Below are 72,089 nucleotides of genomic sequence, written 5' to 3' on the forward strand. Positions count from 1 at the left end.
GATTTGATTCCCCGATTTCTCTTTTTACTTGTTATTTAGTTTCTTTTTTATCAAAATATGATTTTTGGGATTGAATGGCAAAATGCTTCCCCAATTTTCCAAGATTTCAAACATGTTTCTAAAACTTTTCTTGTTTTTTGTTTTATTTTTATATATATAAAAACATACTAACTACATCTATTGGGCTCAAAGCCCAATCATTAATTGAATAGCCTAAAAAATTGGTCAATTCATAGCCCGATCATCCAAAATCAATTTTAAAGATCCAATAGATATCTCAAAGGTCCAAAAGTCCAACACAAAACCCAACTCAAATTTCAATGAATCCACAATCAAACAAAATAATTAGATTAATCTTTGGAATTAACAAAATTAAAATTATCTTGACAATTCTATTAATTAAATGGGGTGCCTACAATTAAAGATAAAACTAAATTTGATATTTTTAAATTTAAAAGATAGATATCTAAATTATTAAAAAAATAATTTTAAAAAATAAAAAGATATATATTTAAATTATATATTTAATTATTAAAAAATTAATTTTGGATAACTAATAATTTTTTAATATTTTTATTTATTTGATAAATACCATAAAATTTTTAATAAATTAGTTTTAGAAGATAAAAAGATATATATTTAAATTATATATAAATTATTAGAAAATTAATTTTAGATAACTTATTTTTTAAATATTTTTATTTATTTAAGATTTTCAAAAATAAAAGATATACATTTAAATTAGATATATATTATTAGGAAATTAATTTTGGATAACTAATAATTTTTAAATACTTTTATTTAATTGATAAATACCATAAAATTATTAAAAAATTAATTTTATAAGATAAAAAGATATATACTAAATTATATGTGTAAATTATTTTAAAAAATTAATTTCGAATAACTACTAATTTTTAAATGTTTTTATTTAGTTGCTAGATACTATAAATTAGAAATTGTCCTTTAGTGCAAGTCTAGTACCAGAAAATAAGATTGTATCTTATCAAAAAATTAAGGTATGTATGTGATCTAAATAGTGTGTTCATAGAACTTTACCTAATGGATTTTTCATAACAATTAATTTTTGTTTATTTTTATATCATAATAAAAAAGGTATTGTCATAGGTGGGTTCAAGTAGATCTAAAATAATTGTAAAAAAGCTAAAGTTAAAGTTAAATTGAAAAAAAAAGGTTACTTGATTGAGTGAAAAGTTAAAGGTAAAAATAAAAAGCCTACATACAACATTTACAAAACATAAAAATAAATGTTATTATAACTTTGCACTTTATAATATATATTAAAAAAGAATCAAAGTTAAAAACAACCTACCGTAAACTCTAATAAAAGACAAAAAGAATCAAAGTTAAAATAAATGATTTACCATAAACACTTACAAAAAGAAAAAAAAAAAACTTATGTAACATACACTTTGTAATATAAGAAGAAAAAAAAAGGGAGATGCAAACAAAGATGGAGAACTAAACACCATATAAAATTTATATTAAAGAACAAGTTATATTTTTTAAATTTACAAATTATTAAGAGATTAAACTTGGCCTTTTTGAATAATAAAAGATTATTCTGAAATCTATTAAGATAAAATAAAGGTCGATATTTTTAAATTTAAAAAGATATATATCTAAATTATTAAAAAATTAATTTTAAAAGATAAAAAAATATATACTTAAATTATATATCTAAATTATTAGAAAATTAATTTTTGATAACTAATAATTTTTAAACACTTTTATTTATTTGATAAATACTATAAAATAATTAGAAAATTATTTTTAGAAGATAAAAGGATATATATTTAAATTATATGTATGTAAATTACTAGAAATTAATTTTAGATAACTAAATTTTTTTAAATGTTTTTATTTATTTGATTTATTTTTAAAAGATAAAAATATATATTTGAATTATATACATCTGAATTATTAGAAAATTAACTTTGTTCATATAATTTTTAGATTTTTAATTTTCAAAAACATATTTCTAGACTGATTTGGTTTGTAATTATAATTTGAATAATTTTGATTTTAAATAAATTCAAAATTATCCAATTGTAATTAAAAAAGCTATAATCTTTAAAAATTTATTATACGTGTCATCTAAAAAAGTTGTCAATATAAGCATTCATTTGACAAACCTTATCATGTATTTATATATTTTATAATAATATATGTATATATATGTATGATTTGCTCTTGCTTCTTGTTAATTAATTTGAAGTTAAAAAGTTAAAAAAGTCTTCGACTAAAAACTTAATAATCATTCAAATTTATGATATTTTATTACAATTAATCAAGTTTGAATTTTTTATTTTGATTAAGTTGAATCTTTAAACGTATATTTTTCATCCAATTAAACCTTCAAAGAACTACTTTCACCATAATTGAATCTTTGATTAGAAGAATATGATTGTTGTCGATTAGTCAATTTTTATCTAATAAGAACTTAATTGATAAAAACAAATGTTTGATAGCTTAATTGATTGTCATAAAATGAAAATGACTTGGATAATTATTAAATTTTTGTTTGAAAGTTTTTTTTATCCTTTAGCCTTACTTTTACTATTCTTTATTTTTTGTTATTTACTTTTTATTAGTTGAGAAAAAAAAGTAATATATTTAAAGACAAAAAAGTAAAAAGGAAATCATAATGGATTAGAAATTAATAAATATTTATAATACGTGACATGTAAGCATATCATAATAATTAATATATGCATATAAAAAAAGTAAAATAATATTTTTTTTATCTAGAGTTACATATTTTACATATAATTATGTAATAATATTATTTATTTGTGCATTCAAATGCACCTTTTTAATTTTTAATGTTGAAAATAAAAGACCAACAACAAAACCAATAACTAAACAAAACTTATGCAATTTAAAAAACATATATATTAATATTTTGTTCTCATAATAAACCATAAGCTACTTTTTCCTTTTACAATATTGATTTCTCAATAAATAAATAAAAATCACCTGATGTAAATGAACAAAACTGACTATCATGAGCTTAAACATGAATTGAACTCAAGCCAAACTTACGTATTTCTAGCCTACCATCCTCCACATTTTCATACGGCGACGGATTCTCCATTTTTTGGCAAGGAATTTTCTCTTTCTCACGTTTCCATATTTAACTTGTGTTCATTTTTCTGCACATAAAATATAATTTTACAACAATATTTTTATAAAATTTACAAATAAGTTTTAATCTACATTATGCCTACTTTTAATAACATAAATGTTAAATTGTGATTTTATTAGTGTAAAAAGATATTAAAATTAACAGTAATTAATTTGATCATAATAAAATTAGCTCTTATGAAATTTTTTACCAAGTTTATTCTCGAACAATTATCAAATAATTTTGAATATAAACAAGTCATTTTGTCTATGTTCAAATTCGGTTTATTATTAATCGAGTTTAAAAATATTGTTTGACCAAGTTTTTTAAATGCAAACAACCTCTTTTATAATACAAAAAAAAAAAAATTTTACAAGCAAGCTCTTATATCATCAACTTCTTTATTGAAAGAAATTTGATGATCTTGAAATTGAAACGGTGGTAAGTTGATCAAAGTTTTTACTATGTGCTCGAAGATGTGGGTTGATTCTAATTTAAGGCGACCTTATAGCGTTATTTGATTTGATGAAAAATTTTGACAATATAAAAATTTTCACCTCTGGATCATTGTGATCAAAATTTTAAGATACCACTTGATCCAAACACATTATTATAAAAATAAATGGTTTTTTGATCTCACTAAACATTTTCTAATTCAGTAAGGTGACTTTAGCAAACTGGCTTTGATATCAAATAATGTGTATATATAAAGAAAAACTTAAATATGCTATTAGTTCCTATACTATACACAAAATACAAATTTAATCCTTATACATTAATTTCAATATGAAAAATATTTGTATTTTTTGTGATTTTAAATTTTCATCCAATCAATAACAATTTATTTTTTTCATTAAAGTTGATAACATGTCACATTAATCGAGTGAGGTGGCATTGACCTGATGATGTGGGTTAAAAGATTGATGAATGGCCTAATTTTTGCCATTGTGGAATTTTCATGTATTTTTTCTTTATTTCTTCCTCTTTTATTTTTCTTCTTTTTCTCTCTATGCCTTGCTCTCTCTACCTCTTAAGCACTCATGAACATAAATAACCACCCTCCAACAACTATAGAATTTGATGTTGGACCTATGACTATTGTCACTGGCATCGTTGTCTGTCACCATCATCATGTCAAAAATACCCTAAGATGGCATTAGTTGAGGGGAATTCACACATTTTTCACGAAATCTTACTTTTGGGTGTTTGATTCTAACAGTTGGTTCAAGATAATCTAATTTTAGAAAAAACTGACAGATTTTCAATAGTACCCAAAGTTCTGAAATAAAAAACTCACTTCTCCCTGTGGTATTTTAAGGAAAAAAATAGAATTATTTTCAAATTTAACCTGAATAAAAAATTGTAAAATAGCCATTACCTTTTCAATTTTTTAAAAAGGATTATTTAAGGTGTTTTTGGACTAAAAGTGCCTTAAGTAATACCTTTTGATTTTTTGAAAAAGATTATTTAATCCCTTATTTAAGACGTTTTTGGACTAAAAACACATTAAATAATCCACTTTAAAATGTATTAGCGGATTTTTTAAAGCACTTTTAATTTAAAAATGTTTTAAATAATACCCTTCAATTTTTTTTATTTGGCTTATTTAAGGTTTTTTGGACAAAAACGCATTAAATAATTTTTTTAAAAATATATCAGCGGATTTTTTAATGTGTTTTTAGTCTAAAAATACCTTAAATAATACTTTTCAATTTTAAAAGGGCTTATTTAAGGCTTTTTTTTTTGTCAAAAATATCTTAAATAATCTCTTTTATTAGTTATAAGATTTAAGAGATAAAATATAAAAAAATTAGAGTAGTTTAGTCAGTTAAAGCATATGGTTGTTAAACATAAAGTCATAGGTTTGATCACTTTCTCTAACTTTTTAAGGGTTTTTCAAAGGATTATTTAAGGTGCTTTTGGATTTGAAAAACCCTTAAAATATTAAAGAAAAAGATCGAACCTATGATCTTATGATTAACAACAATATGCTCTAACCAACTAAACTACTCCAGTTTTTTTATATTTTATCTCTTAAATCTTATAAATAATGAAAGGGATTATTTAAGGTATTTTTTTTCCAAAAATGCCTTAAATAATACCAAAAATACTATAAATAAAAAAAATATTGTAAATAATCCCTTTTAATTTTTTGAAGAGCATTATGTAAGGCATTTTTAGACTAAAAATACCTTAAAAAATCCATTGATACATTTTAAAAGGGATTATTTAAGGCATTTATAGACAAAAATGCCTTAAATAAGCTTAAAAAATTGAAGGATATTATTTAATTATACATTTTAAAAGAGAATATTTAAAGTGTTTTTTGACTAAAAACACCTTAAATAATCCCTTATATTTTTTAAATACTTAACAACCATCATATTTATTAAAGAGATTATAGTAATTATTCAAGATTTAATATATGTGGATTCATCTCAGCAAAATAGTGAATTTGAATATTAGATGCCCTGAAAATAAATAAAAAAAAAACTTTAGTATCTGTCGTGACGATTTTGGAACCACTTGACGTAAGGAATTTTAAAATCGAGAAAAAATAGAGAGTCACTACCAATCTTTTTTAGGGTATGATTGACCACCCAAAAGTTTATCTTTTTAATAAAACTATAAAAACGGGTTTAAAGTTTATCAAAAAGATAAATTTTGGCCTACGAAAATCAAGTTGGGTTCGAGAGTCGATCATATGTGGGGAATGATTAGCACTCCCACAATGCTTATAAGTTGATACCATTTAATCATGCGCTATTTTCGATATTAGGTGAAATAGTTTTAATTTGAAATTTAATAATAATCCTTTTCACTTTTTTTAAATGAAATTTTGCTAAAACTCTTTATTTAGGAATATTGAGAAAATCTTTAAGTTAAAGAATTATCTTAAAATTCTTCAACATCTAGATAGAATTTAAAATAACTCTTTTCGCTTAAGATTTAACACAATAATCCTTAAAATGAAATAACATTCTTTATAAAAGATAATTGTTAGTGACTTTCCAACATCTAGGCAAAGTATCAAAAATTATTTCCTTCAGAATATTATTTTTGTTTTATTTTAAAATATTACAAATTGTAAAAAAAATGTATCATATTTTTTTATTAATAAATGTTTTATTATCGAGTAGTAAACAAAAGTTAAAGATAGGAAAAATGTAAATGATTGTCAATGATAACATGCTAACATATGTATGCTAATGAATGTTATGTGAGATGAAATGCAATTTTAAAATTGAGCTTTTAAGTATAATAAGACCACCCCTATTCTCCAACATCTAGGCAGAGCTTAGGTGCAAATGTTTATATTTAAGACCCAAATTTAGTATTATACTTTTTATTTATTAATCCTATCGTTGAAATGAATTAGGGATTCGCATAAAAAAACTTAATTGAATAAAATTTCCTAAATACTCAATCATCTATGTGACATTTGGGAACAAATTACTCCACTTGAGATTTTCACATGTATCTTTAGGGTTTCAAAATAATTCAGAGTATAGGTTTAGGTTTTAAGATTTCAATTTTAGGGTTTGAGGGTTTAGTGTTTCAATTTCGAGGTTTAGAGGTTTTAGGGTATCATTTTAAGGTTTAGAAGGTTTAGGGTTTCATTTTAGGGTTTGAAGGGTTAAGAGATTCAATTTAGGGTTTGGTTTATTATTATTTTTAAAAAAAACGTGAACATCTCTAAAAATCCTCAACATCTAGGTAGACTTTCGAAACAAGTTCGATTTTTATATTTTTTGAAAATAATTTTAAAAAATATATTTTTTCTTTTTTTTTTTAAAATCTGTTTTAAAAAAATTCTTTTTATGAAAACTTATTATTAAAATATCATTAACTTATTTAGTATTTTTTTATAATAATAATTTCTTAACATCTAGGTAGAATTATCATTATTTAGAACACGATTAAGTTTCCTCCAACATCTAGGCAGGAAAAAACTTGTTTTTATTATTTTTATAAACAATTTATATATTTATTATTATTGTTATTTATTTGTATTTAACACTTGTGTAAAAATATGTTAAAAGGAATTAAAATTTTTAAAAACATATCTTTTTTTTATTAATATTATTATCATTATTCTTAATTATTAAAAAAAAACATATACTTATTCTAATAAATTCTAATAATATTAAAACATGACTAAATAACAATAATAATAAAGTTAAAATGATATAAAAATATTTTAAAAAGGATTGAAAAAAATGTTAAAAAAAAATTACTTGAATCGGACTGGTCAACGGTTCAGTCAACGATTCAGTCAACGTCGGTTCGATCCTGTTTGGCAGTTTGAAGCAGAGACGGTTCAAATCGGTTCAAGCCGGTTTACTAACGGTTCGGTCCAATCTGATTGAAACAGTTTAGAGCTATTGAAAAGGTGGGTCAGTGGGTCGGTTGTGCGGACCCCGGTCAGGTCATGGGCACGCGCGGATCCTTCTCCTCTAAACGACATTGTTTTATTCCTTGGGTTTTATATAAAAGTCAGCTTTTTTTTTGTTCATTTTATCCATTTTCTCAAAAAAAAAAAAAATTTCAAAGCCAAAATAATCTCTCTGGCCTCACCAGAATTCGACGTCGTGTCATCATGCCTACGGTCGTTGAGGTTCACCGTTGGCAACGGTTGTCGATGGTGACGATGATCGAAAAATAGAAAAACTCTTTCAGAAGCTCTCTTCGGCTTCCTCTTTTCAAATTCCTTGTCCTTTTTGTCGGAAATAGTCCTGATATGGATAAATTAGGCTTTGAAGATTTGTTTTCTTTTTTTTTTTGAAAACTCAAACTGACACTTTTTTTGTTGTTGCAGGAGAGCTTTGGCACTGAGGCTTCTCCCTACGGGGAGGACCGTTTGCTTTTGTTTTTGTTTTTCTGTTTAGGTGTTTGGGGATTGTTTGTGGTCTTCTGGTGGAAGTGTGGGAAAGCTTTTGGGTTTCTGGGTGTTTGAGTTTTGGTGTTTCTGTGTCTGAAGGTTCGAGAGAGGCTAAAAGGGGAAATGTTGGGTGCTTTATAGGGTTGGGAATGGTGATGGTAGGTAAAGCATACGTCTGGTAAGGTATGGGTGGTGGTTCTAGGCAGTTAGGGCCGGTGAGGTGCAGGGATTCCGATGGGATTAGGGATGATTATGGCAGTAGGGTAGGTGGCCAGTGATGCCGTGTAAGGCACTACTATCATCTTGATTTTCTTTTTTTATTATTTTTATTAATTAATTTTAATTAAACCAATATTATTATTATTATTAAAATTATTATTAAAAATGAAAATGGTAAACTAGACAAAATTTGATATCGATAATATTGTACCTTTTTAAAGATCACATTTTTTTTTAAATGCATACCAAACGCCTCTAAACACTATTCAAAAATTTCTCTTGGCCTTTCATAGTTTTTTACTGACTTAGATTTGCCAAAATATCCCCCTATAAAGCCTAGATCTAAAGCCTAACACTCTGGCTCCTTAACCCAAAAATACCCATTTCCATTGCTCGAAAGGGCTTAAGTTTTTACTATGTTTGTTTGCTCCAAATTTTCTCAACTAGCTCAGCCAAGTTCACTAGCAAAATCTCAAATTTCATCGATTGTAAAAAGATGTACAAAATCAAACTCCAAGGTAATTTTATAAATAGAAGTATCTCCTAAGATATTGATCATTGCGAAAATCTCTTGTATTTGAACTGATGTTATAATTTGTTTACTAGAATAATTTCATGGGAAATATTGACACTTCGTTCAATAATTGCTGTTAATCTTTCCCATAATTTGCTCACTGGAATCGCCCCTTTGAACTTCAAAAATTGTAGCACTTTGGAAATTTTCAATGTTTCCTACAAAATTTGCTAACCGAGCATTGTTATTGGGTGTGTGGTTATTTTATTGATTTTGGTTATCTTGATATGTTTATGTAGAATGAAGAGTGGTAAGAAAATGGAGACAAGGGATAGCAAAACAAGTTGATGATGAAATTCTTGGAGATAAAACAGTAAGGGAAAGTAATAATAAGAGTAGAGGGTTATTTAGGATTGGTGTTTAGAGAGAGGTTGAATTTTAGATTGGGTATCTTGTTTATTTTAGAGAGAAAGAAATTGTTAAGGTAGATTTTTAGATAGATAAACGTCAATCACCAGAATTAAAAGTCACACGATTTTTTTAATTGCCTGTAACTGAGTTTAGAGAGATTGGTTGTTAAAGTAAGTTTGTAGAGAGAAATAAAAAATGGTTTTGTTAGTGAAAATTATATGACTTGGAATTCCACATCAATAAAAGACCCATTTTATCAATCTTTTAATCCATATCATCAAGTCAATGTCACCTCACTTGATCAACCTGATATGTCATTGAATTTGAAAGAGAAATAAATCATCGTTGTTGATTGAACAAAAATTTAAAATCACAAAAAATACAAATACTTTTCCTATTGAAATTAATGTATAGTGTAAGGATCAATAGTATAATTTGACCAATGGAAAAAAAATGTGAAATTTTTTTTGAAAAAAACTTAACCTTTGAATTTTTTTATGAAATTCAACATACATTTTCTAAATAAGAGTTGGCCTTTGTAAAAGCAACTTGTTCCTAAGATATTTATTAAAAAAAAAAGATATTATCTACTTAAAAAATAATAAATTAAAAAAACAACAAAGATAATTAAATAATCTTTCCTAGATAAACATAACTTGATAATAACTAATCCTAAATATATAAATAAAATAATTATATAAAAATAAAATATTCATTTATTCTCTCCAAATAATAGAGATACGATAGTAGGCTTGAAATTTTTAACATATCTCTACATCAATTAATTTAATTAGTCCATACAATAAATGATAGATCATTTATATGACATGTATAGAATCATTAACAATAAGGTCAATATTCTTTAATTAAAAATTTGATATAATATAATTTAAGATTAATATTACGAATGATTTTTAAATTATAATAAAATATTTAATGTGATATTTGAATTTAAAAAATTTTTAATATGATTTTTGAATTATAAATTTATTAATTAAGTTTATTTTTATACAATTATTAAAATTATAAGTATTTTTTAGTAAATATTTGTTATTATAATTGTAACAAATAAAAAAAATTATCATTTTTTTGTAATTCTTCTAAAAGGTAATTTTGATGACCGCATTAATGGTTTTCTGACAAAAGAATTATTTTATTATGATTAATATATATTTTTAAAATTTAAAAATCATAATAATAGTCATTTTAAAAATTAAACACAATAGAAGTAATTTACTCTTTAAATTTTAAGTAATTGAGATAATAGTAGTAGGTAATAACGGTGGGTCTTTATTTGAATTTTTTTCACGACTTTTGAGATTAATGTATAATAATACTAGTACATATGATGGAGCACCCTTTAATTTTAATAATAAATAAATAGGTAACAATCATTTTTCCTTCTTAAAGTTAAGCGATAATATACTTTTTAAAAGTGAGATAACGATGATCGTTTAAAAAAAAAAGTGAAGTCATTTTTTTTTTCAAAAAGTAAAATGAAAATGAGGTAATAATAATGCACAATAATAAAAGAAAACCATCTTCATCATAAATCAAAATACTTGAACAAAACATTATATCTTTAATTTGCATAAATTTTAAAAATTATATCCTTAATTAATCTATATATAATATATAATTGAAAAAGTTATACTACAAATTCAAAATCGATAAATAATATTTAGACGAACGTCTATAACTTATTTTTGAAAAAAATATTAAGATACATATAACATTTATTTATTTTTTGTTTAAAATTTTTTAATATCTAATAGTCACTTTAAATATCATAAGATATCATAAGGGATAATCTCTTACTGCGATTGTTTTCTCCATTTATTGATATGACAATGAATTGGATAGTCGTGCAGTGGGGATGACAACAAGTGGTTCCACTCTCGACAAGACTATTCCAAGTTTGTCCTTTATATCAGGCATTACTCCGTTAGGCAATTCCCATTCAAAGGAATGCAGCAAGGCAGCCAACAAGTGCGTTACCATTTTTTCTGCTAGAGGAATTCCAACACAAATTCTCCTCCCAGACCCAAATGGGAAAAAACGAAAATCATTACCTAGATAACTGGCTTTCTCAGTTTCTTTCAAGAATCTCTCAGGCTCAAAACGAAGAGGATGTTCCCAAAACTCAGGGTCCCTCTGTATTGCCCATGCATTAAATATGATTGTCGAATGTTTAGGGATGGTATATCCGGAAACAATGCAAGTGGTGGCAGCCATGTGAGGCACGAGCAAGGGAGCGGCTGGATGGATTCGGAGTGTCTCCTTTACTACTGCTTCCAAGTAAAGCAATCGAGGAAGATGAGACTCTTCCACAATGTTTTGCTTTCCAACCACCTTCTCTAATTCCTCAATGACTCTGTTCATTTTATCTGGATGCCGCAATAATTCTGTCATTGCCCACTCCACTGTAGCAGATGTTGTATCCGAACCGCCGATAATCATATCCTACCCACAAATTCAGAGATATTGGAGAATATCGTCATTTTCAGAACCATTTAAGATAATCCCAATTAATTATAATAAACCAGTCAATTGATTATAGTCTCAAATTTTGTAGATAGGCATGGATCCTAATCTTGCATTGGATCCCTATCATAAACATATATAATTGCGTATAGGACCTTTATGTGTAGCATTTTTTGTTTATAGAAAGGAGAACTCAAATAAAATTGAAAATTTGAAATATAACAAATTAAAAAGGAAAATTTTAAATATTTTTAATTTCTATTTAAATAAAAGTTTACTTTTAATTTGTACTTAAATAAACTTTTAACATAAATCAATCATTGTTTGAATGCAAAATAAAAAATAAAAAATTATTTAAAAAATAAATATTTCAGAAAATTTTTATTATCTTTGATTTATTAAATCGTAAGCATATAAAAATATATACTTACCGCAGGAAGGTGAGGACCAATTAGATGTTGACAAAGAAAAAAAAATTGTTAAAGAAATGAGGGGATAAGGTATGTAAGTTGGTGGACATTACCAGAAGCAAAGCCTTCATCTCTTTCATGGATAATGAGGTTTTATCATCTCCTCTCTGGTTCAGCTCCAATAACTGCTCCAAAAAATCCTTGCTTCCTTCCTTCTTCTTTCCCTTTGTTCGGTGTACTATCACTGATTCAAAAATCCCATAAAACCAAGACAAGTGCTTCTTCGTTTTGGACTTAATTCCTTGTAAATCGAATGCGGCAAGAACAGGAAAAAGATCTGAAACGTTAGGTGCTCCTATCAATTCTACAAATTCCTCCAATCGTTTCCTAAACTCAATCCCAAGCCTGCTTCTTTCCTCTCCATTCAATGAATCACCCCATAGCATGCTTATCATGACACTTATAGTGGTTAGAAATATTTGTTCACTAAGGTCAACGGATGAACCAACCTTTCCATAAATATCCTTGATCATCTGTCGAATCTCACGTCGACGAAGCGCATAGCATGCATCAAGGCTCTTGTTGCTCATAATTTCACGAACAACTAGCTTACGCAGCTTGTGCAATTCGGGGACATTAGATCTCCATACAATGTCAAATCCACCATAGGTGTCCACTAAGGCTGCTGCAGGAGTGTCACGGTTAGCGAAAATAGCATCGTGGTCTTTGAGGACTTCTTTGGCAATTGAAGGTGAACTTATAACTATCCAAATCTTCCTTCCGAGCTGAAGTTTGATGATGGGCCCATAGATTTGAGAGAGTTTAGTAGCGTATTGATGGAAATCAGGTTGGATAAAAGGAAGGTTTCCTAATATAGGCAAGCCTGGAGGACCTGGTGGAAGAGGCGGCTTTGTTTTGGTGATGACTTTCTGAGCCCACCATGCAAAACAGACAATTGCCAGGGCGGTTGCCAATGCAGCGGATCCGTTGCAGGGCCAGGACCCTTCCTCACAGGCAAGAACAGGAACTACAAGCTTGTCATAAAAGTTCGACATCATTGAGTTTCGGTTTCAAAGATAGAAAGCAGAAGACATAGACTTATGTAGCTCTTCCCAACGTGTTTTTCCAAGGGCTTAACGTAACGTGCTAGAAAAAGGATACCCAATGGAGAAGAAAAAATCAGATTTCTACTCTACTTTAGTTCGTCTCCTGTTTATCTTGTTGAATATTGTTCCTCGAAATCATCCGTTAGATTCGGTAATTCGTAGATGTATATATTTGTAGTGTTTTATATAAAAATTATTTATTATAATTTGTTTGAATACAAAAATAAAAATATAATTTTTTTAATTTTTTTAATTTTATATATAATTTTATTATAATTTTAAATTATATTATTTTTTATAATATTTCATTGTTTCAAATTTCAAATTATCATATTTATTAGCAATGCAACCGATTGTATATATATATATATATATATATATATATTGCTTTAGAACCACTACTGAAGCATCTAATGCTAATGAGCCATGGCTTATTAAACATCATCATTGACTTACTCTTTTTTTTTTTTTACGAGCTTATGTTATGCTTTTTAAAATAATAATAAAATTAAAAATAATAATAAAAATAAAATTAATTATTATATTGATGAAATCGATTACTGTAATAAGAAAATTAAAATTAATAATAAGATATAAATTTAAATATAAAAATAGTAGTGATAGTAAGGTAAATTATAGTTAGAAGATAAAATGATCATTAAAAGAATCAAATAAAAAATTATATATATTAAAAGTTTTAAATTATTTAATATTTATAAAATTAATAAATAACTAATAATTATTAAATTTATTTGTTATATTAAATTAATAAAATTATTTCATAATTTTTAAATAAAGAAACGAAAATGAAAAAAAATTAAAAAGTAAGTTAAAAGGGACATTATTGTTTTTATAATAATATTTAAAGGATACAAAAAAGAGAAAATAAAATCTGTGGCATGGTTCAATCGTCTTGTTGACATGAGACCCAAACGAATTTCCGGTGGCTTTCGAGATGCAATCACACCTCCCCGTGAGTACGGTTGCATCCACAGTAACCCTTAAAAATTAAGATAAGACCAAATGTTTTAAAAATTAACATAAGACTCGAAAGTACCGACTCCCAAGTCGCACATGCGATGAAGGATTTGATGAAAGAAAAGAAGATCAAGTTAATGAATTATGTTTAAAAATTATGTTTCATGTGTGTAATAAAATAAATTTTTGAAACACGAACATAATATGAATTATGAAATATATTTAAATTTTAAATAGGAATACTATATATTTATTATATAAAATATGACATGATTAATATCTGTATAATTAATTCATTTAAACACAAAACGAATAATATATATATACAAATAAATATGATTAACATAAATATATACAAGAATACAATTAAAAAATAAATAATTATATATTATTTATAATTTAATAAATTTGACATATTAATAAAATAAAAAGTACTTACATATTAAAAAATAAAACATTTAATACTAATTTAATATGTATTTAATATTTATTTTTAATTTTTAATATATTTACATAATTATATTAATTTTTAACATCAAATTCAAACGATAAACTATTAAAGATTAAAAAATAAAATAATAAAGAATTAAAGATTAAAAAATAAAATAATAAAGTATAAGACTAATATTAATATTTATATTATATTTATATTATTAATATAAAAAATAATTTTATAATAACTGTTAAATGAGTATCATAACTAAATGAGTATCATGTTTAATTTTATAATAATACTTGTCACTTATACCATTCAAGAAGTAAAGATTTGGTGTCCTAGTTTATGTTCGTAATTGATAAACGTTTGATTTTTCATTTGAATAACCCTTTTGATTATTTTGTTTTTGGTTAAATAAATATTTAATTTTTGAATTTTATTATTTTTGTCACATTTATCTCTAAAGAATTTTTTTATCATATTGTTACTTGAATTTTCAAATTTGTTATTACATTGGTATTTTGGATTATTGTCGTTAATCCACATTATTAACGTAACATAAACATTTAATAAGATATTGATACGTGTACTAAAAATTTAGTTAATATTATATCATCAATGTCACATAATAATTAAAAAAAAACTTCAAAAATTTTTTTTTTTCAAATTCAAAAAATTTTAAGAATCTACAAAAAATTCTAAAAGATTGTTTAAAATCCCTAAAATTCTAAAAAAAAATTTAAGAAATTCAAAACAAAAATTCTAAAACTTCTAAAATTTTGAAATTTTCAAAAAAATTTTAAAAAAATCTAAAAAATCTAAAAAAATTAAAAATTTTTGAAAATTTTAAAAAATTCTAACAAATTTTCAAAAACTCTAAAAATTCTAAAATAAATTCAAAAAATTTTAGAAAATTTTTTAATTTTTATTTGTTTTTAGGTTTTTAAAATTTTTAAAAATTTTTGAAAAAATTTTTAGAAATTTTTAATGTTTTTTGTTAAATTTTTTTAATTTTTTTGAATATATGAAAAAAAATTTTACAATTTTTAAAAATTTTAAGAATTTTTTAAAAAATATTTGAATTTTTTTAATTTTCTTTTTTATACTAATGTGGCATTGATGTATGGCATTGACTAAAATTTTTTTATATGTGTTAGCATTTTATTGGATGTTGATGTCATGTTTGCAAAATCAACTAACAACGTTGGTCTAAGGTACTAACATAATAATAAATTTAAAAATTTAAATGGAAATATGATAAAAAAATTTTAGATAATAATGTGACAAAAAATATAAAATACCAACTATGTGTTTAATCTTTTGCTTTTTTGTCAATCATTCCCTTGATTGTTAGATAGGAACATTTAACATTTACTATTGCATGAAAGGATCGAACTTACGACCCTATAGTTAATAACCATATATTTTAACTGACTGAGCTACTTTTTTTATATTTTATCTCTTAAATCTTATAAATAATTAAACAAATTATTTAAAGCATTTTTTAAATAATATGGTCTAAAAAAATGACGGGTATTATTTAAGACAATTTTTTACAAAAAAAAATAGCCTTAAATAATCTCCTTTAAAAAATATTAAAGATTATTTAAGGTATTTTTGATCAAAAACACTTAAAATAATCTCCTTTTAAAAAAATATTAGAGATTATTTAAGGTATTTTTTACTTAAAACACTTTAAATAATCCCTTTTAAAAAAATATTAAAGATGATTTAAAGCATTTTTTATAAAAACGCTTTAAATAATGTGTTTTAAAAAATTGAAGAGTATTATTTAATGTGTTTTAAATAATCCTCTTTAAAAAATATTAGAGATTATTTAAAATAATTTTGGATAAAAAATGCCTTAAATAATCTTCTCATATTTTTTAAATGACATTTTATTTAAAGCATTTTTAAACAAAAAAATGTTTTAAGAAATCTCTTTTAAAAAAATAAAATAGATTATTTAAAGTGTTTCCCAACCAAAAATACCTTAAATAGTCATCAATATTTTTTTGTTGATGATATTTTATAAAAAAAAATAGCAATCAAATAAAATATTTATCTCAAAGATATTATTTATCATTTGGGTATTTATTATTAATAAAAACTAATAAAATTTTGCCATCATATATGTTAAGCAAATTATTGTAATTATTCATGAATTAATATATGTAGATTTTTTCAATCAAACAAGTGAATTTGAATACAGGATACCCTAAAAATAGAAGAAAACTTCAGGTATCTCATTTCTTTGAAAATCACACTTTTCTTCGGAATCAAAAATTTTACGAACCAAACGCCTTTTTAATGATTTTTTTTGGCTTGGACTAATACACGGATGAATATATATACATGTATGTAGTTTTCGTATTTTCATTGTGCATTTAAATTGATTCTTAACAGGATAAAGCTTGTGTGAGGGTGTATATTTTTAAATAGAACTTTTCTTATAATTTTTAATGTTAATTTATTAATTAAAAGTTAAATTTTCATATTATTTAAGTTTCAAATATTTAGAATATTTTATTTTTTGGGTAAAAAAGCTATTAAAATTATATTTTTAATTAATTGAGCCTATCAGATTTAATAATTTTAATAATTTCATTTGATTATGTAATTTTTAAAAAATTTTGAAATAAGTAAAAATTTAATCAATAATGGAATTTAAGAAAATTTATAGGTGTGCAATATTCTTGGGAATTTCTATTTTAGAAAATTTTTTTAGATTTCATTAAAGTGTTGAAGAATTTAGAAAATAATTTCAATATCAATAATTTTTATTTATTTTCAAGAAAATGATAAAATATTGAAAGATAAATGTTTAAAAGTTAATAAAAATTAGAAATTAATTTTTTTACAAAATATTTAATGAATCCAATAACAAAACTTCTTCAAAAAAACAAACATATTTTCTTAAATACTTTTGAAGTAAGAGAAATATTTTAAGGATTCCACCAAAGTGTTAGAAAAATCATAAGAAAATTTTCAACATTTAAATAATAGAATATTAATAAATAATAATTTTAAAATAAAAATCATTTTAATTAAGGCTAAAAAAGATAATATATGATTATTTGATAATGTGTTTATTTGACGTTGTGAGATTCTAATATCTTTCTCTCAAGTAACTAATTTCTAAATATATATTTTATGTAGATCAAAATTTATTTTTTTAAAAATAAATTTAGTCAAGTTTAAAATTAAAAAAAAACAAAAAAATTTGATAATCAATTACACCTAACTAATCATTAACTAAATAGCCTAAACAATTGATCATTTCATAGCACGATCGTCCAAATTGATCCAATAGATATCTCGAAGGTCTAGAAGTCCAATACGGAATCCAACTCGGATTTGAATAAATCCAAAAAAAAATAAAATAATTGGATTAATTATTTGGACTTAAAAAATTAAAATTGTCTTGACAATTCAATTAAAATTTTGGATAAAATAAAGTGTTTATAATTAAGATAAAATTAAATTTGATATTTTTAAATTTAAAATATAGATATCTAAATTATTAAAAAACTAATTTTAAAAAAAAGATATATATTTAAATTATATATTTAATTATTAAAAAATTAATTTTGGATAACTAACAATTTTTTAATTTTTTATTTATTTGATAAATACCATAAAATTATTAATAAATTAGTTTTAGAAGATAAAAAGATATATATTTAAATTATATATAAATTATTAGAAAATTAATTTTGGATAACTTATTTTTTTAATATTTTTATTTATTTGAGATTTTAAAAAATAAAAGATATATATTTAAATTAGATATATAAATTATTAGGAAATTAATTTTAGATAACTAATAATTTTTAAATACTTTTATTTAATTGATAAATACCATAAAATTATTTAAAAAATTAATTTTATGAGATAAAAAGATATATATTAAATTATATATGTGCAAATTATTAAAAAAAATTAATTTCGAATAACTAATAATTTTTAAATGTTTTTATTTAGTTGATAAATACTGTAAAATTAGAAATTGTCCATTAGTGCAAGTGTAGATAAGATTGTATCTTATCAAAAAATTAAGGTATGTATGTGATCCAAATAGTGTTTTCATTGAACTTTACCTAGTGGATTTTTCATAACAATTAATTTTTGCTTGTTTTTATATCATAATAAAAACGGTATTATCATAGGTGGGTCCAAGTAGATTTAAAATAATTATAAAAAAGTTAAAGTTAAAGTTAAAGTTAAATTGAAAGAAAAAATGACTTGATTGAGTGAAAAGTTAAAAGGTTAAAATAAAAAGTCTACATACAACATTTACAAAATATAAAAATAAATGTTATTATAACTTTGCACTTTAGAATATATAAAAAAAGAATCAAAGTTAAAAACAACCTACCGTAAACACCAATAAAAGAAAAAATGAATCAAAGTTAAAATAAATGATTTACCATAAACACTTACAAAAAGAAAAAAAATACTTATGTAATTTACACTTTGTAATATAAGAAGTAGAAAAAAAGGAGATGCAAATAAAGATCGAGAACTAAATACCATATAAAATTTATATTAAAGAATAAGTTATTTCTAAAATTTACAAATTATTAAGAGATTAAACTTGGCCTTTTTTAATAATAAAAGATTATTCTGAAGTTTATTAAGATAAAATTAAGTTTGATATTTTTAAAATTTTAAAAGATATATATCTAAATTATTAAAAAATTAATTTTAAAAGATAAAAAATATATACTTAAATTATATATCTAAATTATTAGAAAATTAATTTTTGATAACTAATAATTTTTAAATACTTTTATTTATTTTATAAATGTTATAAAATTATTAGAAAATTATTTTTAGAAGATAAAAGGATATATATTTAAATTATATATATGTAAATTATTAGAAAATTAATTTTAGATAACTAATAATTTTTAAATGTTTTTATTTATGTGATTATTTTTAAAAGATAAAAACATATATATATTTAAATTGTATGCATCTGAATTATTAGAAAATTAACATTGTTTATATAATTTTAAGATTTCTAATTTTAAAATTATCCAATTGTAATTAAAAAAGCTATACTCTTTAAAAATTCATACGTGTCATATAAAAAAGTTGTCTATATAAACATTCATTTGACAAACCTTATCATATATTTGTATATTTTATAATAATATATATATGTATATATATGTATGATTTGCTCCTGTTGCTTCTTGTTAATTAATTTGAAGTTAAAATGTAAAAAAAGTCTTTGAATAAAAACATAATAATAATTTAAGCTTATGATATTTTATTACAATTAATCAAATTTGAATTTTTTATTTTGATTAAGTTGAATCTTTAAACATATATTTTTTAACCAATTAAACCTTTAAAGAACTACTTTCACCTTAATTGAATCTTTGATTAGAAGAATACGATTGTTGACGATTAGTCAATTTTTATCTAATAAGAACTTAATCGGTAAAAACAAATGTTTGATAGCTTAATTAATTGTCATAAAACGAAAATGACTTAGATAATTAATAAATTTTTGTTCAAAAGTTTTTTTTATACTTTAACCTTGCTTTTACTATTCTTTATTTTTTGTCATTTACTTTTTATTATTTGGGAAAAAAAGTAATATATTTAAAGACAAAAAAGTAAAGTAAGAAATCATAATGGATTAGAAATTGATAAATATTTACAATACGTGACATGTAAGCATAACATAATTAATTAATCTCCGCATATAAAAAAAGTAAAATAATATTTTTTTATCTAGAGTTACATATTTTGCATATAATTATGTAATAATATTATTTATTTTTTATTCGAATGCACCTGTTTACTTTTTAGTGTTGAGAATAAAAGACCAATAACAAAACCAATAACTAAACAAAACTTATGCAATTGAAAAAAATATATATTAATATTTTATTCTCATAACAAACCATAAGCTACTTTTGCCTTTCACAATATTCATTTCTCAATAAATAAATAAAAATCACCTGATGTAAATGAACAGAACCGACTATCATGAGCTCAAACATGAATTGAACTGAAGCCAACATACAGATCTCTAACCTGCCATCCTTCACATTTTCACGTGGCGGCGGATTCTCCATTTTTAGCAAGGAATTTTCTCTTTCTCATGTTTCCATATTTAACTTGTAATCATTTTTTTGCACATAAAGTATAATTTTACAAAAATATTTTTATAAAATTTACAAATAAGTTTTAATCTACATTATGCCTACTTTTAATAACATAAATGTAAAATTGTGATTTTATTAGTGTAAAAAATATTAAAATTAACAGTAATTAATTTGATCAAAATAAAATTAGCTCTTGTCAATCTTTTTACCAAGTTTATTCACGAACAATTATCAAATTATTTTGAATATAAACAAGTCAGTTTGTCTATGTTCAAATTCGGTTTATTATTAATTGAGTTTAAAAATATTGTTTGAACAAGTTTATTAAATTTCACAAATAAATGCAAACAAGCTCTTGTATAATATCAAAATATATATATATATATATATACAAACAAGTTGTTATATAATCAACTTCTTTGTTGAAAGAAATCTGATAATCTTGAAATTGAAACGGTGATAAATTGATCAAAGTTTTTACTATGTGCTCGAAGATGTGGGTTGATTCTAATTTAAGGCAATTTTCTAGCACTATTTGATTTGATGAAAATTTTTGACAATATAAAAATTCTCACTTCTAAATTATTGTGATCAAAGTTTTAAGATATTCCTTCATCCAAACGCATTATTATCAAAATAAATGGTTCTTTGATCTCACCGAACATTTTGTAATTTGGTAAGGCAACTTTAGCAAACTGGCATTGATATTGTATACACAAAGGAAAAGTTAAATTATGCTAGTTCCTATATTATACACAAAATACAAATTTACTTCTTATACATTAATTTCAATATGACAAGTATTTATACTTTTTTGCGATTTTAAATTTTCATCCAATCAATAACAATTTGTTTATTTTTTTCGTTAAAGTTAATAACATGTCACATTAACTAGGTGAGGTGGCATTGACTCGATGATGTGAATTAAAAGATTGATGAATGACCTAATTTTTGCCGCTGTGGAATTTCCTTATATTTTTTCTTTATTTCTTCCTTTTTATTTTTCTTCTTTTTCTCTCTAAGCCTCACTCTCTCTACCTCTTAAGCATTCATGAACGTAAACAGCCACCCACCAACAACAACTATAGAATTTGATGTTGAACCACTGGCATCGCCGCCATCAGCATGTCGGAAATATCCTAGAAGTTACTCAAAAATTTCTCTTGACCTTTCATAATTTTCTGCTGACTTTTGATTTTTCAAAAAAAAACCCTATAAAGCCTAGATCTAAAGCCTAACACTGTGGCTCCTCTACCCAAAAATACCCATTTTCACTACTCGAAAAGGCTTAAGTTTTTACTATGTTTGTTTGCTCCAAATTTTCTCACCTAGCTCAGCCAAGCTCACTAACAAAATCTCAAATTTCATCGATTGTAAAAACGTGTACAAAATCAAACTCCAAGGTAATTTTATAAATGGAAGTATCTCCTAGGACATTGATCATTGTGAAAATCTCTTGTATTTGAACTGAAGCCGTAATTTGTTTACTGGAATAATTTCATGGGAAATATTAATGCTTCGTTCAATAATAGCTGTTAATTTTTCCCATAATTTGCTCACTGCAATTCGGGGCCATTTGACCTCCATACCATGTCAAATCCAACATAGGTGTCGACTAAGGCTGCTGCAGGACTGTCACGGTTAGCGAAAATAGCATCGTGGTCTTTGAGGACTTCTTTGGCAATTGAAGGTGAACTTATAACTATCCAAATCTTCCTTCCGAGCTGAAGTTTGATGATGGGGCCATAGATTTGAGAGAGTTTAGTAGCGTATTGATGGAAATCAGGTTGGATGAAAGGAAGGTTTCCTAATATAGGCAAGCCTGGAGGACCCGGTGAAAGAGGCAGCTTTGTTTTGGTGATGACTTTCTGAAGCCACCATGCAAAACAGACAATTCCCAGGGCGTTTGCCAATGCAGCGGGTCCGTTGCAGGGCCATGACCCTCCCTCACAGGCAAGAACAGGAGCTACAACCTTGTCATAAAAGTTCGACGTCATTGGGTTTCTGCTTCAAAGATAGTAAGCAGAAGACATAGACTTATGCAGTTCTTCCCAAAGTGTTTTTCCACGGGCTTAACGTAACGTGCTAGAAAAAGGATACCCAAGGGAGAAGAAAAAGTCAGATTTCTACTCTAATTTAGTTCGTCTCCTGTTCATATTGTTGAATATTGTTCCTCGAAATCATCTGTTAGATTCGGTAATTCGTAGATATATATATTTATATAGTGTTTTATATAAAAATTATTTATTATAATTTGTTTGAATAAAAAATAAAAATATAATTTTTCAATTTTATTAATTTTATATATAATTTTATTACAATTTTAAATTATATTATTTTTTTTTATATTGTTTCACCGTTTCAAATTTTAAATTATCATATTTATTATCACTACAACTGATTCTGTGTATATATATATATATATATATATATATATTATATTTTGCTTTAGAACCACTACTGAAGCATCTAATGCTAATGAGCCATGGCTTACTAATCATCATCATTGATTTACTCTTTCTTTTTTTTTATGAGCTTATATTATGCTTTTTAAAATAATAATAAGGTTAAAAATAGTAATAAAAATAAAATTAATTATTATATTGATGAAATTGATTATTATAATAAGAAAATTAAAATTAATAATGAGATATAAATTTAAATATAAAAATATTAGTGATAGTAAGGTAAATTATAGTTAGAAGATAAAATTATCATTAAAGTATCAGATAAAAAATTATATATATTAAAAATTTTAAATTATTTAATATTTATAAAATTAATAAATTATTAAATTTATTAAATTTATTTCTTATATTAAATTAATAAAATTTTTTCATAATTTTTAAATAAAGAAACGAAAATGAAAAAAAAATAAAAATTAAGTTAAAAGGGACATTATTGTTTTTATAATATAATTTAAAGGATACAAAAAGGAAAAAATAAAATCTGCAGCATCTTTCAATCGTCTTGTTGACATGAGACCTAAACAAATTTACGGTGGCTTTTGAGATGCAATCGCACCTCATCGTGAGTACGGTTGCATCCACGGTTAGAAATTTTTCAGAATCTGACAAAATTTTTCGTCGAACTTTGAATTTTTAAACGAGTTTTTCGATCAACTTTGAAGTTTTTTGGTGTCTTTTTCCAAATTTCGGTAGAACATTCAATCAAAATCTGGGATTGTTTAGAGAGAAAAAGGAGAAAAAAAGAGAAGAGAGAGAAAAAAAGAAGGAAAATCTAAAGAAAAATCGAGTTTTAGTCTTATATACCCTCCCCAAAACGATATCATTTTTGTGTTAGTAAACACACAGGATTAATGCGTTTTGTCAAGATCCGACTCGACTCGTAGCGCACCTGATCCAGCAACCCACTTCTCCGTCTAAGTTCGAGCCAAACTGTTTTCCTGTCGAGTCACACATCTGAGCCATCGTTCTTCCTGGAGCCGAGCTGCATTAAGCCGAGCCGTTCTAAAGATTTTTTTTTCTTTTTTTTTTCTTATTATTATTATTATTATTATTATTATTATTATTATTATTATTTATTGATTAGATTAGAATAATTTGGTATTCCTTATTTTATTTTTATTTTTATTACTATTTTTATTTTTTTAATGATTTTCTTAAAAAAAAATTCTAAAAAAAATATTTTTGAGGAAAGTTGAAAGTATCAATTTTCCTTAAAAATAAGCTTCTAAAAAATATTTTCGAGGAAAAGGTAAAAGTATCAATTTTCCTTCAAAATAAAATTTTTAAAAAAATATTTTTGAAGAAAAGTTGAAAGTATCAATTTTTTTTAAAAATAAATTTTTTTAAAAAATATTTTTGAGAAAAAGTTGAAAGTATCAATTTTTCTCAAAATTAAAGTTTCAGAAAAATATTTTGAAGAAAAGTTGAAAGTATCAATTTTTTTTGCACAAAAGCAGTGAATTTTTTAAAAGAAAATGATTTATATCTAAAGCTGAATCATAATTTTTTTTCATTTTATTTCTTTTCCTTTTTGAATTTTTTTTAATATTAAATAATCCGATGATAGAGCCTCTGCAAGTGAAACTGTAGTTTCCTTGCATACTCTTGAGGTGAGAAAGTTTTCTCAATTTTTTACTAAAAGTATTATAGTCAATTGAAAATAATTTTTAATAATTAATTACTTGATAAATTTTTAAGGCTTATTAATAACACAAAATTAAGCTGGTACCATCTTTCGATGGACGTTGTGAGGGTGCTATAACCTTCCTTATACGTAACCTACTCCCGAACCCTATTCTGGATAGTAGACCTGAACCTATTCTTTTAGTGACCCTTAGGCTTAGGTGTTCTTTAAAAGGATAGATTCCTTAAGTGGTTTATCGCACCTAGATAAAAAAGAATGGTGACAACTCCTCAAGTCAATGTCTAGTGATGGATCCCCGGATCTAGACGTTATGACACTTTTAATAACATAAATGTAAAATTATGATTTTATTAGTGTAAAAAATATTAAAATTAACAGTAATTAATTTGATCAAAATAAAATTAGCTATTGTCAATCCTTTTATCAAGTTTATTCACAAACAATTATCAAATAATTTTGAATATAAACAAGTCAGTTTGTCTATGTTCAAATTAGGTTTATTATTAATTGAGTTTAAAAATATTGTCTAAATAAGTTTATTAAATTTCACAAATAAATGCAAACAAGCTTTTGTATAATACCAAAAAATAAAGAAAAAGAAACGAGTTGTTATATAATCAACTTCTTTGTTGAAAGAAATTTGATGATCTTGAAATTGAAACGATGGTAAATTGATCAAGGTTTTTATTATGTGCTCGAAGATGTGGGTTGATTCTAATTTAAGACGACCTTCTAACGTTATTTGATTTGATGAAAATTTTTGACAATATAAAAATTTTCACTTTTGGATCATTGTGATCAAATTTTAAGATACCACTTGATCCAAACGCATTATTATCAAAATAAATGGTTCTTTGATCTCACTAAATATTTTCTAATTTGGTAAGGTGACTTTAGCAAACTGGCTTTGATATCGAATAATGTGTATATATAAAGGAAAAGTTAAATTATGCCACTAGTTCCTATACTATACACAAAATACAAATTTACTTCTTATACATTAATTTCAATATGACAAGTATCTCTACTTTTTGTGATTTTAAATTTTCATCCAATCAATAACAGTTGTTTATTTTTTTCGTTATAAGTTGATAACATGTCACATTAACCAAGTGAGGTGGCATTGACCCAATGATGTAGGTTAAAAGATTTATGAATGGCCTAATTTTTGCCGCTGTGGAATTTTCATATATTTTTTCTTTATTTTTTTGTTTCTTCCTTTTTATTTTTCGTCTTTTTCTCTCTAAGCATTACTCTCTTTACCTCTTAAACACTCATGAACGTAAACAACCACCCACCAACAACTATAGAATTTGATGCTGGACCCCCGAATGTCGTCATCAGCATCGCCATTTGTCATCATCATCATGTCGAAAATACCCTAAAAGCTACTCAAAAATTTCTCTTGACCTTTCATAGCTTTTTGCTAACTTTAGATTTGCCAAAAAAAACCCCCAATAAAGCCTAGATCTAAAGCCTAACACTCTGGCTCCTCTACCCAAAAATACCCATTTACGCTACTAAAAAAGGCTTAAGTTTTTACTATGTTTGTTTGCTCCAAATTTTCTCAACCAGCTCAGCCAAGCTCACTGGCAAAATCTCAAATTTCATCGAATGTAAAAACATGTACAAAATCAAACTCTAAGGTAAATTTATAAACGAAAGTATCTCCTAGGACATTGATCATTGTGAAAATCTCTTGTATTTGAACTGAAACGATAATTTGTTTACTAGAATAATTTCATGGGAAATATTGATGCTTCATTCAATAATTGTTGTTAATCTTTCTCATAATTTGCTCACTAGAACCACCCCTTTCGAACTTCAAAAATTGTAGCACTTCAAAATTTTTCAATGTTTCCTACAAAATTCACTAACCCAGTATTGTTATTGGGTGTGGTTGTTTTATTGATTTTGATTATCTTGATATGTTTATGTAGAATGAAGAGTGGTAGGAAAGTGGAGACAAGGGATAGCAAAACAAGTTGAAGATGAAATTCTTGGAGATAAGACAATAAAGGAAAGTAATAATAAGAGTAGTGGGTTATTTAGGATTGGTGTTTAGAGAGAGTTTAAATTTTAGATTGGATCTTGTTTATTTCAAAGAAAAAGAGATTGTTAAGGTAGATTTTTAGAGAAATAAACGTCAATTACTAGAATTAAAAGTCACACAATTTTTTTAATTGCCTGAAACTAAGTTTAGAGAGATAGGTTGTTAAAGTAAGTTTGTAGAGAGAAATAAAAAATGGTTTTGTTAGTGAAAATTATATGACTTGGAATTCCACATCAGTAAAATACCCATTTATCAATCTTTTAATCCATATCATCGAGTCAATGTCACCTCACTTGATCAACAGAATATTTCATCGATTTTGAAAGAGAAACTAAACCACCGTTGCTGATTGAACAAAAATTTAAAATCACAAAAGTTACAAATACGTCTCCTATTGAAATTAATGTATAGTATAAGGATTAATAGTATCATTTAACCAAAAGAAAAAAGTGTGAAAAATTTTAAAAGAAAACTTGACCTTTGAATTTTATTTTATTTTTTATGAAATTCAACATACATTTTCTAAATAAGAGTTGGCCTTTATAAAAGCAACTTGTTTCTAAGATATTTATATATATAAAAAAAGATAATATCTTATAGAAATAACAAATGAAAAAAAGGACAAAGATAAAATTAAATAATCTTTCCTAGATAAACATTACTTGATAATAACTAATCCTAAATATATAAATAAAATAATTATTTAGAAATAAAATATTCATTTATTCTCTCCAAATATTTGAGATACGATAGTAGACTTGAAATTTTTATCATATCCTTACATCAATTAATTTAGTTAGTTCATACGATAAATGATAGATCATTTATATGACACGCATAGAGTCATTAACAATAAGGTCAATATTTTTATTTAACATAATTTAATTTAAGGTTAATATTACAAATAATTTTTAAATTATAATAAAATATTTAATGTGATATTTGAATTTAAAATTTTTTTAATATAATGTTTGAATTATAAATTTATTAATTATGTTTATTTTTATATAATTATTAAAATTATTAGTATTTTTTAGTAAATATTTATTATTATACTTGTAACAAATAAAAAAAATTTATCTATTTTTTTGTAATTTTTTTAAAAAATTATTTTGATGACTGCATTAATGATTTTTTGACAAAAAAATCATTTTATTATGATTAATATATATTTTTAAAATTTAAAAATCAAAATAATATTCATTTTAAAAATTAAACACTATAGAAGTAATTTACTCTTTAAATTTTAAGTAATTGAGATAATTGTAGTAGGTAATAACGATGGGTCTTTATTTTAATTTTCTTCATGACTTTTGAGATTAATGTACAATAATGCTAGTTGGTATGATGGGACAATAAATAAATACGTAACAATGATTTTTCCTTTTTAAAGTGAAACAATAATATACTTTTTCAAAGTGAGATAAGGATGATCGTTTAAAAAAAAAAGTGAAGTCATTATATTTTTTTCAAAATGTAAAATGAAAATGAGGTAATAATGATATGTACAATAATCAAAGAAAACCTTCTTCATTGTAAATCAAAATACTTGAACAAAACATTATATCTTTAATTTGCATAAATTTTAAAGATTATGTCCTTAATTAATCTATATATGATATATTATTGAAAAAGTTATACAATAAATTCAAACTTGATAAATAATATTTAGACGAGCATCTATAATTTATTTTTGAAAAAAACATTAAGATGCATATAACATTTATTTATTTATTTAAAATTTTTTAACATCTAATAATTATTTTAAATTTCGAATAATTCAAAATCTAATAAAATACATATCATATAATCTCTGCTTGCGATTGTTTTCTCCATTTATTGATATGGCAATGAATTGGATAGTCGTGCAGTGAGGGTGGCAACAAGTCGTTCCACTCTCGATAAGACTATTCCAAGTTTGTCCTTTATATCAGGCATTACTCCGTTAGGCAATTCCCGTTCAAAGGAGGAATGCAGCAAGGCAGCCAACCTGCGATTGTTTTCTCCATTTATTGATATGACAATGAATTGGATAGTCGTGCAGTGGGGATGACAACAAGTGGTTCCACTCTCGATAAGACTATTCCAAGTTTGTCCTTTATATCAGGCATTACTCCGTTAGGCAATTCCCATTCAAAGGAATGCAGCAAGGCAGCCAACAAGTGCGTTACCATTTTTTCTGCTAGAGGAATTCCAACACAAATTCTCCTCCCAGACCCAAATGGGAAAAAACGAAAATCATTACCTAGATAACTGGCTTTCTCAGTTTCTTTCAAGAATCTCTCAGGCTCAAAACGAAGAGGATGTTCCCAAAACTCAGGGTCCCTCTGTATTGCCCATGCATTAAATATGATTGTCGAATGTTTAGGGATGGTATATCCGGAAACAATGCAAGTGGTGGCAGGCATGTGAGGCACGAGCAAGGGAGCAGCTGGATGGATTCGGAGTGTCTCCTTTACTACTGCTTCCAAGTAAAGCAATCGAGGAAGATGAGACTCTTCCACAATGTTTTGCTTTCCAACCACCTTCTCTAATTCCTCAATGACTCTGTTCATTTTATCTGGATGCCGCAATAATTCGGTCATTGCCCACTCCACTGTAGCAGATGTTGTATCCGAACCGCCGATAATCATATCCTACCCACAAATTCAGAGATATCGGAGAATATCGTCATTTTCAGAACCATTTAAGATAATCCCAATTAATTATAATAAACCAGTCAATTGATTATAGTCTCAAATTTTGTAGATAGGCATGGATCCTAATCTTGCATTGGATCCCTATCATAAACATATATAATTGCGTATAGGACCTTTATGTGTAGCATTTTTTGTTTATAGAAAGGAGAACTCAAATAAAATTGAAAATTTGAAATATAACAAAATAAAAAAGAAAATTTTAAATATTTTTAATTTCTATTTAAATAAAAGTTTACTTTTAATTTGTACTTAAATAAACTTTTAACATAAATCAATCATTGTTTGAATGCAAAATAAAAAATAAAAAATTATTTAAAAAATAAATATTTCAGAAAATTTTTATTATCTTTGATTTATTAAATCGTAAGCATATAAAAATATATACTTACCGCAGGAAGGTGAGGACCAATTAGATGTTGACAAAGAAAAAAAAATTGTTAAAGAAATGAGGGGATAGGGTATGTAAGTTGGTGGACATTACCAGAAGCAAAGCCTTCATCTCTTTCATGGATAATGAGGTTTTATCATCTCCTCTCTGGTTCAGCTCCAATAACTGCTCCAAAAAATCCTTGCTTCCTTCCTTCTTCTTTCCCTTTGTTCGGTGTACTATCACTGATTCAAAAATCCCATAAAACCAAGACAAGTGCTTCTTCGTTTTGGACTTAATTCCTTGTAAATCGAATGCGGCAAGAACAGGAAAAAGATCTGAAACGTTAGGTGCTCCTATCAATTCTACAAATTCCTCCAATCGTTTCCTAAACTCAATCCCAAGCCTGCTTCTTTCCTCTCCATTCAATGAATCACCCCATAGCATGCTTATCATGACACTTATAGTGGTTAGAAATATTTGTTCACTAAGGTCAAAGGATGAACCAACCTTTCCATAAATATCCTTGATCATCTGTCGAATCTCACGTCGACGAAGCGCATAGCATGCATCAAGGCTCTTGTTGCTCATAATTTCACGAACAACTAGCTTACGCAGCTTGTGCAATTCGGGGCCATTAGATCTCCATACGATGTCAAATCCACCATAGGTGTCCACTAAGGCTGCTGCAGGAGTGTCACGGTTAGCGAAAATAACATCGTGGTCTTTGAGGACTTCTTTGGCAATTGAAGGTGAACTTACAACTATCCAAATCTTCCTTCCGAGCTGAAGTTTGATGATGGGCCCATAGATTTGAGAGAGTTTAGTAGCGTATTGATGGAAATCAGGTTGGATAAAAGGAAGGTTTCCTAATATAGGCAAGCCTGGAGGACCTGGTGGAAGAGGCAGCTTTGTTTTGGTGATGACTTTCTGAGCCCACCATGCAAAACAGACAATTGCCAGGGCGGTTGCCAATGCAGCGGGTCCGTTGCAGGGCCACGACCCTTCCTCACAGGCAAGAACAGGAACTACAAGCTTGTCATAAAAGTTCGACATCATTGAGTTTCGGTTTCAAAGATAGAAAGCAGAAGACATAGACTTATGTAGCTCTTCCCAACGTGTTTTTCCAAGGGCTTAACGTAACGTGCTAGAAAAAGGATCCCCAAGGGAGAACAAAAAGTCAGATTTCTACTCTAATTTAGTTCGTCTTCTGTTCATATTGTTGAATATTGTTCCTCGAAATCATCTGTTAGATTCGGTAATTCGTAGATATATATATATATTTATATAGTGTTTTATATAAAAATTATTTATTATAATTTGTTTGAATACAAAAATAAAAATATAATTTTTTTAATTTTTTTTAATTTTATATATAATTTTATTATAATTTTAAATTATATTATTTTTTATAATATTTCATTGTTTCAAATTTCAAATTATCATATTTATTAGCAATGCAACCGATTATATATATATATATATATATATATATATATTGCTTTAGAACTACTACTGAAGCATCTAATGCTAATGAGCCATGGCTTATTAAACATCATCATTGACTTACTTTTTTTTTTTTTTTTATGAGCTTATATTATGCTTTTTAAAATAATAATAAGATTAAAAATAGTAATAAAAATAAAATTAATTATTATATTGATGAAATTGATTATTATAATAAGAAAATTAAAATTAATAATGAGATATAAATTTAAATATAAAAATATTAGTGATAGTAAGGTAAATTATAGTTAGAAGATAAAATTATCATTAAAGTATCGGATAAAAAATTATATATATTAAAAGTTTTAAATTATTTAATATTTATAAAATTAATAAATTATTAAAAATTATTAAATTTATTTCTTATATTAAATTAATAAAATTTTTTCATAATTTTTAAATAAAGAAAGGAAAATGAAAAAAAATAAAAATTAAGTTAAAATGGTCATTATTGTTTTTATAATAATATTTAAAGGATACCAAAAAGAGAAAATAAAATCTGTAGCATGGTTCAATCGTCTTGTTGACTTGAGACCCAAACGAATTTACGGTGGCTTTTGAGATGCAATCGCACCTCATCGTGAGTACGGTTGCATCCACGATTAGCCTTAAAAATTAAGATAAGACCCTAAAGAGTTTTAAAAATTAACGTAAGACTCGAAAGTATCAACTCCCAAGTCGCACATGCGATGAAGGATTTGATGAAAGAAAAGAAGATCAAGTTAATGAATTATGTTTAAAAATTATGTTTCATGCGTGTAATAAAATAAATTTTTGAAACACGAACATAATATGAATTATGAAATATATTTAAATTTTAAATATGAATACTATATATTTATTATATTTATTATATAAAATATGACATGATTAATATCTGTATAATTAATTCATTTAAACACAAAACGAATAATATATATATATATGCAAATAAATATGATTAACATAAATATATACAAGAATACAATTAAAAAATAAATAATTATATATTATTTATAATTTAATAAATTTGACATATTAATAAAATAAAAAGTACTTACATATTAAAAAATAAAACATTTAATACTAATTTAATATGTATTTAATATTTATTTTTAATTTTTAATATATTTACATAATTATATTAATTTTTAACATCAAATTCAAATGATAAACTATTAAAGATTAAAAAATAAAATAATAAAGAATTAAAGATTAAAAAATAAAATAATAAAGTATAAGACTAATATTAATATTTATATTATATTTATATTATTAATATAAAAAATAATTTTATAATAACTGTTAAATGAGTATCATAACTAAATGAGTATCATAATTAATTTTATAATAATACTTGTCACTTATACCATTCAAGAAGTAAAGATTTGGTGTCCTAGTTTATGTTCGTAATTGATAAACGTTTGATTTTTCATTTGAATAACCCTTTTGATTATTTTATTTTTGGTTAAATAAATATTTAATTTTTGAATTTTATTATTTTTGTCACATTTATCTCTAAAGAATTTTTTTATCATATTGTTACTTGAATTTTCAAATTTGTTATTACATTGGTATTTTGGATTATTGTCGTTAATCCACATTATTAACGTAACATAAACATTTAATAAGATGTTGATACGTGTACTAAAAATTTAGTTAATATTATATCATCAATGTCACATAATAATTAAAAAAAAACTTAAAAAAAATTTTTTTTTTCAAATTCAAAAAATTTTAAGAATCTACAAAAAATTCTAAAAGATTGTTTAAAATCCCTAAAATTCTAAAAAAAAATTTAAGAAATTCAAAACAAAAATTCTAAAACTTCTAAAATTTTGAAATTTTCAAAAAAATTTTAAAAAAATCTAAAAAATCTAAAAAAATTAAAAATTTTTGAAAATTTTAAAAAATTCTAACAAATTTTCAAAAACTCTAAAAATTCTAAAATAAATTCAAAAAATTTTAGAAAATTTTTTAATTTTTATTTGTTTTTAGGTTTTTAAAATTTTTAAAAATTTTTGAAAAAATTTTTAGAAATTTTTAATGTTTTTTGTTAAATTTTTTTAATTTTTTTGAATTTATGAAAAAAAATTTTACAATTTTTTTAATTTTCTTTTTTATACTAATGTGGCATTGATGTATGGCATTGACTAAAATTTTTTTATATGTGTTAGCATTTTATTGGATTTTGATGTTATGTTTGCAAAATCAACTAACAACGTTGGTCTAAGGTACTAACATAATAATAAATTTAAAAATTTAAATACAAATATGATAAAAAAATTTTAGATAATAATGTGACAAAAAATATAAAATACCAACTATGTGTTTAATCTTTTGCTTTTTTGTCAATCATTCCCTTGATTGTTAGATAGGAACATTTAACATTTACTATTGCATGAAAGGATCGAACTTACGACCCTATAGTTAATAACCATATATTTTAACTGATTGAGCTACTTTTTTTATATTTTATCTCTTAAATCTTATAAATAATTAAACAAATTATTTAAAGCATCTTTTAAATAATATGGTCTAAAAAAGTGACGGGTATTATTTAAGACAATTTTTTACAAAAAAAAATAGCCTTAAATAATCTCCTTTAAAAAATATTAAAGATTATTTAAGGTATTTTTGATCAAAAACACTTAAAATAATCTCCTTTTAAAAAAATATTAGAGATTATTTAAGGTATTTTTTACTTAAAACACTTTAAATAATCCCTTTTAAAAAAATATTAAAGATGATTTAAAGCATTTTTTATAAAAACGCTTTAAATAATGTGTTTTAAAAAATTGAAGAGTATTATTTAATGTGTTTTAAATAATCCTCTTTAAAAAATATTAGAGATTATTTAAAATAATTTTGGATCAAAAATGCCTTAAATAATCTTCTCATATTTTTTAAATGACATTTATTTAAAGCATTTTTAAACAAAAAAATGTTTTAAGAAATCTCTTTTAAAAAAATAAAATAGATTATTTAAAGTGTTTCCCAACCAAAATTGCCTTAAATAATCATCAATATTTTTTTGTTGATGATATTTTATAAAAAAAAATAGCAATCAAATAAAATATTTATCTTTTTTTACTATCAAAGATATTATTTATCATTTGGGTATTTATTATTAATAAAAACTAATAAAATTTTGTCATCATATATGTTAAGCAAATTATTGTAATTATTCATGAATTAATATATGTAGATTTTTTTCAATCAAACAAGTGAATTTGAATACAGGATGCCCTAAAAATAGAAGAAAACTTCAGGTATCTCACTTCTTTGAAAATCATACTTTTTTTCGGAATCAAAAATTTTACGAACCAAACGCCTTTTTAATGATTTTTTTTGGCCTGGACTAATACACGGATGAATATATATATACATGTATGTAGTTTTCTTAGTTTCATTGTGCATTTAAATTGATTCCTAACAGGATAAAGCTTGTGTGAGGGTATATATTTTTAAATAGAACTTTTCTTATAATTTTTAATGTTAATTTATTAATTAAAAGTTAAATTTTCATATTATTTAAGTTTCAAATATTTAGAATATTTTATTTTTTGGGTAAAAAAGCTATTAAAATTATATTTTTAATTAATTGAGCCTATCAGATTTAATAATTTTAATAATTTCATTTGATTATGTAATTTTTAAAAAATTTTGAAATAAATAAAAATTTAATCAATAATGGAATTTAAGAAAATTTATAGGTGTGCAATATTCTTGGGAATTTCTATTTTAGAAAATTTTTTTAGATTTCATTAAAGTGTTGAAGAATTTAGAAAATAATTTCAATATCAATAATTTTTATTTATTTTCAAGAAAATGATAAAATATTGAAAGATAAATGTTTAAAAGTTAATAAAAATTAGAAATTAATTTTTTTACAAAATATTTAATGAATCCAATAACAAAACTTCTTCAAAAAAACAAACATATTTTCTTAAATACTTTTGAAGTAAGAGAAATATTTTAAGGATTCCACCAAAGTGTTAGAAAAATCATAAGAAAATTTTCAACATTTAAATAATAGAATATTAATAAATAATAATTTTAAAATAAAAATCATTTTAATTAAGGCTAAAAAAGATAATATATGATTATTTGATAATGTGTTTATTTGACGTTGTGAGATTCTAATATCTTTCTCTCAAGTAACTAATTTCTAAATATATATTTTATGTAGATCAAAATTTATTTTTTTAAAAATAAATTTAGTCAAGTTTAAAATTAAAAAAAAACAAAAAAATTTGATAATCAATTACACCTAATAAAAAAATTGATAACGATAATTTTTTTTTTTTTTACATTTAACACTCGAGCTTTTAGACTTATATATATTACGACATATATGCAATTATTTTAGTACACTAGTTGTGGTATTGGACTTCTGACTCTTCTAGATTAGATATATTTGTCCACGGACTTTTGGCAGCCTAGGAGAAATTTTTCTAATTATAGAAAAATTAGATTGTGATAAAATATGCATAGATATGAAAATTAATTTTTTAAAAAAATTATATTAAAAATTTTTAAATTTATAACATATAAAATTTATATGTTTGTTTGTATACCATAATAATAAAAAAATATATTATCATAAATGGGTTATAATTAAGTAAATTTATAAAGATTGAAAAAACAAGTAAAAGTTAAAGTTAAATTGAGCTAATAGAGTGAAAAGTCAAAAATAAAAATAAAAAGTTTACTTATAACACCCAAAAATATAAGAAAAAATTTTAATATAACTTTACGCTTTGTAATATATATATAATTAAAGTTAAAGACAAATCACTTACCATAAAACTATTACAAAAGAAAAAAAAATACATATATAACTTACAACTAGATCCTATTCTATTTATGGCTTGTTTTATCGTTTAAAAAAACGATTTAATTCTTGTCAAAATTTCTCTTTTACCTGTGATTTAGTTTCTCTTTTATCAAAATGTGATTTTTGGGATTGAATGCCAAGATGCTTCCCCAATTTTCCAACATTTCAAACATGTTTCTAAAAATTCTCCTGTTTTTTTATTTTTTTTATATATAAAAAAAAATGTACTAACTACATCTATTGGGCTCAAGGCCCAATCATTAATTAAATAGCCTAAACAATTGATCATTTCATAGCACGATCGTCCAAATTGATCCAATAGATATCTCGAAGGTCTAGAAGTCCAATACGGAATCCAACTCGGATTTGAATAAATCCAAAAAAAAATAAAATAATTGGATTAATTATTTGGACTTAAAAAATTAAAATTGTCTTGACAATTCAATTAAAATTTTGGATAAAATAAAGTGTTTATAATTAAGATAAAATTAAATTTGATATTTTTAAATTTAAAATATAGATATCTAAATTATTAAAAAACTAATTTTAAAAAAAAGATATATATTTAAATTATATATTTAATTATTAAAAAATTAATTTTGGATAACTAACAATTTTTTAATTTTTTATTTATTTGATAAATACCATAAAATTATTAATAAATTAGTTTTAGAAGATAAAAAGATATATATTTAAATTATATATAAATTATTAGAAAATTAATTTTGGATAACTTATTTTTTTAATATTTTTATTTATTTGAGATTTTAAAAAATAAAAGATATATATTTAAATTAGATATATAAATTATTAGGAAATTAATTTTAGATAACTAATAATTTTTAAATACTTTTATTTAATTGATAAATACCATAAAATTATTTAAAAAATTAATTTTATGAGATAAAAAGATATATATTAAATTATATATGTGCAAATTATTAAAAAAAATTAATTTCGAATAACTAATAATTTTTAAATGTTTTTATTTAGTTGATAAATACTGTAAAATTAGAAATTGTCCATTAGTGCAAGTGTAGATAAGATTGTATCTTATCAAAAAATTAAGGTATGTATGTGATCCAAATAGTGTTTTCATTGAACTTTACCTAGTGGATTTTTCATAACAATTAATTTTTGCTTGTTTTTATATCATAATAAAAACGGTATTATCATAGGTGGGTCCAAGTAGATTTAAAATAATTATAAAAAAGTTAAAGTTAAAGTTAAATTAAAAAAAAAAATGACTTGATTGAGTGAAAAGTTAAAGGTAAAAATAAAAAGTCTACATACAACATTTACAAAATATAAAAATAAATGTTATTATAACTTTGCACTTTAGAATATATAAAAAAAGAATCAAAGTTAAAAACAACCTACCGTAAACACCAATAAAAGAAAAAATGAATCAAAGTTAAAATAAATGATTTACCATAAACACTTACAAAAAGAAAAAAAATACTTATGTAATTTACACTTTGTAATATAAGAAGTAGAAAAAAAGGAGATGCAAATAAAGATCGAGAACTAAATACCATATAAAATTTATATTAAAGAATAAGTTATTTCTAAAATTTACAAATTATTAAGAGATTAAACTTGGCCTTTTTTAATAATAAAAGATTATTCTGAAGTTTATTAAGATAAAATTAAGTTTGATATTTTTAAAATTTTAAAAGATATATATCTAAATTATTAAAAAATTAATTTTAAAAGATAAAAAATATATACTTAAATTATATATCTAAATTATTAGAAAATTAATTTTTGATAACTAATAATTTTTAAATACTTTTATTTATTTTATAAATGTTATAAAATTATTAGAAAATTATTTTTAGAAGATAAAAGGATATATATTTAAATTATATATATGTAAATTATTAGAAAATTAATTTTAGATAACTAATAATTTTTAAATGTTTTTATTTATGTGATTATTTTTAAAAGATAAAAATATATATATTTAAATTGTATGCATCTGAATTATTAGAAAATTAACATTGTTTATATAATTTTAAGATTTCTAATTTTAAAATTATCCAATTGTAATTAAAAAAGCTATACTCTTTAAAAATTCATACGTGTCATATAAAAAAGTTGTCTATATAAACATTCATTTGACAAACCTTATCATATATTTGTATATTTTATAATAATATATATATGTATATATATGTATGATTTGCTCCTGTTGCTTCTTGTTAATTAATTTGAAGTTAAAATGTAAAAAAAGTCTTTGAATAAAAACATAATAATAATTTAAGCTTATGATATTTTATTACAATTAATCAAATTTGAATTTTTTATTTTGATTAAGTTGAATCTTTAAACATATATTTTTTAACCAATTAAACCTTTAAAGAACTACTTTCACCTTAATTGAATCTTTGATTAGAAGAATACGATTGTTGACGATTAGTCAATTTTTATTTAATAAGAACTTAATTGGTAAAAACAAATGTTTGATAGCTTAATTAATTGTCATAAAACGAAAATGACTTAGATAATTAATAAATTTTTGTTCAAAAGTTTTTTTTATACTTTAACCTTGCTTTTACTATTCTTTATTTTTTGTCATTTACTTTTTATTATTTGGGAAAAAAAGTAATATATTTAAAGACAAAAAAGTAAAGTAAGAAATCATAATGGATTAGAAATTGATAAATATTTACAATACGTGACATGTAAGCATAACATAATTAATTAATCTCCGCATATAAAAAAAGTAAAATAATATTTTTTTATCTAGAGTTACATATTTTGCATATAATTATGTAATAATATTATTTATTTTTTATTCGAATGCACCTGTTTACTTTTTAGTGTTGAGAATAAAAGACCAATAACAAAACCAATAACTAAACAAAACTTATGCAATTGAAAAAAATATATATTAATATTTTATTCTCATAACAAACCATAAGCTACTTTTGCCTTTTACAATATTCATTTCTCAATAAATAAATAAAAATCACCTGATGTAAATGAACAGAACCGACTATCATGAGCTCAAACATGAATTGAACTGAAGCCAAACTTACAGATCTCTAACCTGCCATCCTTCACATTTTCACGTGGCGGCGGATTCTCCATTTTTAGCAAGGAATTTTCTCTTTCTCATGTTTCCATATTTAACTTGTAATCATTTTTTTGCACATAAAGTATAATTTTACAAAAATATTTTTATAAAATTTACAAATAAGTTTTAATCTACATTATGCCTACTTTTAATAAAATAAATGGCGGTAAATTGTGATTTTATTAGTGTAAAAAGATATTAAAATTAACAGTAATTAATTTGATCAAAATAAAATTAGCTCTTGTCAATCTTTTTACCAAGTTTATTCACGAACAATTATCAAATTATTTTGAATATAAACAAGTCAGTTTGTCTATGTTCAAATTCGGTTTATTATTAATTGAGTTTAAAAATATTGTTTGAACAAGTTTATTAAATTTCACAAATAAATGCAAACAAGCTCTTGTATAATATCAAAAAAAAAAAAAATACAAACAAGTTGTTATATAATCAACTTCTTTGTTGAAAGAAATCTGATGATCTTGAAATTGAAACGGTGGTAAATTGATCAAAGTTTTTACTATGTGCTCGAAGATGTGGGTTGATTCTAATTTAAGGCAACTTTCTAGCACTATTTGATTTGATGAAAATTTTTGACAATATAAAAATTTTACTTCTAAATTATTGTGATCAAATTTTTAAGATATTCCTTGATCCAAACGCATTATTATCAAAATAAATGGTTCTATGATCTCACCGAACATTTGTAATTTGGTAAGGCAACTTTAGCAAACTGGCTTTGATATTGTATACACAAAGGAAAAGTTAAATTATGCTAGTTCCTATACTATACACAAAATACAAATTTACTTCTTATACATTAATTTCAATATATGACAAGTATATGTATTTTTTGCAATTTTAAATTTTCATCCAATCAATAACAATTTGTTTATTTTTTTCGTCCAAATTGATAACATGTCACATTAACTAGGTGAGGTGGCATTGACTCGATAATGTGGGTTAAAAGATTGATGAATGACCTAATTTTTGCCGCTTAGGAATTTCCTTATATTTTTTCTTTATTTCTTCCTATTTATTTTTCTTCTTTTTCTCTCTAAGCCTCACTCTCTCTACCTCTTAAGCACTCCTGAACGTAAACAGCCACCCACCAACAACTATAGAATTTGATGTTGAGCCACTGGCATCGCCGCCATCATCATGTCGGAAATATCCTAGAAGTTACTCAAAAATTTCTCTTGACCTTTCATAATTTTCTACTGACTTTAGATTTTTCAAAAAAACCCATATAAAGCCTAGATCTAAAGCCTAACACTGTGGCTCCTCTACCCAAAAATACCCATTTCCACTACTCGAAAAGGCTTAAGTTTTTACTATGTTTGTTTGCTCCAAATTTTCTCACCTAGCTCAGTCAAGTTCACTGACAAAATCTCAAATTTCATCGATTGTAAAAACGTATACAAAATCAAACTCCAAGGTAATTTTATAAATGGAAGTATCTCCTAGGACATTGATCATTGTGAAAATCTCTTGTATTTGAACTGAAGCCGTAATTTGTTTACTGGAATAATTTCATGGGAAATATTAATGCTTCGTTCAATAATAGCTGTTAATTTTTCCCATAATTTGCTCACTGCAATTCGGGGCCATTTGACCTCCATACCATGTCAAATCCAACATAGGTGTCGACTAAGGCTGCTGCAGGACTGTCACGGTTAGCGAAAATAGCATCGTGGTCTTTGAGGACTTCTTTGGCAATTGAAGGTGAACTTACAACTATCCAAATCTTCCTTCCGAGCTGAAGTTTGATGATGGGGCCATAGATTTGAGAGAGTTTAGTAGCGTATTGATGGAAATCAGGTTGGATGAAAGGAAGGTTTCCTAATATAGGCAAGCCTGGAGGACCCGGTGAAAGAGGCAGCTTTGTTTTGGTGATGACTTTCTGAAGCCACCATGCAAAACAGACAATTGCCGGGGCGGTTGCCAATGCAGCGGGTCCGTTGCAGGGCCATGACCCTCCCTCACAGGCAAGAACAGGAGCTACAACCTTCTCATAAAAGTTCGACGTCATTGGGTTTCTGCTTCAAAGATAGTAAGCAGAAGACATAGACTTATGCAGCTCTTCCCAAAGTGTTTTTCCACGGGCTTAACGTAACGTGCTAGAAAAAGGATACCCAAGGGAGAAGAAAAAGTCAGATTTCTACTCTAATTTAGTTCGTCTCCGGTTCAAATTGTTGAATATTGTTCCTCGAAATCATCTGTTAGATTCGGTAATTCGTAGATATATATATTTATATAGTGTTTTATATAAAAATTATTTATTATAATTTGTTTGAATAAAAAATAAGTATAATTTTTTAATTTTATTAATTTTATATATAATTTTATTACAATTTTAAATTATATTATTTTTTTTATATTGTTTCACCGTTTCAAATTTTAAATTATCATATTTATTATCATTGCAACTGATTGTGTGTGTATATATATATATATATATATATATATATATATATATTATATTTTGCTTTAGAACCACTACTGAAGCATCTAATGCTAATGAGCCATGGCTTACTAATCATCATCATTGATTTACTCTTTCTTTTTTTTTATGAGCTTATATTATGCTTTTTAAAATAATAATAAGATTAAAAATAGTAATAAAAATAAAATTAATTATTATATTAATGAAATTGATTATTATAATAAGAAAATTAAAATTAATAATGAGATATAAATTTAAATATAAAAATATTAGTGATAGTAAGGTAAATTATAGTTAGAAGATAAAATTATCATTAAAGTATCAGATAAAAAATTATATATATTAAAATTTTTAAATTATTTAATATTTATAAAATCAATAAATTATTAAAAATTATTAAATTTATTTCTTATATTAAATTAATAAAATTTTTTCATAATTTTTAAATAAAGAAAGGAAAATGAAAAAAAATAAAAATTAAGTTAAAAGGGACATTATTGTTTTTATAATATAATTTAAAGGATACAAAAAGGAGAAAATAAAATCTGCAGCATCTTTCGATCGTCTTGTTGACATGAGACCCAAACAAATTTACGGTGGCTTTTGAGATGCAATCGCACCTCACCGTGAGTACGGTTGTATCCACAGTTATAGTTTTTTTTGGGAAAATTTTTGGAAAATTTTCAGAATCTGGCAAAACTTTTCGTCGAACTTTGAATTTTCAAACGAGTTTTTCGACCAACTTTAAAGTTTTTGGTGTCTTTTTCCAAATTTCGGTAGAACATTCAATCAAAATCTGGGATTGTTTAGAGAGAAAGAAGAGAAAAAAAGAGAAGAGAGAGAAAAAAAGAAGGAAAATCTAAAGAAAAATCGAGTTTTAGTCTTATATACCCTCCCCAAAAGAATATTGTTTTTGCGTTAGTAAACACACAGGATCAATGCGTTTTGTCAAGATCCAACTCGACCCGTAGCACACCTGATCCAGCAACCCGCTTCTCCGTCTAGGTTCGAGCCGAACTGTTTTCCTGTCGAGTCACACATCCGAGCCGTCGTTCTTCCTGGAGTCGAGCTGCATTAAATCGAGCCGAGCCGAGCCGTTCTAAAGGTTTTTTTTCTTTTTTTTTCTTATTATTATTATTATTATTATTTATTGATTAGATTAGAATAATTTGGTATTCCTTATTTTATTTTTATTTTTATTACTATTTTTATTTTTTTAATGATTTTCTTAAAAAAAAATTCTAAAAAAAATATTTTTAAGGAAAAGTTAAAAGTATCAATTTTCCTTAAAAATAAGTTTCTAAAAAATATTTTCGAGGAAAAGGTAAAAGTATCAATTTTCCTTCAAAATAAAATTTTTAAAAATATATTTTTGAAGAAAAGTTGAAAGTATCAATTTTTCTTAAAAATAATTTTTTTAAAAAAATATTTTTGAGAAAAAATTGAAATTATCAATTTTTCTCAAAATTAAAGTTTCAGAAAATATTTTGAAGAAAAGTATTTTTTCTTTATTTTTTTGTTTCTTCCTTTTTATTTTTCGTCTTTTTCTCTCTAAGCATTACTCTCTTTACCTTTTAAACACTCATGAACGTAAACAACCACCCACCAACAACTACAGAATTTGATGCTGGACCCCCGAATGTCGTCATCAGCATCGCCATTTGTCATCATCATCATGTCGAAAATACCCTAAAAGCTACTCAAAATTTTCTCTTGACCTTTCATAGCATTTTGCTCACTTTAGATTCGCCAAAAAAACCCCCCAATAAAGCCTAGATCTAAAGCCTATCACTCTGGCTCCTCTACCCAAAAATACCCATTTACGCTACTAAAAAAGGCTTAAGTTTTTACTATGTTTGTTTGTTCCAAATTTTCTCAACTAGCTCAGCCAAGCTCACTGGCAAAATCTCAAATTTCATCGAATGTAAAAACATGTACAAAATCAAACTCTAAGGTAAATTTATAAACGAAAGTATCTCCTAGGACATTGATCATTGTGAAAATCTCTTGTATTTGAACTGAAACGGTAATTTGTTTACTAGAATAATTTCATGGGAAATATTGATGCTTCGTTCAATAATTGCTGTTAATCTTTCTCATAATTTGCTCACTAGAACCACCCCTTTCGAACTTCAAAAATTGTAGCACTTCAAAATTTTTCAATGTTTCCTACAAAATTCACTAACCCAGTATTGTTATTGGGTGTGGTTGTTTTATTGATTTTGATTATCTTGATATGTTTATGTAGAATGAAGAGTGGTAGGAAAATGGAGACAAGGGATAGCAAAACAAGTTGAAGATGAAATTCTTGGAGATAAGACAATAAAGGAAAGTAATAATAAGAGTAGTGGGTTATTTAGGATTGGTGTTTAGAGAGAGTTTAAATTTTAGATTGGATCTTGTTTATTTCAAAGAAAAAGAGATTGTTAAGGTAGATTTTTAGAGAAATGAATGTCAATTACTAGAATTAAAAGTCACACAATTTTTTTAATTGCCTGAAACTAAGTTTAGAGAGATAGGTTGTTAAAGTAAGTTTGTAGAGAGAAATAAAAAATGGTTTTGTTAGTGAAAATTATATGACTTGGAATTCCACATCAGTAAAATACCCATTTATCAATCTTTTAATTCATATCATCAAGTCAATGTCACCTTACTTGATCAATAGAACATGTCATCGATTTTGAAAGAGAAACTAAACCACCGTTGCTGATTGAACAAAAATTTAAAATCACAAAAGTTACAAATACGTCTCCTATTGAAATTAATGTATAGTATAAGGATTAATAGTATCATTTAACCAAAAGAAAAAAGTGTGAAAAATTTTAAAAGAAAACTTGACCTTTGAATTTTTTTTTTTTTTATGAAATTCAACATACATTTTCTAAATAAGAGTTGGCCTTTATAAAAGCAACTTGTTTCTAAGATATTTATATATAAAAAAAAAAGATAATATCTTATAGAAATAACAAATGAAAAAAAGGACAAAGATAAAATTAAATAATCTTTCCTAGATAAACATTACTTGATAATAACTAATCCTAAATATATAAATAAAATAATTATTTAGAGATAAAATATTCATTTATTCTCTCCAAATATTAGAGATACGATAGTAGACTTGAAATTTTTATCATATCCCTGCATCAATTAATTTAATTAGTTCATACGATAAATGATAGATCATTTATATGACACGCATAGAGTCATTAACAATAAGGTCAATATTTTTATTTAAAAATTTGACATAATTTAATTTAAGGTTAATATTACAAATAATTTTTAAATTATAATAAAATATTTAATGTGATATTTGAATTTAAAATTTTTTTAATATAATGTTTGAATTATAAATTTATTAATTAAGTTTATTTTTATATAATTATTAAAATTATTAGTATTTTTTAGTAAATATTTATTATTATACTTGTAACAAATAAAAAAAATTTATCTATTTTTTTGTAATTTTTTTAAAAAATTATTTTGATGATTGCATTAATGATTTTTTGACAAAAAAATCATGTTATTATGATTAATATATATTTTTAAAATTTAAAAATCAAAATAATATTCATTTTAAAAATTAAACACTATAGAAGTAATTTACTCTTTAAATTTTAAGTAATTGAGATAATTGTAGTAGGTAATAACGATGGGTCTTTATTTTAATTTTCTTCATGACTTTTGAGATTAATGTACAATAATGCTAGTTTGTATGATGGGACACCCCTTAATTTTAATAATAAATAAATACGTAACAATTATTTTTCCTTTTTAAAGTGAAACAATAATACACTTTTTCAAAGTGAGATAAGGATGATCGTTTAAAAAAAAAAGTGAAGTCATTATATTTTTTTCAAAATGTAAAATGAAAATGAGGTAATAATGATATGTACAATAATCAAAGAAAACCTTCTTCATTGTAAATCAAAATACTTGAACAAAACATTATATCTTTAATTTGCATAAATTTTAAAGATTATGTCCTTAATTAATCTATATATGATATATTATTGAAAAAGTTATACAATAAATTCAAAGTTGATAAATAATATTTAGACGAGCATCTATAATTTATTTTTGAAAAAAACATTAAGATGCATATAACATTTATTTATTTATTTAAAATCTTTTAACATCTAATAATTATTTTAAATTTCGAATAATTCAAAATCTAATAAAATACATATCATATAATCTCTTCCTGCGATTGTTTTCTCCATTTATTGATATGACAAAGAATTGGATAGTCGTGCAGTGAGGATGGCAACAAGTCGTTCCACTCTCGATAAGACTATTCCAAGTTTGTCCTTTATATCAGGCATTACTCCGTTAGGCAATTCCCGTTCAAAGGAGGAATGCAGCAAGGCAGCCAACCTGCTATTGTTTTCTCCATTTATTGATATGACAATGAATTGGATAGTCGTGCAGTGGGGATGACAACAAGTGGTTCCACTCTCGATAAGACTATTCCAAGTTTGTCCTTTATATCAGGCATTACTCCGTTAGGCAATTCCCATTCAAAGGAATGCAGCAAGGCAGCCAACAAGTGCGTTACCATTTTTTCTGCTAGAGGAATTCCAACACAAATTCTCCTCCCAGACCCAAATGGGAAAAAACGAAAATCATTACCTAGATAACTGGCTTTCTCAGTTTCTTTCAAGAATCTCTCAGGCTCAAAACGAAGAGGATGTTCCCAAAACTCAGGGTCCCTCTGTATTGCCCATGCATTAAATATGATTGTCGAATGTTTAGGGATGGTATATCCGGAAACAATGCAAGTGGTGGCAGGCATGTGAGGCACGAGCAAGGGAGCAGCTGGATGGATTCGGAGTGTCTCCTTTACTACTGCTTCCAAGTAAAGCAATCGAAGAAGATGAGACTCTTCCACAATGTTTTGCTTTCCAACCACCTTCTCTAATTCCTCAATGACTCTGTTCATTTTATCAGGATGCCGCAATAATTCGGTCATTGCCCACTCCACTGTAGCAGATGTTGTATCCGAACCGCCGATAATCATATCCTACCCACAAATTCAGAGATATCGGAGAATATCGTCATTTTCAGAACCATTTAAGATAATCCCAATTAATTATAATAAACCAGTCAATTGATTATAGTCTCAAATTTTGTAGATAGGCATGGATCCTAATCTTGCATTGGATCCCTATCATAAACATATATAATTGCGTATAGGACCTTTATGTGTAGCATTTTTTGTTTATAGAAAGGAGAACTCAAATAAAATTGAAAATTTGAAATATAACAAATTAAAAAGGAAAATTTTAAATATTTTTAATTTCTATTTAAATAAAAGTTTACTTTTAATTTGTACTTAAATAAACTTTTAACATAAATCAATCATTGTTTGAATGCAAAATAAAAAATAAAAAATTATTTAAAAAATAAATATTTCAGAAAATTTTTATTATCTTTGATTTATTAAATCGTAAGCATATAAAAATATATACTTACCGCAGGAAGGTGAGGACCAATTAGATGTTGACAAAGAAAAAAAAATTGTTAAAGAAATGAGGGGATAAGGTATGTAACTTGGTGGACATTACCAGAAGCAAAGCCTTCATCTCTTTCATGGATAATGAGGTTTTATCATCTCCTCTCTGGTTCAGCTCCAATAACTGCTCCAAAAAATCCTTGCTTCCTTCCTTCTTCTTTCCCTTTGTTCGGTGTACTATCACTGATTCAAAAATCCCATAAAACCAAGACAAGTGCTTCTTCGTTTTGGACTTAATTCCTTGTAAATCGAATGCGGCAAGAACAGGAAAAAGATCTGAAACGTTAGGTGCTCCTATCAATTCTACAAATTCCTCCAATCGTTTCCTAAACTCAATCCCAAGCCTGCTTCTTTCCTCTCCATTCAATGAATCACCCCATAGCATGCTTATCATGACACTTATAGTGGTTAGAAATATTTGTTCACTAAGGTCAACGGATGAACCAACCTTTCCATAAATATCCTTGATCATCTGTCGAATCTCACGTCGACGAAGCGCATAGCATGCTTCAAGGCTCTTGTTGCTCATAATTTCACGAACAACTAGCTTACGCAGCTTGTGCAATTCGGGGCCATTAGATCTCCATACGATGTCAAATCCACCATAGGTGTCCACTAAGGCTGCTGCAGGAGTGTCACGGTTAGCGAAAATAGCATCGTGGTCTTTGAGGACTTCTTTGGCAATTGAAGGTGAACTTATAACTATCCAAATCTTCCTTCCGAGCTGAAGTTTGATGATGGGCCCATAGATTTGACAGAGTTTAGTAGCGTATTGATGGAAATCAGGTTGGATAAAAGGAAGGTTTCCTAATATAGGCAAGCCTGGAGGACCTGGTGGAAGAGGCGGCTTTGTTTTGGTGATGACTTTCTGAGCCCACCATGCAAAACAGACAATTGCCAGGGCGGTTGCCAATGCAGCGGGTCCGTTGCAGGGCCACGACCCTTCCTCACAGGCAAGAACAGGAACTACAAGCTTGTCATAAAAGTTCGACATCATTGAGTTTCGGTTTCAAAGATAGAAAGCAGAAGACATAGACTTATGTAGCTCTTCCCAACGTGTTTTTCCAAGGGCTTAACGTAACGTGCTAGAAAAAGGATCCCCAAGGGAGAACAAAAAGTCAGATTTCTACTCTAATTTAGTTCGTCTTCTGTTCATATTGTTGAATATTGTTCCTCGAAATCATCTGTTAGATTCGGTAATTCGTAGATATATATATATTTATATAGTGTTTTATATAAAAATTATTTATTATAATTTGTTTGAATAAAAAATAAAAATATAATTTTTTAATTTTATTAATTTTATATATAATTTTATTATAATTTTAAATTATATATATTTTTTTATATTGTTTCACCGTTTCAAATTTTAAATTATCATATTTATTATGACTGCAACTGATTGTATATATATATATATATATATATATATATATATATATATATATATATATATATATATTATATTTTGCTTTAGAACCACTACTGAAGCATCTAATGCTAATGAGCCATGGCTTACTAATCATCATCATTGATTTACTCTTTCTTTTTTTTTTATGAGCTTATATTATGCTTTTTAAAATAATAATAAGATTAAAAATAGTAATAAAAATAAAATTAATTATTATATTGATGAAATTGATTATTATAATAAGAAAATTAAAATTAATAATGAGATATAAATTTAATTATTAAAATATTAGTGATAGTAAGGTAAATTATAGTTAGAAGATAAAACTATCATTAAAGTATCGGATAAAAAATTATATATATTAAAAGTTTTAAATATTTAATATTTATAAAATTAATAAATTATTAAAAATTATTAAATTTATTTCTTATATTAAATTAATAAAATTTTTTCATAATTTTTAAATAAAGAAAGGAAAATGAAAAAAAATAAAATTAAGTTAAAAGGGACATTATTGTTTTTATAATATAATTTAAAGGATACAAAAAAGAGAAAATAAAATCTGTAGCATGGTTCAATCGTCTTGTTGACATGAGACCCAAACGAATTTACGGTAGCTTTTGAGATGCAATCGCACCTCATCGTGGGTACGGTTGTATCCACGATTAACCTTAAAAATTAAGATAAGACCCTAAAGAGTTTTAAAAATTAACATAAGACTCGGAAGTACCAACTCCCAAGTCGCACTTGCGATGAAGGATTTTATGAAAGAAAAGAAGAACACGTCAATGAATTATGTTTAAAAATTATGTTTCATATATATAATGATATAAATTTTTGAAACATGAATATAATAAGAATTATAAAATATATTTAAATTTTAAATATGAGTATTATATGTTTATTTTATTTGTTATATATGATATGACATGATTAATATTTGTATAATTAATATATTAAAATATAAAATAAATAGTACAGATATTTACAAATAGACATGATTAATACGAATATATATATAATAACATAATTAAAATAATAAATAAATATAAATTATACATTATTTATAATTTAATAAATTTGACATATTAATAACATAAAAAGTACTTACATATTAAAAAAATAAAAAATTTAATACTAATTTAATATTTATTTTTAATTTTTAATATATATTACATAATTATATTAATTTTTAATATCAAATTCAAATGATAAACTATTAAAGATTAAAAAATAAAATAATAAAATATAAGATTAATATTTATATTTATATTGTATTTATATTATTAATATAAAAAATAATTTTATAATAATTATTAAATAAGTATCATAATTAAATGAGTTTCATAATTAATTTTATAATAATACTTGTCACTTTTACTGTTTAAGAAGCAAAGATCTAATATCCTGATTTGTGTTCATAATTGATAAACGTTTGATTTTTGGTTTGAATGATCCTTTTGATTGTTAAATAAATATTTAATTCTTGAATTTTATTATTTTTGTCACATTTATTTCTAAAATTTTTTTTTGTCATATTGGTACCTGAATTTTCGAATTCATTATCATATTGGTATTTTCGATTATTGTCATTAGTCTACTTTATTGACGTAGCATGTATATTTAATAAAATGTTGATACATATACTAAAAGTTCAGTTAATGTCATATCATCAATTTCACATAATCATTAAGAAAAACTCCAAAAAAAATTTTAAAAAATAGATATCTAAATTATTAAAAAACTAATTTTAAAAAATAAAAAGATATATATTTAAATTATATATTTAATTATTAAAAAATTAATTTTGGATTACTAATAATTTTTTAATATGTTTATTTATTTGATAAATACCATAAAATTATTAATAAATTAGTTTTAGAAGATAAAAAGATATATATATTTAAATTATATATAAATTATTAGAAAATTAATTTTGGATAACTTATTTTTTAAATATTTTTATTTATTTGAGATTTTAAAAAGTAAAAGATATATATTTCAATTAGATATATAAATTATTATGAAATTAATTTGGATAACTAATAATTTTTAAATACTTTTATTTAATTGATAAATACCATAAAATTATTTAAAAAATTAATTTTATGAGATAAAAAGATATATATTAAATTATATATGTGTAAATTATTAAAAAAAAATTAACTTTGAATAACTAATAATTTTTAAATGTTTTTATTTAGTTGATAAATACTGTAAAATTAGAAATTGTCCATTAGTGCAAGTACCAGAAAATAAGATTGTATCTTATCAAAAAATTAAGGTATGTATGTGATCCAACTAGTGTGTTCATAGAACTTTACCTAGTGGATTTTTCATAACAATTAATTTTTGTTTGTTTTTATATCATAATAAAAATGGTATTATCATAGGTGGGTCCAAGTAGATCTAAAATAATTGTAAAAAAGTTAAAGTTAAAGTTAAATTGAAAAAAAATTACTTGATTGAGTGAAAAGTTAAAGATAAAAATAAAAAGTCTACATACAACATTTACAAAATATAAAAATAAATGTTATTATAATTTTGCACTTTATAATATATAAAAAAAGAATCAAAGTTAAAAACAACCTACCGTAAACACCAATAAAAGAAAAAATGAATCAAAGTTAAAATAAATGATTTACCATAAACACTTGCAAAAAAAAAAAAAAAAAAAACTTATGTAACTTACACTTTGTAGTAGAAAAAGAGGAGATGCAAATAAAGATTGAGAACTAAACACCATATAAAATTTATATTAAAGAATAAGTTATTTCTAAAATTTACAAATTATTAAGAGATTAAACTTGGCCTTTTTTAATAATAAAAGATTATTCTGAAGTTTATTAAGATAAAATTAAGTTCGATATTTTTAAATTTTAAAAGATGTATATCTAAATTATTAAAAAATTAATTTTAAAAGATAAAAAAATATATACTTAAATTATATATCTAAATTATTAGAAAATTGATTTTTGATAACTAAAAATTTTTAAATACTTTTATTTATTCGATAAATACTATAAAATTATTAGAAAATTATTTTTAGAAGATAAAAGGATATATATTTAAATTATATATATGTAAATTATTAGAAAATTAATTTTAGATAACTAAATGTTTATTTATTTATTTAAATGTTTATTTATTTATGTGATTATTTTTAAAAGATAAATATATATTTAAATTATATACATCTGAATTATTAGAAAATTAACTTTTTTTATATAAATTTCGGATTTCTAATTTTGAAAAACATATTTTTAGATTGGTTTGGTTTGCAATTACAATTTGAATAATTTTGATTTTAAATAAATTTAAAATTATCCAATTGTAATTAAAAAAGCTATACTCTTAAACAATTTATCATACGTGTCATATAAAAAAGTTGTGTATATAAGCATTTATTTGACAAACCTTATAATGTATTTGTATATTTTATAATAATATATATATGTATGATTTGCTCCTTTGCTTCTTGTTAATTAATTTGAAGTTAAAAAGTATAAAAATTCTTTGAATAAAAACATAATAATCATATAAACTTATAATTTTTTATTACAATTAATCAAAGTTGAATTTTTTATTTTGACTAAGTTGAATCTTTAAACATATATTTCTTAAACCAATTAAACCTTTAAATAACTACTTTCACCTTAATTGAATCTTTGATTAGAAGAATATGATTGTTGATGATCAGTCAATTTTTATCTAATAAGAACTTAATTGGTAAAAACAAATGTTTGATAGCTTAATTAATTGTCCTAAAACGAAAATGACTTAGATAATTATTAAATTTTTGTTCAAAAGTTTTTTTGTCCTTTAGCCGTACTTTTACTATTCTTTATTTTTTGTTGTTTGCTTTTTATTATTTGGGGAAAAAAGTAATATATTTAAAGACAAAAAAAGTAAAATAAGAAATCATAATGGATTAGAAATTGATAAATATTTACAATACGTGACATGTAAGCATAACATAATTAATTAATCTACGCATATAAAAAAAGTAAAATAATATTTTTTTTTATCTAGAGTTACATATTTTGCATATGATTATGTAATAATATTATTTATTTTTTATTCAAATGCACCTTTTTACTTTTTAGTGTTGAAAATAAAAGACCAATAACAAAACCAATAACTAAACAAAACTTATGCAATTGAAAAAAGATATATATTAATATTTTATTCTCATAATAAACCGTAAGCTACTTTTTCCTTTTACAATATTCATTTCTCAACAAATAAATAAAAATCACCTGATGTAAAATGAACAGAACCGACTAACATGAGCTCAAACATGAATTGAACTGAAGCCAAACTTACAGATCTCTAACCTACCAATCCTTCACATTTTCACGCGGCGGCAGATTCTCCATTTTTGGCAAGGAATTTTCTCTTTCTCATGTTTCCATATTTAACTTGTAATCATTTTTCTGCACATAAAGTATAATTTGACAAAATATTTTTATGAAATTTACAAATAAGTTTTAATCTACATTATGCCTACTTTTAATAACATAAATGTAAAATTGTGATTTTATTAGTGTAAAAAATATTAAAATTAACAGTAATTAATTTGATCAAAATAAAATTAGCTCTTGTCAATCTTTTTACCAAGTTTATTCATGAACAATTATCAAATAATTTTGAATATAAACAAGTCAGTTTGTCTATGTTCAAATTCGGTTTATTGTTAATTGAGTTTAAAAATATTGTTTGAACAAGTTTATTAAATGTCACAAATAAATGCAAACAAGCTCTTGTATAATATGAATATATATATATATATATATATATATATATATATATATATACAAACAAGTTGTTATATAATCAACTTCTTTGTTGAAAGAAATCTGATGATCTTGAAATTGAAACGGTGGTAAATTGATCAAAGTTTTTATTATGTGCTCGAAGATATGGGTTGATTTTAATTTAAGGTAACTTTTTAGTACTATTTGATTTGATGAAAATTTTTTACAATATAAAAATTCTCACTTCTAAATTATTGTGATCAAAATTTTAAGATATTCATTGATCCAAACGCATTATTATCAAAATAAATAGTTCTTTAATCTCACCGAACATTTTGTAATTTGGTAAGGCAACTTTAGCAAACTGGCTTTGATATTGTATACACAAAGGAAAAGTTAAATTATGCTAATTCCTATACTATACACAAAATACAAATTTACTTCTTATACATTAATTTCAATATGACAAGTATCTGTACTTTTTACGATTTTAAATTTTTATTCAATCAATAACAATTTGTTTATTTTTTTCGTTAAAATTGATAACATGTCACATTAACTAGGTGAAGTGACATTGACTCGATGATATGAGTTAAAAGATTGATGAATGGCCTAATTTTTGCCGCTGTAGAATTTCCTTGTATTTTTTCTTTATTTCTTCCTTTTTATTTTTCTTCTTTTTCTCTCTAAGCCTCACTCTCTCTACCTCTTAAGTCCTCGTGAACGTAAACAGCCACCCACCAACAACTATAGAATTTGATGTTGAACCACTGGCATCGCCGTCATCATCATGTCGGAAATATCCTAGAAGTTACTCAAAATTTTCTCCTGACCTTTCATAATTTTCTGCTGACTTTAGATTTTTCAAAAAAACCCCTATATAGATCTAAAGCCTAACACTGTGGCTCCTCTACCCAAAAATACCCATTTCCACTACTCGAAAAGGCTTAAGTTTTTATTATGTTTGTTTGCTCCAAATTTTCTCACCTAGCTCAGCCAAGCTCACCGATAAAATCTCAAATTTCATCGATTGTAAAAACGTGTACAAAATCAAACTCAAAGATAATTTTATAAATGAAAGTATCTCCTAAGACATTGATCATTGTGAAAATCTCTTGTATTTGAACTGAAGCCGTAATTTGTTTACTGGAATAATTTCATGGGAAATATTAATGCTTCGTTCAATAATAGCTGTTAATTTTTCCCATAATTTGCTCACTGCAAATCGGGGCCATTTGACCTCCATACCATGTCAAATCCAACATAGGTGTCGACTAAGGCTGCTGCAGGACTGTCACGGTTAGAGAAAATAGCATCGTGGTCTTTGAGGACTTCTTTGGCAATTGAAGGTGAACTTATAACTGTCCAAATCTTCCTTCCGAGCTGAAGTTTGATGATGGGGCCATAGATTTGAGAGAGTTTAGTAGCGTATTGATGGAAATCAGGTTGGATGAAAGGAAGGTTTCCTAATATAGGCAAGCCTGGAGGACCCGGTGAAAGAGGCAGCTTTGTTTTGGCGATGACTTTCTGAGGCCACCATGCAAAACAGACAATTGCCAGGGCGGTTGCCAATGCAGCGGGTCCGTTGCAGGGCCATGACCCTCCCTCACAGGCAAGAACAGGAGCCACAACCTTGTCATAAAAGTTCGACGTCATTGGGTTTCTGCTTCAAAGATAGTGAGCAGAAGACATAGACTTATGCAGCTCTTCCCAAAGTGTTTTTCCACGGGCTTAACGTAACGTGCTAGAAAAAGGATACCCAAGGGAGAAGAAAAAGTCAGATTTCTACTCTAATTTAGTTCGTCTCCTGTTCATATTGTTGAATATTGTTCCTCGAAATCATCTGTTAGATTCGATAATTCGTAGATATATATACTTATATAGTGTTTTATATAAAAATTATTTATTATAATTTGTTTGAATAAAAAATAAAAATATAATTTTTTAATTTTATTAATTTTATATATAATTTTATTACAATTTTAAATTATATTATTTTTTTTATATTGTTTCACCGTTTCAAATTTTAAATTATCATATTTATTATCACTGCAACTGATTGTGTGTATATATATATATATATATATATATATATATATATATATATATATATATATATATATTGCTTTAGAACCACTACTGAAGCATCTAATGCTAATGAGCCATGGCTTACTAATCATCATCATTGATTTACTCTTTCTTTTTTTTTTTTTTATGAGCTTATATTATGCTTTTTAAAATAATAATAAGATTAAAAATAGTAATAAAAATAAAATTAATTATTATATTGATGAAATTGATTATTATAATAAGAAAATTAAAATTAATAATGAGATATAAATTTAAATATAAAAATATTAGTGATAGTAAGGTAAATTATAGTTAGAAGATAAAATTATCATTAGAGTATCAGATAAAAAATTATATATATTAAAAGTTTTAAATTATTTAACATTTATAAAATTAATAAATTATTAAAAATTATTAAATTTATTTCTTATATTAGATTAATAAAATTTTTTCATAATTTTTAAATAAAGAAACGAAAATGAAAAAAAATAAAAATTAAGTTAAAAGGGACATTATTGTTTTTATAATATAATTTAAAGGATACAAAAAAAGAAAATAAAATCTGTAGCATGGTTCAATCGTCTTGTTGACATGAGACTCAAACGAATTTACGGTGGCTTTTGAGATGCAATCGCAATTCACCGTGAGTACGATTGCATCCACGGTTAGCCTTAAAAATTAAGATAAAACCCTGAAGAGTTTTAAAAATTAACATAACACTCGGAAGTACCAACTCTCAAGTCGCATGTGCGATGAAGGATTTTATGAAAGAAAAGAAGAACACGTCAATGAATTATGTTTAAAAATTATGTTTCACATGTATAATGATATAAATTTTTGAAACACGAATATAATATGAATTATAAAATATATTTAAATTTTAAATATGATATTATATGTTTATTATATTTGTTATATATGATATGACATGGTTAATATGTGTATAATTAATTTATTTAAATATAAAACGAATAGTACAGATATTTACAAATAGACATGATTAATACGAATATATATAATAACATAATTAAAATAATAAATAAATATAAATTATACATTATTTATAATTTAATAAATTTGACATATTAATAACATAAAAAGTACTTACATATTAAAAAAATAAAAAATTTAATACTAATTTAATATTTATTTTTAATTTTTAATATATATTACATAATTATATTAATTTTTAAGATCAAATTCAAATGATAAACTATTAAAGATTAAAAAATAAAATAATAAAACATAAGATTAATATTAATATTTATATTGTATTTATATTATTAAAATAAAAAAATAATTTTATAATAATTATTGAATAAGTATCATAATTAAATGAGTTTCATAATTAATTTTATAATAATACTTGTCACTTTTACTGTTCAAGAAGCAAAGATCTAATATCCTGATTTGTGTTCATAATTGATAAACGTTTGATTTTTCGTTTGAATAATCCCTTTGATTGTTAAATAAATATTTAATTCTTAAATTTTATTATTTTTGTCACATTTATTTCTAAAGTTTTTTTTTGTCATATTGGTACTTGAATTTTCAAATTCATTATCATATTGGTATTTTGGATTATTGTCATTAGTCTACTTTGTTGACGTAGCATGAATATTCAATAAAATGTTGATACGTGTACTAAAAGTTCAGTTAATGTCATATCATCAATTCCACATAATCATTAAGAAAAACTCCAAAAAAAATTTTTCAAATTCAAAAAATTTTAAGAATCTAAATTTTTTTTTAAATCCCTAAAATTCTAAAAAAAATTAATAAAATTAGAAAAAAAATTTAAAGAAATTCAAAACAAAAAGTCTAAAATTTCAAAAATTTTGAAAATTAAAAAAAATTTTGTAAAAATTATAAAAAATCTAAAAAAATTTTAAAACTTTGAAAATTTTAAAAATTCTAACAAATTTTCAAAAATTCTAAAAATTTTAAAATAATTTCAAAAAATTTTAGAATTTTTTTTAATTTTTATTTGTTTTTAGGTTTTTAAAATTTTCAAAAAGTTTTGAAAAAATTTTAAGAAATTTTAAGAAATTTTTAATTTTTTTATAAATTTGTTTAATTTTTTTGAATTTATGAAAAAATTTTATAATTTTTAGAAAATTTTAAAAATTTTTAAAAATATATTTGAATTTTTTTAATTTTTTTATACTAATGTGGCACTGATGATATAGCGTTCACTAAATTTTTTTATATGTGTTAGTATATTTTGGATGTTGATGTCATGTTTGCAAAATTAACTAACCACGTTGGTCAAAGGTACTAACATGATAACAAATTTAAAAATTTAAATACAAATATGATTTTAAAAATTTAAATACAAATATGATAAAAAAAATTTAGATAATAATGTGACAAAAAATATAAAATACTAAATATGTATTTAATCTTTTGCTTTTTGGTCAATCATTCCCTTGATTGTTAGATAGGGACATTTAACATTTACTATTATACGAAAAGATCGAATTTACGATCTTATGGTTAATAACTATATATTTTAATTGACTGAGCCATTCTATTTTTTTATATTTTATCTCTTAAATCTTATAAATAATTAAATAAATTATTTTAAGACGTTTTTAGTAAAAAATACCTTAAATAATATGGTTCAAAAAAGTGAAGGGTATTATTTAAGATAATTTTTTATAAAAAAAAAAGTCTTAAATAATCTTCTTTAAAAAAATGTAAAAGATTATTTATGGTATTTTTGGTCAAAAATACCTTAAATAATCTCCTTTAAAAAAATATTAAAGATGATTTAAGCATTTTTGATAAAAAAAATGCCTTAAATAATATGTTTTAAGAAATTGAAGAGTATTTTTTTAAGGCGTTTTTATCAAAAACACCTTAAATAATCCCCTTTAAAAAATATTAGAGATTATTTAAAATATTATTGGACCAAAAAAGCCTTAAATAATCTTCTCATATTTTTTAAATGACATTTATTTAAAGCGTTGTTGGATAAAAAAATATTTTAAATAATCCCTTTTTAAAAAATAGATTATTTAAAGAGTTTTTCAACCAAAAATACCTTAAATAATCCTTAATATTTTTTGTTGATGATATTTTATAAATAAAAATAGCAATCAAATAAAATATTTTATCTTTTTTTATTATTAAAGATATTATTTTTCATTTGGGTATTTATTATTAATAAAAACTAATAAAAAATTATCATCATATATGTTAAGCAAATTATGGTAATTATTCAAGAATTAATATATGTAGATTTTCTCAATCAAACGAATGAATTTGAACACGAGATGCCCTAATAATAGAAGAAAACTTTAGGTATCGTACTTTTTCAGATATCATACTTTTCTCCAAAATCTAAGATTCTGCGAACCAAACGCCTCTTTAATGATTTTTTTTAGCTTGCACTAATACATGGATGAATATATACATGTACGTAGTTTTCGTAGTTTTTTTGTGCATTTAAATTGATTCTTAACAAGATAAAGCTCATGTGGAGGTATATATTTTTAAATAGAACTTTTCTTATAATTTTTAATGTTAATTTATTAATTAAAAGTTAAAATTTCATATTATTTAAGTTTCAAATATTTAGAATATTTTATTTTTTGGGTAAAAAAGCTATTAAAATTATATTTTTAATTAATTGAGCTTATCAGATTTAATAATTTTAATAATTTCATTTGATTATGTAATTTTTGAAAAATTTTGAAATAAGTAAAAATTTAATCAATAATGGAATTTAAGAAAATTTATAGGTGTGCAATATTCTTGGGAATTTCTATGTTAGAAAATTTTTAAATTTCATTAAAATGTTGAAGAATTTAGAAAATAATTTCAATATCAATAATTTTTATTTATTTTCAAGAAAATGATAAAATATTGAAAGATAAATGTTTAAAACTTAACAAAAATTAGAAATTAATTTTTTCATAAAATATTTAATGAATCCAATAACAAAATTTCTTCAAGAAAACGAACATATTTTCTTAAATACTTTTAAAGTAAGAGAAATATTTTAAGGATTCCACTAAAGTGTTAGAGATATCATAAGAAAAATTTCAACATTTAAATAATAGAATATTAATAAATAATAAATTTAAAATAAAAATCATTTTAATTAAGGCTTAAAAAGATAATACATGATTATTTGATAATGTGTTTATTTGACGTTGTGAGATTCTAATATCTTTCTCAGAAGTAACTAATTCCAAAATATATATTTATATAGATCAAAATTTATTTTTTTAAAAAAAATTGTAGTCAAGTTTAAAATTAAAACAAGAAAACAAAAAATTTGATAATCAATTATATCTAATAAAAATACTGATAAGGATAATTATTATTTTTTTTTACATTTAACACTCGAGTTTTTAGACTTATATATATTACAACATATATGCAATTATTTTAGTACACTAGTAGTGGTATTAGACTTCTGGCTCTTCCTGATTGGATATACTTGTCCACGGACTTTTGGCAATCTAGGAGAAATGTTCTCTAATTATAAAACAAAGTAGATTGTGATAAAACATGCATAGATATGTACATTAATTTTTTAAAAAAATTATATTAAAAATTTTAAAATTTATATATTTAACTAAACTTATCATAAAAAAATAAAATTTTTTGAAAAAAAAAAGAAGAAAATGACATTCTTTATTGCATAATCTTTATTTGCAATAGTATATATTATATACATTTATATTTATCCAAATTTAGAGATAAAGAGAGAGAATTTACTATGATAAGGTACAAATCCAATTATATACACAAAATTAGTAGAGAAAATTGAAATTGAAAGGTTGAATATCTTAGTTATTTTTAGCATTGTTTTAATTATTTTCAATCATTATTGAAACATACTTTTTTAGCATATTTTATTTGTGGTCTAACAAATAACAAAGGGCCCACTCATCTGTTATACTAAATAAATTTCTTAAGTTTATTTTGTTATTTGTTTGCATACCATAATATCAAAAAAAGACATTACCATAAATGGGTTATAATTAAGCAAATTTATAAAGATTGAAAAAAAATGTAAAAGTTAAAGTTAAATTGGGCTGATTGAGTAAAAAGTCAAAAGTAAAAATAAATGGTCGACTTATGACATCTAAAAATATGAAAATAAATGTTAGTATAACTTTACACTTCGTAATATATATATAAAAAAAATCAAAGTTAAAAGACAAATCACTTACCATAAACTATTACAAAAGAAAAAAAAATACATATATAACTTACAAATAGATCCTATTCTATTTATGGCTTGTTTTTTCCTTTAAAAAAATGATTTAATTCTTGTCAAAATTTCTCTTTTACTGTGATTTAGTTTCTTTTTTTTATCAAAATGTGATTTTTGGGATTGAATGCCAAGATGCTTCCCCAATTTTCCAACATTTCAAACATGTTTCTAAAAATTTTCCTGTTTTTTTATTTTTTTATATATAAATAAAAATGCACTAACTACATCTATTGGGCTCAAAGCCCAATCATTAATTGAATAGCCTAAAAAATTGGTTAATACATAGCACGATGGTCCAAATTGATCCAATAGATATCTCAAAGGTCTAAAAATCCAACACGGAATCTAACTCAAATTTGAATGAATCCAAAATCAAACAAAATAATTGGATTAATCATATGGACTAAAAAAATTAAAATTGTCTTGACAATTCAATTAAAGATCCGGATGAATTAGAGTATCTATAATTAAGATAAAATTAAATTTGATATTTTTAAATTTAAAAAATAGATATCTAAATTATTAAAAAACTAATTTTAAAAAATAAAAAGATATATATTTAAATTATATATTTAATTATTAAAAATTAATTTTGGATAACTAATAATTTTTTAATATGTTTATTTATTTGATAAATACCATAAAATTATTAATAAATTAGTTTTAGAAGATAAAAAGATATATATATTTAAATTATATATAAATTATTAGAAAATTAATTTTGGATAACTTATGTTTTAAATATTTTTATTTATTTGAGATTTTAAAAAGTAAAAGATATATATTTCAATTAGATATATAAATTATTATGAAATTAATTTTGGATAACTAATAATTTTTAAATACTTTTATTTAATTGATAAATACCATAAAATTATTTAAAAAATTAATTTTATGAGATAAAAAGATATATATTAAATTATATATGTGTAAATTATTAAAAAAAATTAACTTTGAATAACTAATAATTTTTAAATGTTTTTATTTAGTTGATAAATACTGTAAAATTAGAAATTGTCCATTAGTGCAAGTACCAGAAAATAAGATTGTATCTTATCAAAAAATTAAGGTATGTATGTGATCCAACTAGTGTGTTCATAGAACTTTACCTAGTGGATTTTTCATAACAATTAATTTTTGTTTGTTTTTATATCATAATAAAAATGGTATTATCATAGGTGGGTCCAAGTAGATCTAAAATAATTGTAAAAAAGTTAAAGTTAAAGTTAAATTGAAAAAAAATTACTTGATTGAGTGAAAAGTTAAAGATAAAAATAAAAAGTCTACATACAACATTTACAAAATATAAAAATAAATGTTATTATAATTTTGCACCTTATAATATATAAAAAAAGAATCAAAGTTAAAAACAACCTACCGTAAACACCAATAAAAGAAAAAATGAATCAAAGTTAAAATAAATTATTTACCATAAACACTTGCAAAAAAAAAAAAAAAAACTTATGTAACTTACACTTTGTAGTAGAAAAAGAGGAGATGCAAATAAAGATTGAGAACTAAACACCATATAAAATTTATATTAAAGAATAAGTTATTTCTAAAATTTACAAATTATTAAGAGATTAAACTTGGCCTTTTTTAATAATAAAAGATTATTCTGAAGTTTATTAAGATAAAATTAAGTTCGATATTTTTAAATTTTAAAAGATGTATATCTAAATTATTAAAAAATTAATTTTAAAAGATAAAAAAATATATACTTAAATTATATATCTAAATTATTAGAAAATTGATTTTTGATAACTAAAAATTTTTAAATACTTTTATTTATTCGATAAATACTATAAAATTATTAGAAAATTATTTTTAGAAGATAAAAGGATATATATTTAAATTATATATATGTAAATTATTAGAAAATTAATTTTAGATAACTAAATGTTTATTTATTTATTTAAATGTTTATTTATTTATGTGATTATTTTTAAAAGATAAATATATATTTAAATTATATACATCTGAATTATTAGAAAATTAACTTTTTTTATATAAATTTCGGATTTCTAATTTTGAAAAACATATTTTTAGATTGGTTTGGTTTGCAATTACAATTTGAATAATTTTGATTTTAAATAAATTTAAAATTATCCAATTGTAATTAAAAAAGCTATACTCTTAAACAATTTATCATACGTGTCATATAAAAAAGTTGTGTATATAAGCATTTATTTGACAAACCTTATAATGTATTTGTATATTTTATAATAATATATATATGTATGATTTGCTCCTTTGCTTCTTGTTAATTAATTTGAAGTTAAAAAGTATAAAAATTCTTTGAATAAAAACATAATAATCATATAAACTTATAATTTTTTATTACAATTAATCAAAGTTGAATTTTTTATTTTGACTAAGTTGAATCTTTAAACATATATTTCTTAAACCAATTAAACCTTTAAATAACTACTTTCACCTTAATTGAATCTTTGATTAGAAGAATATGATTGTTGATGATCAGTCAATTTTTATCTAATAAGAACTTAATTGGTAAAAACAAATGTTTGATAGCTTAATTAATTGTCCTAAAACGAAAATGACTTAGATAATTATTAAATTTTTGTTCAAAAGTTTTTTTGTCCTTTAGCCGTACTTTTACTATTCTTTATTTTTTGTTGTTTGCTTTTTATTATTTGGGGAAAAAAGTAATATATTTAAAGACAAAAAAAGTAAAATAAGAAATCATAATGGATTAGAAATTGATAAATATTTACAATACGTGACATGTAAGCATAACATAATTAATTAATCTACGCATATAAAAAAAGTAAAATAATATTTTTTTTTATCTAGAGTTACATATTTTGCATATGATTATGTAATAATATTATTTATTTTTTATTCAAATGCACCTTTTTACTTTTTAGTGTTGAAAATAAAAGACCAATAACAAAACCAATAACTAAACAAAACTTATGCAATTGAAAAAAGATATATATTAATATTTTATTCTCATAATAAACCGTAAGCTACTTTTTCCTTTTACAATATTCATTTCTCAACAAATAAATAAAAATCACCTGATGTAAAATGAACAGAACCGACTAACATGAGCTCAAACATGAATTGAACTGAAGCCAAACTTACAGATCTCTAACCTACCAATCCTTCACATTTTCACGCGGCGGCAGATTCTCCATTTTTGGCAAGGAATTTTCTCTTTCTCATGTTTCCATATTTAACTTGTAATCATTTTTCTGCACATAAAGTATAATTTGACAAAATATTTTTATGAAATTTACAAATAAGTTTTAATCTACATTATGCCTACTTTTAATAACATAAATGTAAAATTGTGATTTTATTAGTGTAAAAAATATTAAAATTAACAGTAATTAATTTGATCAAAATAAAATTAGCTATTGTCAATCCTTTTACCAAGTTTATTCACGAACAATTATCAAATAATTTTGAATATAAACAAGTCAGTTTGTCTATGTTAAAATTCGGTTTATTGTTAATTGAGTTTAAAAATATTGTCTAAACAAGTTTATTAAATTTCACAAATAAATGCAAAGAAGCTCTTGTATAATACCAAAAAAAATAAAATTCAAACGACTTGTTATATAATCAACTTCTTTGTTTAAAGAAATTTGATGATCTTGAAATTGAAACGATAGTAAATAGATGAAAGTTTTTACCATGTGCTCGAAGATGTGGGTTGATTCTAATTTAAGGAGACCTTCTAGCGCTATTTGATTTGATGAGAATATTTTACAATATAAAAATTTTCACTTCTGGATCATCGTGATCAAATTTTAAGATACCACTTGATCCAGACGAATTATTATCAAAATAAATGGTTCTTTGATCTCACTAAACATTTTTTAATTTGGTATGGTGACTTTAGCAAATTGGCTTTTATATTGAATAATGTGTATATATAAAGGAAAAGTTAAATTATGCTACTAGTTCCTCTACTATACACAAAATACAAATTTACTCCTTATACATTAATTTTAATATGACAAGTATCTATACTTTTTATGATTTTAAATTCTCATTTAATCAATATCAGTTGTTTATTTTTTCCGTTATAAGTTGATAACATGTCACATTTACCAAGTGAGGTAGCATTGACCCGATGATATAAGTTAAAAAATTGATGATTGGCCTAATTTTTGCCACAATGGAATTTTCATGTATTTTTCTTTATTTTTTTATTTCTTCCTTTTTTATTTTTCTTCTTTTTCTCTCTAAGTCTTACTCTCTTTACCTTTTAAGCACTTATGACCGTAAACAACCACCCACCAACAACTATAGAATTTGATGCTGGACCCCCGAATGTTGTCATCGGCATCGCCATCTGTCGTCATCATCATGTCGGAAATACCCTAAAAGCCAATAAAAAATTTCTCTTAACCTTTCATAGTTTTTTGTTGACTTTAGATTTGCCAAAAAAGCCCCCAATAAAGCCTAGATCTAAAGCCTATCACTCTGGCTCCTTTACCCAAAAATATCCATTCTCACTGCTCGAAAGGGCTTAAGTTTTTACTATGTTTGTTTGCTCCAAATTTTCTCAACTAGCTCAGTCAAGTTCACTGGCAAAATCTCAAATTTCATCGATTGTAAAAAGGTGTACAAAATCAAACTCCAAGGTAATTTTATAAATGGAAGTATCTCTTAAGACATTGATCATTGTGAAAATCTCTTGCATTTGAACTGATGTTATAATTTGTTTACTAGAATAATTTCATGGTAAATATTGACACTTCGTTCAATAATTGCTGTTAATCTTTCCCATAATTTGCTCACTGAAATCGCCCCTTTGAACTTCAAAAATTGTAGCACTTTGAAAATTTTCAATGTTTCATACAAAATTTGCTAACCGAGTATTATTTTTGGGTGTGTGGTTGTTTTTTTTTTATTTTGATTATCTTGATTTGTTTATGTAGAATGAAGAGTGGTAAGAAAATGGAGACAAGGGATAGCAAAACAAGTTGATGACGAAATTCTCGAAAACAATACGATAAAGGAAAGTAATAATAAGAGTAGTGGGTTATTTGGGATTGGTGTTTAGAGAGAGGTTAAATTTTAGATTGGGTATCTTGTTTATTTCAGAGAGAAAGAGATTGTTAAGGTAGATTTTTAGAGAAATAAACGTCAATTACTAGAATTAAAAGTCACACAATTTTTTTAATTGCCTGAAACTAAGTTTAGAGAGATAGGTTGTTAAAGTAAGTTTATAGAGAGAAATAAAAAATGATTTTGTTAGTGAAAATTATATGACTTGGAATTCCACATCAATAAAAATACCCATTTATCAATCTTTTAATCCATATCATCGAGTCAATGCCACCTCACTTGATCAACAGGACATGTCATCGATTTTGAAAGAGAAAATAAATCACTGTTGTTGATTGAACAAAAATTTAAAATCACAAAAAATACAAATACGTCTCTTATTGAAATTAATGTATAGCATAAGGATTAATAGTATAATTTAACCAAAAGAAAAAAGTGTGAAAAATTTTAAAAGAAAACTTACCTTTGAATTTTTTTTTTATGAAATTCAACATACATTTTCTAAATAAGAGTTGGCCTTTATAAAAGCAACTTGTTTCTAAGATATTTATATATATAAAAAAAGATAATATCTTATAGAAATAACAAATGAAAAAAACGACAAAGATAAAATTAAATAATCTTTCCTAGATAAACATAACTTGATAATAACTAATCCTAAATATATAAATAAAATAATTATTTAAAAATAAAATATTCATTTATTCTCTCTAAATATTAGAGATATGATAATAGACTTGAAATTTTTATCATATCCTTATATCAATTAATTTAATTAGTTCATATGGTAAATGATAGATCATTTATATGACACGCATAGAGTCATTAACAATAAGGTTAATATTTTTATTTAAAAATTTGACATAATATAATTTAAGGTTAATATTACAAATAATTTTTAAATTATAATAAAATATTTAATGTGATATTTGAATTTAAATTTTTTTAATATAATGTTTGAATTATAAATTTATTAATTAATTTTATTTTTATATAATTATTAAAATTATTAGTATTTTTAGTAAATATTTATTATTATACTTGTAACAAATAAAAAAATTATCTATTTTTTTGTAATTTTTTTAAAAAATTATTTTGATGACTGCATTAATGATTTTTTGAAAAAAAATCATTTTATTATGATTAATATATTTTTTTAAAATTTGAAAAGCAAAATAATATTCATTTTAAAAATTAAACACCATAGAAGTAATTTACTCTTTAAAATTTAAGTAATTGAGATAATTGTAGTAGGTAATAATTGAGATAATTTATTTTAATTTTCTTCATGACTTTTGAGATTAACGTACAATAATGCTGGTTGGTATGATGGGACACCCCTTAATTTTAATAATAAATAAATAGGTAACAATGATTTGTCCTTTTTAAAGTGAAACAATAATATACTTTTTAAAAGTGAGATAATGATGATCGTTTAAAAAAAAAAAGTGAAGTCATTATATTTTTTTCAAAATGTAAAATGAAAATGAGGTAATAATGATATGTACAATAATCAAAGAAAACCTTCTTCATTGTAAATCAAAATACTTGAACAAAACATTGTATCTTTAATTTGCATAAATTTTAAAGATTATGTCCTTAATTAATCTATATATGATATATTATTGAAAAAGTTATACAATAAATTCAAAGTTGATAAATAATATTTAGACGAGCATCTATAATTTGTTTTTGAAAAAAAATTAAGATGCATAAAAATATTTATTTATTTAAAATTTTTTAACATTTAATAATTATTTTAAATTTCAATTAATTCAGAATTGAATCAATACATATCATATAATCTCTTCTCTTCGTTAGGCAAGTCCCATTCAAAGGAATGCAGCAAGGCAGCCAACCTGCGATTGTTTTCTCCATTTATTGATATGACAATGCATTGGATAGTCGTGCAGTGGGGATGACAACAAGTGGTTCCACTCTCGATAAGACCATTCCAAGTTTGTCCTTTATATCGGGCATTACTCCGTTAGGCAATTCCCATTCAAAGGAATGCAGCAAGGCAGCCAACAAGTGCGTTACCATTTTTTCTGCTAGAGGAATTCCAACACAAATTCTCCTCCCAGACCCAAATGGGAAAAAACGAAAATCATTACCTAGATAATTGGCTTTCTCACTTTCTTTCAAGAATCTCTCAGGCTCAAAACGAAGAGGATGTTCCCAAAATTCAGGGTCCCTCTGTATTGCCCATGCATTAAATATGATTGTCGAATGTTTAGGGATGGTATATCCGGACACAATGCAAGTGGTGGTAGGCATGTGAGGCACGAGCAAGGGAGCAACTGGATGGATTCGGAGTGTCTCCTTTACTACTGCTTCCAAGTAAAGCAATCGAGGAAGATGAGACTCTTCCACAATGTTTTGCTTTCCAACCACCTTCTCTAATTCCTCAATGACTCTGTTCATTTTATCTGGATGCCGCAATAATTCTGTCATTGCCCACTCCACTGTAGCAGATGTTGTATCCGAACCGCCGATAATCATATCCTACCCACAAATTCAGAGATATTGGAGAATATCGTCATTTTCAGAACCATTTAAGATAATCCCAATTAATTATAATAAACCAGTCAATTGATTATAGTCTCAAAATTTGTAGATAGGCATGGATCCTAATCTTGCATTGGATCCCTATCATAAACATATATAATTGCGTATAGGACCTTTATGTGTAGCATTTTTTGTTTATAGAAAGGAGAACTCAAATAAAATTGAAATTTTGAAATATAACAAATTAAAAAAGAATATTTTAAATATTTTAAATTTATATTTAAATAAAATTTTACTTTTAATTTGTACTTAAATAAATTTTTAACATAAATCAATCATTGTTTGAAATAAAAATCTATTTGAATGCAAAATAAAAAATAAAAAGTTCAGAAAACTTTTATTATCTTTGAATTATTAAATAGTAAGCATATAGAAAATTTTTATTATATTTGATTTATTAAATCGTAAGCATATAAAATATACACTTACCGCAGGAAGGTGAGGACCAATTACATGTTGACAAAGAAAAAAAAAATAGTTAGAAAAAATGAGCGGATAAGGTATGTAAGTTGGTGGACATTACCAGAAGCAAAGCCTTTATCTCTTTCATGGATAATGAGGTTTTATCATCTCCTCTCTGGTTCAGCTCCAATAACTGCTGCAAAAAATCCTTGCTTTCTTCCTTCTTCTTTCCCTTTGTTCGGTGTACTATCTCTGATTCAAAAATCCCATAAAACCACGACAAGTGCTTCTTCATTTTGGACTTAATTCCTTGTAAATCGAATGCGGCAAGAACAGGAAAAAGATCTGAAACGTTAGGTGCTCCTATCAATTCTACAAATTCCTCCAATCGTTTCCTAAACTCAATCCCAAGCCTGCTTATTTCCTCTCCATTCAATGAATCACCCCATAGCATGCTTATCATGACACTTATAGTGGCTAGGAATATTTGTTCACTAAGGTCAACGGATGAACCAACCTTTCCATAAATATCCTTGATCATCTGTCGAATCTCACGTCGACGAAGCGCATAGCATGCATCAAGGCTCTTGTTACTCATAATTTCACGAACAACTAGCTTACGCAGCTTGTGCAATTCGGGGCCATTAGATCTCCATACGATGTCAAATCCACCATAGGTGTCCACTAAGGCTGCTGCAGGAGTGTCACGGTTAGCGAAAATAGCATCGTGGTCTTTGAGGACTTCTTTGGCAATTGAAGGTGAACTTATAACTATCCAAATCTTCCTTCCGAGCTGAAGTTTGATGATGGGCCCATAGATTTGAGAGAGTTTAGTAGCGTATTGATGGAAATCAGGTTGGATGAAAGGAAGGTTTCCTAATATAGGCAAGCCTGGAGGACCTGGTGGAAGAGGCGGCTTTGTTTTGGTGATGACTTTCTGAGCCCACCATGCAAAACAGACAATTGCCAGCGCTGTTGCCAATACGGCGGGTCCGTTGCAGGGCCAGGACCCTTCCTCACAGGCAAGAACAGGAAGTACAAGCTTGTCATAAAAGTTCGACATCATTGAGTTTCTGTTTCAAAGATAGAAAGCAGAAGACGTAGATTTATGTAGCTCTTCCCAACGAGTTTTTCCACGGGCTTAACGTCACGTGTTGGAAAAGGGCTACCCAATGAAGAAGAAAAAGTCAAATTTCTACTCTAATTTATTACATCTTCTGTTCATATTGTTGAATATTGTTCCTCGAAATCATCTGTTAGATTCGGTAACTCGTAGATGTATATATTTATATAATGTTTTATATTTATGTTTAAAAAAAATCTGCGGCACGGTTTAATTGTGTTATTGACATGAGACCCAAACGAATTTACGGTGACTTTTGAGATGCAATCGCACCTCATCGTGAGTACGATTGCATCCACAGTAAGCGGTCTCAAGTTCAGACAAAGACAAATACAAAACATAAAAATAAAGTCACTTTTTAATTTAAAGATTCTCTCAGATGGTAAAAAAATAAGATCCGAAGAATTTTAAAAATTAACATAAGACTCGAAAGTGCCAGCTCCCAAGTCGCGCACGTGCGAGGAATGATTTGATGAAAGAAAAGAAGAACAAGCCAATAACAAAGTTGCGACTGCCGTGTCCTTTGGGTCCGAGTGCGTGTGTCACAGGTCGAGATTCAAGTTTTAAATTCGTGCGATTTTAGGATTTGAGCATTCATCATTTCGACGTCTTGGATAAATTTGATTGTCACGATTCACACTCTTGTAAGGTATTATCCGTTCTAACCCCCTTGATCTCACGATTTTATCCTACAAAAAACGTCTCACAAGATAGAGATGATGTGAACCTTTTTATACCCCACTGACCTTTCTATTATGTTTGATGTGAGATTCAAGACTCTTCCTTAAGTCCGTGACATTTTTTCGCACCCAACCTCGTGACGTCTTCGTCACGGAGACTGATCACTCTGTCTATCTCTCTCGAGGCGCTTCGCATGGATCGAACGGTATAGGGTTGATTCTGATACCACTCGTCATAGGTCGAGACTCAAGCTCTGAATCCGTGCGGCTCCGAGACCCAAGCATTCACCCTTTCAACGTCTCAAATCAGTCTGACCGTCACGGTTCACACTCTTGTGAGGTATTATCCGCTCTGACTCCCTTGACCTCACGGTTTTGTTCTACAAAAGACATCTTACAAGACGGAGATAGTGTGAACCCTTTTATACCCCACTGACCCTCCTATTATGTTCGATATGAGATTCAAGACTCTTCTTTAAATCCATGACACGTGGGTGTAGATGTAATAATTTACGTTTTTTTATTATGTTTTGTTTTATATTTATACGTGTAATGATATATATTATTGAAGCACAAATATAATACGAATTATATAATATATTTAAATTATAAATATAAATATTATACGTTTATTATATTTATTATACATGACATAACCTTTAATTGTGTTTGTGATTAAAATCAAAAATATATTTGTCTAAGTGAATAAGGTAACTAATCTAAATTAAAGCTTATTTTAGTATTATTGTTGTGGTTTAAAAAAAAAGATTAAAAAAATGTTTAAAAAGTGTAATAAAAAATTTTAAGTATTTGACATTATTGTAAAAAAATATTATGATTAATAAAAATGTCAAAAAAAAAATAAAAAATATTAAAATATAAGAATAATATAATATTTTTATTTCAAAATCACGTTCCAATCACAAAAGCAAATTTTAAAGAATTTTTTTGTTTGATTTTGTAAATGACGTTTGTAGACTAAAAACTAAATTTTTTCATTATTCAACATTGGGATTTGATAAAATATTTTTTAAACGCAAAAATTATTTTCAACTAGGCCTAAGAATGAATTCACTCGTACAGTTGATTATTCCAAGTAACTAAAGCAATATTGGGCACAATGCTGTGACTAATTGCGGCTAACAATAATTATTATACAAAAAGAAAAAAAAAATAAAGGCGCAAAAGTCCAACTTACAGACTTTTAAAACCTAACTCCAGCAGAAACAAGAGCAGCTCTAATACAATTCTACAAGAATTTACAGCCAAACATTTCTACCCCAATCAACAAAAGACTGAATGACACCATCGTATATGTCATACAATTAGATCTATAGATTTTTATATTTATATCACAAAAATATTAAAATTATATATTCGTATTATTTTTATATAAAAATTATTTATTATAATTTATATTGATATAAAAATATTAAATATATATTTTTTAATTTTATTAAATTTATATATAATTATTATTAAAATTTTT

The 72,089-nt window shown here is 24.3% G+C and overlaps 5 protein-coding genes across 5 annotated transcripts; all 5 read right to left on the reverse strand.

Moving 5' to 3' along the window:
* Window positions 1–10,958: 10,958 nt before the first annotated feature.
* On the reverse strand, window positions 10,959–13,315 carry LOC111290212 (carnosic acid synthase-like). The gene is made up of 2 exons (XM_022881553.2): window positions 12,182–13,315; window positions 10,959–11,637 (listed from the first exon to the last, which is right to left on the reverse strand). Exons 1-2 carry the CDS (start codon window positions 13,124–13,126, stop codon window positions 11,011–11,013), a joined length of 1,572 nt encoding a protein of 523 aa, XP_022737288.2. The 5' UTR covers window positions 13,127–13,315; the 3' UTR covers window positions 10,959–11,010.
* A 15,276-nt stretch (window positions 13,316–28,591) lies between these two features.
* On the reverse strand, window positions 28,592–31,203 carry LOC111290652 (carnosic acid synthase-like). Its single transcript, XM_022882056.2, has 2 exons — window positions 30,060–31,203; window positions 28,592–29,515 (listed from the first exon to the last, which is right to left on the reverse strand). Exons 1-2 carry the CDS (start codon window positions 31,002–31,004, stop codon window positions 28,889–28,891), a joined length of 1,572 nt encoding a protein of 523 aa, XP_022737791.2. The 5' UTR covers window positions 31,005–31,203; the 3' UTR covers window positions 28,592–28,888.
* A 14,674-nt stretch (window positions 31,204–45,877) lies between these two features.
* Window positions 45,878–48,506, reverse strand: LOC111290525 (carnosic acid synthase-like). The gene is made up of 2 exons (XM_022881871.2): window positions 47,363–48,506; window positions 45,878–46,818 (listed from the first exon to the last, which is right to left on the reverse strand). The coding sequence occupies exons 1-2, from the start codon at window positions 48,305–48,307 to the stop codon at window positions 46,192–46,194; spliced, it is 1,572 nt and encodes a 523-aa protein (XP_022737606.1). The 5' UTR covers window positions 48,308–48,506; the 3' UTR covers window positions 45,878–46,191.
* Window positions 48,507–54,693: 6,187 nt separating this feature from the next.
* Window positions 54,694–55,134, reverse strand: LOC149516160 (cytochrome P450 84A4-like). The gene has a single exon (XM_089768725.1). It carries the CDS (start codon window positions 55,132–55,134, stop codon window positions 54,694–54,696), a length of 441 nt encoding a protein of 146 aa, XP_089624851.1.
* Window positions 55,135–67,536: 12,402 nt separating this feature from the next.
* LOC111290213 (carnosic acid synthase-like) lies at window positions 67,537–70,050 on the reverse strand. The gene is made up of 2 exons (XM_022881554.2): window positions 68,919–70,050; window positions 67,537–68,332 (listed from the first exon to the last, which is right to left on the reverse strand). Exons 1-2 carry the CDS (start codon window positions 69,861–69,863, stop codon window positions 67,706–67,708), a joined length of 1,572 nt encoding a protein of 523 aa, XP_022737289.2. The 5' UTR covers window positions 69,864–70,050; the 3' UTR covers window positions 67,537–67,705.
* Between the last annotated feature and the right edge of the window lie 2,039 nt (window positions 70,051–72,089).

The sequence above is a fragment of the Durio zibethinus genome, chromosome 11 (genome assembly GCF_047325235.1).
Source record: "Durio zibethinus cultivar Kanyao isolate XHJ-2024 chromosome 11, ASM4732523v1, whole genome shotgun sequence".
NCBI classification, from domain to species: Eukaryota; Viridiplantae; Streptophyta; class Magnoliopsida; order Malvales; family Malvaceae; genus Durio; species Durio zibethinus.

What these genes read in the sequence shown, in the direction of transcription:
- LOC111290525 (XM_022881871.2), bottom strand. Translation starts at nt 48,307, where the DNA reads ATGATGTCGAACTTTTATGACAAGCTTGTAGTTCCTGTTCTTGCCTGT. An exon ending in AGATGAAGGCTTTGCTTCTG is followed by an intron (nt 46,819 to 47,362) that starts GTAATGTCCACC and finishes ATTTGTGGGTAG; the next exon opens with GATATGATTATCGGCGGTTC.
- LOC111290213 (XM_022881554.2), bottom strand. Translation starts at nt 69,863, where the DNA reads ATGATGTCGAACTTTTATGACAAGCTTGTACTTCCTGTTCTTGCCTGT. An exon ending in AGATAAAGGCTTTGCTTCTG is followed by an intron (nt 68,333 to 68,918) that starts GTAATGTCCACC and finishes ATTTGTGGGTAG; the next exon opens with GATATGATTATCGGCGGTTC.
- LOC111290212 (XM_022881553.2), bottom strand. Translation starts at nt 13,126, where the DNA reads ATGATGTCGAACTTTTATGACAAGCTTGTAGTTCCTGTTCTTGCCTGT. An exon ending in AGATGAAGGCTTTGCTTCTG is followed by an intron (nt 11,638 to 12,181) that starts GTAATGTCCACC and finishes ATTTGTGGGTAG; the next exon opens with GATATGATTATCGGCGGTTC.
- LOC149516160 (XM_089768725.1), bottom strand. Translation starts at nt 55,134, where the DNA reads ATGACGTCGAACTTTTATGACAAGGTTGTGGCTCCTGTTCTTGCCTGT.
- LOC111290652 (XM_022882056.2), bottom strand. Translation starts at nt 31,004, where the DNA reads ATGATGTCGAACTTTTATGACAAGCTTGTAGTTCCTGTTCTTGCCTGT. An exon ending in AGATGAAGGCTTTGCTTCTG is followed by an intron (nt 29,516 to 30,059) that starts GTAATGTCCACC and finishes ATTTGTGGGTAG; the next exon opens with GATATGATTATCGGCGGTTC.